Genomic DNA, 60,948 nt, shown 5'->3' with positions numbered 1-60,948 from the left:
CTGTCTTGAGCACAAGCCTCTCGTCCATGAGTAGATGCACACCTCTTGCTCACAACAAGGTCTGTGAATTATCTTGAATAACAAACGTCATGAGACAAACATTGCGTCAAGAGAATGCAGACATCTGTACGACCAATATCTCCACATCACACAAAAACAATCTAGATGCATAAATAGCACTACAGGTAAGTGCATTTTTGATTTTGGGGTGAAGTGTCCTTTAAAGTTTCAGTCATGTGCCCAACCACTGTGTTTAAAGACAACCCTCTCCTCAGCTTTCAGACAAAATGTGGCGTTATGTCTCCCTCTCCTCTTACAGGTTAAGATATATAGCACAGTCCTGGAACCAAAACACCAATCAATCCCACTCATGCAACAGAAGAAGCACCTTCTAGACACCAGGTGCAGCTGGCAACAGAAAAGAAACAGAGCAGGAAAGGCTTTTTTTTTTATAGTTGTGATATGGTGCTTCCTTGTAAAACGCTGCACCCTGCTTTTAGCTCTTGTGAAGTGGTTCTCAATCCCACTAATCCATATGCTAGACGCCACCCGGATACACAGACAGCTAGAGAGAGAGACAGAGGAGGCTTCATGCTTCATTCAGAGTGGGCCACCGTGCTGTGACAGCAATAACTAAAAACAACATGCAGCATTCACAAAGCGGGCTGCGAAAAAAACCCAGCCGCCACTCACAACTTTTCAAGTACAGCGGGAAGACGATTCTGATTCTGAGCGCCACAGCATCAGGAGCAAACATCACAAGTTATTTTTTCATCTGAAGTAATCCCAGACAGAGTCGATGTGTCTCGATTGCTATAGCTTTCTCCGATGGAGCCTCCGTAAGCCATGTTAATATAGAGAACTACACCTGGGAGGAGGCAAGTGTACGGTAATACATAACCTATAGTACACAACCTTGACTCAGTATGTTTTACTCATATACATAGGGATCTACAGGATTTACGTTGAGCTGGCACCACTTGTCTTTGCTTTGATCCAGCAGCTGGGTCCAGTGGTGCTCCATCATTGCTTACGATGCAGTGAGTACTGGTTGTTGGCTTTTGCTCTGCATGGGTAGCAATGGCAGAGGAGGTTGCACGGGGGAAATGGGCGTATTTCTAGTCTTTTCTCTCCTGGCTGCCGTGGGGAGTCGGGGAGGGGGGGTGGGTCGACAGCCACAGTCAGTCCTGGTCAGCAGTGAGAGATAGGGAAATAGGGGCTCTGCTGCTGATGCTGATAGCAGGCTGGCAGGCTTCATGCTTCTTTCAACAGGGGAATATCTGCAGGGGAACAGAACAGATATATCAGAATAGAGCAATGGCTCAGGAGTCAGCTGTCTTCCCACCATACAGTCATGCAATCCATTACATCACCAAAAAAAAAAAAAAAACTAGTATAACTGGATTTCCTTTGTGTTTAAGTCCTGAGAAGTCATTGCTTTGGCCTGTCCTCAAATTCTGTCCCTGTTGTCTACTGTACACAATCTCTGACTGAGATCTTAACAAATAAAACAACAGGCAGTGAAAAGGTTAGTTCAGTACTACTGCATGTAAATTGTAAAATTGTAATGCTTGATAAATTGAAATGTTTAGGTGAAATTACTCATTATATTATGAATTGATATCCAATACAGACAGTGCAAACTTTTAATTATTCATGCTTTAGTGACTCTTAGCAGGTGTTTATTGTCCTCGCTAGTCCTTGGAAACAAAATAAAATGCTGTACATCAATGACCATGTTTCTTGTTGTGAGAGCTAGACGGATAAACCTGTATATCCGATCATCACATACTGTATACATCTGCAAGACGATAAGTCTGTGGTTTATTCTGTAACTGCTAACTGTTGTGTTACTGCATACTATGAATTCTTTGATTAACAAAGTTCAGGGGTTCCCATCAAAAATGGTGTATATTATGTGTTGCAAATGTGTGACGTGGGCTGTCTCCTCTTACCATCAGAAAACTCATCCGTAGAGGTGACCGAAAGCAGACTGTGCTGGTCGCTGCTCTCAGAGTCTCTACGGAGCGGTAGGGGGCCTGCGCATGCACCCCCAGGGTGCTCTCTAGCCCATGATGATGAAGAAGAGGAGGAGGAAGAGGGGGCCTGATGAACCAGCACCGTCTCTGCATGACGGCGGGATGAGAAGGATGATGATGAGGACGTTGATGGGAGACAGAAGTCTAAGTCTCTGTGGTGGCGGGTTCTGCTAGGGCCTTGGCCTCCCGTGGCTCCCTGAGGAAGCCCCTCAGAGAGCACGATGGGGACTCGAGACTCTGGAGGGGCTGCAGGAGGTGGTGGAGAAGGAGGAGGGCCGGAAGCACCACAGGGTCCACTGCTTCCATATACGGCCTCTTCGTAGGAGGGCAGCGTCACCTGGACACCTTCCACCATGATGGAGCTGGGCTGACCTGAGACTCCCTGCTCCCTCCTGATGGACAGAGAGAGACAAAGACAGAGTGAGACGGACAGAAGAACAAGTGCGGACAAGGTGGAACACGACATCAGGCTCAGGTTGATAGGCATGATGCAATCATGTGTGTTGCGTGCCGCAGCAGAAGAGGTGATTAGCGTTGACTGTACAATCCCTTTATAGCAGGCAGCACTAAGCCCTGAGGCCCACCACACAATCAACAAGAGTGCCAATGAGCATTAGATCAAATCATTCTGGCCTTTTTATCACAGAGCCACAGCCGATGTGGCTACTGACTGTGATCAGATTAATTCCTTTTACTTTCATTTCTCAAGTATTTCAGAAATGCAGACTTGTAAAACTAGTTGCCAGGTCTTTTTTGCATCTTGTATGGAGAACTTGTTTATGTAACTAGTTTCAACCAAAACTTCTGAACAATAGGTGTGTCCACAGGGAGGATTAATAGCATGATCTGCTGCGTTACTTTGTGATGCATTGGAAAGTGGTTTACGGCACAGATTATAAAAAGGCAATGTCCTTCCAAAGCAAACAGATCTAAACCTGTCAAGAGATTGTTCCAACCACAGTTTGTGAGAAGCGATACATTGATTAAAAAAAAAAAAAAAAACTCTTTAACATGTTGCCCCTCTTCAATAAAGCCAAGAAGATAACAAAATGCATACAGAGCGACAGAGACTGAAGCACATTATTGGCCTACTTGAAATATGTGATCTGGGAAGTGTCTTCCCTAGGAACAACTTAACAATAGAGTCCATTAAAGCAAGCAAAACAAGGTTCAGTGCCCAGCTGCATAAAAGCGTTGCCCGTAAATTTTCATCTAAGGATGCCTTAGAAAAAATAAGACTTGTACTTGAATCAAAATAAGGATTTCCTTAGGATAACGTAAACCAATACCCTTTAATCTCCAAGTGTTTGCATTTAGCTACTCAAGTGTTCCCTTAAGTCCTTAGAAATCATATTCCTCAGAAAATTTTAAGGGACCCATAATGATCTCTTAAAAGTTAAATAATCTAACATAAGCCAGTGGCTGAATTTATGGTGGTTGAACTGGAGGATATCAAGACACATTTTTTGGAACAGGGAAAACTTACAGGACATTTTGAGAGATGTTAGCAACTTATTAGTGAGTAAATCTGAAGGGAGCACTAGTAAATTCGTACCTAGCTAACCAAATGTAAATATAGATTTGTTTCACATTAAAATGAGCTATATTGTTCTATTGAAACTTGCCAGTTTTTGTTCAAGTTTGTCTCCTTTCGTGCTTTCACAGTAATATTTTTATATATCTTCAATACTTCAATACATCGACAGTTTGTTTCACAACAAGATTTCTCAGATTGATTTTGTCAGTCACTACTTACCACATCACATTTCTTTTGTCTGGATTAAATTTACTTTGGATTATGTGCTTGTGCTTTCCATATTCTTTGAGGAGAACAACATTCTCATTGTTTTCTCTTTGTTGTCCATTTTAGAACACTGGCAATAACTCAGTCAAGTAACATTAACAAATAATGTGCACATGTGCTGAATTATGACGGCAACTACTGTGAAAGCCTTAAGCTAAACACTAGAAGACTTTATGCAGTGAACCTAAAGAAATCCCTTAGCATAGGGGAATATTTTGATTAAGGGGCAAACTTAAGTTCAAAACATAAGGTACTTTATGTAACTGCACACAGTGTTTCACAGAAGACCCTCTTCTACTTTAAACAATGCAAATTGTGTGGACAGGTAATTAAACAGCTTGAAATTCATACATTCATTCAAATCTATTATGGACATATACCTAGTACACGATTCTGTAAAGATATGCTGTGTGACTACAACTCTGATATACATGGCACCTAAAACAACAAGGGAAATCTTGTCATAACAAGACTGATTAGCCAAAACAACCAAAATAAGATCTGGGATGGAAGAAACTAGAATCTGTCTTTAGTTTTCATGAACAGCACTAGCACTAGTAAATATTGGCATGAGATAGATACCAATTGTGTCAGCAGTAAACAATTATTATACTCAGGGATCATAAATTAATTACCTGCTGTGATGGAAGGACTTGAGCTTTGGCTGTACAAGAACAAACAGCACCACTAAAAGCAGGATGAGTGCCACAGAACTGGCAGTGGACGCCACAATAGACAGAGCTGGTATACCCAGTGGGGAGCTTGGCTCCTTGTCTGAGGGACACAGGAAGAAGAGAGGAAGTGAAAATGTAGTTCACAGATTTTGATTTACATTTCCTGCACCAGGATGTGGTAGAACACATAAAGGTGAAAGTTAGCTGAGCTGACAGACCTTGTGTGAGTCGACAGCTGATCTGCATTGGACCGTCCCACTCGCCGTTCTGACAGGTGAGGAACTTGTAGTCACCCTTCAGGGCGTAGCCCTCGTCGCAGAAATACTCGATGACTGTCTTCTGGGTGAGGCGGTGGCAGGGAGATGGGTGGCAGCGGTAGCCCCCGTTCTCTGGTTCAGTGGGGGGCGAACACACTGGGAGGAGGCAAAGAAAACAGAGATTTTAACTTTTTGTTGTGTGCCTGAAAATGTGTTTGGTCTTATTTCTACCTGTGGTCAGGTTTGATTCCTGCTGTCTTAATGCTCATATCTGGGTGAAATTTCCCACTGTTCTCTGCTGGCTCTCAAGGACAATCCTCACTATTGTTGTTGTTGTGAGAAATAATCATGTTCAAATGTAGCTCATCATCAAATGAACTCGACTTGAAATGTTTTTAGTGATGAAAAGTGATGAAAACGCATCATTCCAGTTAAAATAAGGTTTTATAGGCAGGAATATTTTTTACTCAGATAGCCATAGGCAAGCATTTAAGCCAAGAAAGAAGAGCTTATAGAGCATACACTACCTTAAATTGTATTAACCTTTATCATACCAACATACTTAATATGGAAGAGACCCTTTTCCACACACATGTGCTGGCTTGTCTAGATTCAGTTTGACTTGAGGCATCAGCCCAGCACGGCAGGGATTTGAATCTCCATTACAAGAGGGCTACATGCCTGTCTGTGTCATTTAACTGATGACACTTATCTTGAGTCAAGTCCATGCAAATCAACACAGCAAAGACCAGCACCTGGGGTCCCCCGTGAATAAACTAATTTAAGAAACAAGCTAAATGCTGACTCATTTCTTTTGACTTTATTAGTTATTAGTAATTAAAGTCACCTGAATAAAAATTACAGATTATTATTGTCTTTGGAAAGTTAGTTAATTTGCTTGTTGTTTAAAATGAAAATAGACACAGATGCAGCAGACACAGATTTCCTCATGTGCTCTGTCTATCTCCTTCCAAATGACAGTGTTGATAGTGTGTGATACTTTGAATTATTTATTGAATTCATGTTTGTCATAGGCCCTAATTTAATCTAGTAAAACTGCAAAGGTAAAATTGGGTGATTTTGACAGGGGTCCCTGAGGATCCTAATACCGTGGTATTTTTAAAAAGCACTAATTAAAAAGAAACAGAAATGTTGTAGAATGATATGAAGTCATTAGGAACAATTTGTTCTTCAGGGCATTAAAAATTGTAATGATAGAATAAATCAACTATAAAATATGACAAAAAGTTCAACTCTGGGCTCTACAGGTATCCCAGTCATTAAGATTAAGGTTAAAAGAGAGATTTTTAAAAGTTTTGATGGGACACTAAATTTTGTTCTTTAGTGCTTTATCATAGGTATGTAATTTTGCATCTTGCTCACCATTACTCTTGATGCAGCGTGGTGGCTGATGGGACCAGGCCCCAGAGCTGGTACAAATGATGCTGGTGGGTCCATCTGCAGTGTAGCCGGGCCCGCAGCCATAAGTCAGCAGGGTGCCCGGTGGAAAAGAGCCCCGGTTAGCTTCGGTCTGGTTCAGCAAGTCTCCGTGCTGCACGCCGGGTGGTCGCGCACAACCTAGACAAACAGAAACAAGAGAAGAGAGCAAGAATAAGTTGGCTGCTTGACAACTTAAAAGAAGAAGCCCTTCAGCTTTTACTTTCTGAACGGGACAAATGTAAGATATGAAGCTTCTTCCTCTGGCTCTAGGCTGGATCATTTTCTACTTTTGTAAGGCACTACCAGCTTCAGGCCAGCAGCCAAACTGGGATCCTGAGCTATATTTTAATAATGTAAGGTAATTTTAAGATGTGTAAGTAAACTCAGCAGAATTAAAAACTGCCGGTAGACAGGATATGGAGCATCTTAATTTTCAATTTATTCAGTGATTTCCACATATCACAGGCCTGCTGGGGAAACGAGGACAATCTGTGTCACATATGGCCTGATTCTTTGAAGAATAACGTACTAATATTATGTCAAATAAACAGTGTTTCCATGAGTATATCACTAATGGTGCTTGTTATGGCTTGCTCCATCACAGCCTAATAGAGAACCTTGATAATAATTTTCCAGTGACTCTATTACATTAATGTGGTGCTGCTGGAATATTGTGCTGTTCTTTCATTACACTGACATAAACTGTCGGCTGGTCTCCACTGCAGGCAGCTGCCAGTGGGTCAAACAACTTTTCACAGGGAGACTCTGTCGAGTTGACAGGTTGAGCTGATAATTAAAGCTCAGAGGTATTGTTACGTGAAACTAGACTGTATTTTACACAGACGAGGGAGAAGCGCTGCATCAACATGACAAGTTAGGTGGAGACAGCCATGCTGTGCCATATAGAGAATACCTGAAGTGGATTAAAATGTCACAAGGACCTTCATATAGATCTAATTTCTCTCGATTATCTCCTGCTCATTAAACTGTCTTCTTCCCACGCCAGCATTGGGTCTATTTGTCTGGCAATGAGACGGCATCTTTAGCGAGGCTCATTTTCTTGGCACTAATGACAGACTTGAAGCTCCAAGCCGGCCAATTATGACAGGATGAGGCAGAAGACCTGAAGTTAATTGTACTTTGATCCACCTTCCCATGCTCTATCTATGATGTTGTAGTGTCACGCCAGCTCCTTGTGTCTAAGAGTGTGTTTCATCGCAGTATGAGAGCAAATCATCTGAATCTGTGCTGCACTCCCACAGCTCCAAACACTGTTCCTGCACACACACAGGCTCATGTTAATATACACACACATTTGGAGCTGCAATCTGGCGAGAGCAGAGAATCTAAATCCAGCAGGTCTGACATAACATTGCAACACCTGTGTAAACTGAGGCACGACAGCAGGAGGTTGACTGTAGTTTTAGCATTATTGATCTCCAAGAAAGTACTACAGAGCCCATAGATACAGACATACCAACTGTATTACAAGTGATCTGACTAATCTAGGAAATGCTTCTGCAAGAATTTGGGGTTGGCATCAGGGGAAATTTTCTAATATGCACACTGGACACTTAAAATCTGGGCCATTATATGTATACCAAATCTGTCATTTTAAGTCAAAGATTTTCAGTGTTTTATCTGTACATTTTATCTGTTTGATTTATTAAATTGAATTATACAATGTGCAGTATTTTTTCTCAGTAACAAGACATAAGTAAATTTAAAAACACTCCCACAATAAAGAACATTAATAATCCATCAACACTAATGACCATATGGCTCATTATTTAATCCCTGGTCTGAGTATTTATAAAACATATTAGCCATGGTCTATTGCAGGGTCTTATCACTCGCATGATATAAACAAACACACCAACATTGCAAACAGCCACTTTGTCTTGCCTGTGTGTGTGTTTAGAGATTGAAAGGGAGACTATTTCCACAGCAGTGCCTCTAACATCCTCTAATCTCCGGGGAGAAACGTCGCTCTAAGCTGGCAGCACAAGATTAAATGCAAACACTCAAATGTGCGAGCACCTACTCAGCAACACACACACACACACATGCACACACATGCACACAGAGGAACAAAGTCAACACCCACAAACAAAGACACTCCCAGGACATGGTGTGATACCAAAGGGTGTGTTATTGAATTCAGCTGAGAACAGATTTAGTTTATGTGCTCAAGAAGTGCGAACACTGCTTAACACAGGTTTAATAACACTATAGTTATGACTAAACTATGACTGATCATACTGAAGGTCAGTTGTAGCTTACTCAAAATCTTATGTTTCTTTGTCATAAGATATTTTCATATAGGACTAATTCATTATTAAATTAATTTTAACCTGGTTTATGAAATTGATCATTTGGATTGAGTCATTCTTTAAGAAACAAAGTCAAAATTCTCATATTTCAGCTTCTAATGTGAATATTTTCTGCTTTCTTTAGTCATCTCTGACAGTAAACTGATAACTTGGGGCTGTGGACAAAACAAGACATTTGAGGACATCATCTTGGTCACTGGGAAATACTGATTGATATTTTTCACCTTTTTCTGATATTTTATAGACCAAACAACTAATCAATTAATTGAGAAATTAAATCAACTGATTTAGTGACTGAAAAAAATCATTACTCGCACTCCTTGCTACAACTAATTATTATTTTAAATTTTAAGTAGCTGCTGATTATCTTTTTGATAATTCACTTTATTATTTGGTCTATAAAATGCTAGAAAGTGGTGAAAATGCCCAGTACTTATTTTGTTTGGCCAGTAGTTAATTATATATCTTTTCTTTTTGGGCTATCATATAGGACAAAGAAGAGCTGAAAATACATTACGTGACAGCAAACACCCTGGTTTTATGTCTCAAAAACAAGCTGAGGGTTTGTTTAATATAATAATAACACAATATGTGCTAAAGCAGTTTCAATCCTAACACATCTATGCTCTTTCTCACACATGCAGAAACACTATCTGCACTTGCATGTTTTAAGATGCCATTTGACACCGTGACCTGAGCGGTTGTTCGCGGAGCTGCTTCAGGGCAACTAAAAGCTCTCTAAGGAGGAGACAGTGCTAATGGAGGTGGTAAAGGTGATGAATTGATGACCCTGGGCTGGAAGGCGGCAGGGGACAAAAAGGCCGCAGGGGGCAGTTTAGGACAATAGCCTGTAGCCAGCAGCAACTGTTATGATCTTTTGTGGTGTGCTGCAAAGCAGTCAATAACACTGCAGAAGACAGATGAGTGTTAATCAGCTTCTGAGTTTGAATTGCTTTCTCATCTGCAGGACTGCCTCAAGTATTTAGTATTCATTTTCATATACAAAGTATACCATTGTAAATAAAAAGCTGTTCTTAATGACTTGCCTGGTTAAACGAAAGTAAAATAAAATAAAAATACAAATACAGCATTGTTGTTTAATACCAAATATGATGCAATGATTTTTAAACATTGGGTCTTGTCAAACCTGAAAATGTAACAAAGGCTTCGTACACACAGAGGTCTTCACACTGCATGTAAACTGCTTGATATATGTAATGAAGGGAGAATTAGAATTAGAATTAGAGAATTAGACCAACTAGTTTTTCTTGCAGCTTTAAGCAAATCCACTGTTTATACTGCTAAATCTACAAGGTACTTCATGGAACCACTCAAGGGTTAATTCTTACAGAGAGATCGGATTCACAGAGGTCAGTGAATACAGGTCATTCTAGCTGAACCATGAAGCCAGTAAAATGTCCATTTTGAAACTTGCGGTCCTTTCAGTGCAACAAACCAGGCTCCCCCTCTCATGCCAGGAAAAGTTTGTGCTTCCTGTACAAACCAGCCAGAGTTTCCCAATGTCATTTGCATATATTGCACTTACACGAGTAAATTGGCTGTGTGGTTATATGGCATTAAAACAATTTTAAACAAGCCTTTACCTGCCATGAAACACACACCGCCAGGCATGTTCACTATTACAGTGCGTGAAGGAGCAAAATCTACCAACATAACAATGCTGCTAATTGGACTGCATTAACTGAAATAAGGCTGTCAAAATTATTGATTGTTACTTTACCTACTTACCTTTTCAATACCACAAACTTAGAATAATGCAGTACTGACATTCAGTTTCATTGAAATAACCAAGCTATATAAAAAAAAAAGAAAAGATCTAAGTGCTCATTTGAAACCTCAGTCCACTTCAGTCTTTATTTTCCTACTTGAAATTTGGCTTGCAGCACAAAAAGCAAAACAGAGTTCTGTGACTTGTTCTGTGACCATGTGCAGGTCTCTAATTTCAAAAACAAACAAACAAAAAAGTATTTTGTGTGCCTAGGACTTTCTCTTTTTGCTGTGGTATTGAGTATTGGATCAAAGTTTAAAATTCTGGTATTGTGACAACCTTAAACTGAAACGCACACAAAAAATGTCAGTTTCACAGTCATAATATGTAATACCAGCAACACAAGGCTCATACTGAAATTACTTTTAAAAGGTGACATTGGCTGATCGATAGGACACCAATCAGGCAGCACCTAATGATTATCTTTAAAATTATTAATCTAGCGATTTTTTTTTGGATTAATCGAGTAATCTATCAATTAATTTATTGATTGATCTAACAATTACTTTGTATTATTCAATGATATAACAATTAATTTACTTAAAATACATATCATATTAATCTAATCTGCCTTATTTAAGAGACACCATGCCTGATCAGAAAAATATTGAACCTTAAATTCAAAAACGAGCTAATGATGCATATTAATTTAAAAACTAATCACTGTTGACCCTTAACTGAACGGAAAAATCAGTATTTTGACTGACTAGGACTAGTCATGACATACAATTATTTCATCACTGGTGTCATAGGCAAGATGATCACTAGTAGTGCATTTTTGCATCAGTGTGAGCCAAAGAAAATAGTGTTAGTTTAAGCCATTTCTCACTCATGTGGCTGATAAAGTTAACAGAGAGAACAAAATGGCCAAATGACATGATTGGATGACTCACAAAATAAAGTTAACAGCAGCAGTGCCGAAACTACTTTTAACGTGACATCACGGGGTGATGAAGAAACATCTAGAAAATCTATCCTAAGTGACTTCTACTAACAGAAACACATTACACATGTTGATAATCCTGATACATTGTGCTTGGGTGCTGACAAAAAGTAAACAGGATGATGATGATGCTGCTGCTGCTGCAGAATGACAGGCCGCTCGGTGCTTCACTTCCAGCTCTCATGTGAAGCAATTTGTTCCACTGTGATAAGTCATGTCCAGTTTGTGGAGCTTAAAGAGAGCCAAACTGTTGCATCTCTGTCTAAAATACTCCTACATGTTTGATGATCATGGTGAGGCTTGCTCGATGCTCCAAACCTGGTACCAAAAGTGTGTTGAATTGAGCCGAGCTGTACCATACAGTAGAAACATGCCATTAGTAGCAACCAACAATATGGACCCCAAATACAGATTAGATATGCAAAATGCACACACAGACTTTCCTTGCACACTACCTCCCATGAGAAAATAACAACTGGTACCTATGTCAGCTTAAAAAGGAAATGAAGACCAAACATGCCAAGATGATGAAATGCCAAAAAAGTGCTTGTTAAACTTGGAGCAGTGAAGAATTTTGACTTAAACTCACTTTCCCATGGGATTATACTTGTCAAAAGAAGTCAGAGCCTACCTTAGAAATATCTAAATATATTCAACATCAAAAACTTGGCACTTCAGTTGCAAATTACCAGGAAAGAGAAAGGTGAGGTTTGAAAGTAGTAAGGAAAGTGGCTGAGAACAAAAAAAAATACTGACGGGAAGAGATACTCATCATCACGTAAACAGTCAGGGGGAGAGCAGAGCAAGAAAGTACAGAAAGAACGTCAGCATCATGGAGCACTGTGGCCCTGAGTAATTACAAGCCAGAAAGAGACATGTCGCGGCAAGTCGACCAATATTTCTATGTGTGAGGGAGAGGCTCTGTGCAGCAACAATGGGAAGAGGAGGCAGCTACAGTACATACCACACTGTGGGTTGGGCTAACACAAATGGAGAGACTGTGCTAAAGGAAAGAATGAATACTGGTTGTGTATCCAGAGATGGTAGAGTGGTTAAGATATAACCGCACTGTCACTCCCTTTTCCATCACCCCCTCAGCCTAGATTGAAAATTGGCTTTGAAAACTCACACAGGGCAAAAAAAAAAAAAAAACTGATTAATGCACTAAGCAATGCCAGAGTGGATTTCAGCACGCCATGTTTTGTGCTTATGAGGAAGAGAATGAGTCACAGTTAAACACAAGCTGTTCTCCCACTGGTCTGATGTTAAGAGTTTGCTCAAGAGAACAGGATTTTTGAGAAATGTTGAAAACAATAATGACTAACACAGAGTCACCAGTGCCTTGTGAAAGCTACTGGAAAGAGTGTGTAAGATACATAACTTACATCAAACTTATATGCTAATTGCACATTTGTTTTCTCCTCAGGTATTTACATGTACTGTCATGTCCACATACTGTCTGATGACTTGCTGCTGTAACACAAGAATTTCCGAGTTTGTGATCAATAAAGTACTGTACTATACTGTTTGTCTGTCTTAATTAAAACATTATAGACATGTCCAGGACACCAGTTCCTATATGACCGTTACCTACCAAATTGACTTGTAATGTAGATTTTGGTGCTTTATTTCAGTGCCATGAGCTATCGATTGACAATATTGTAATATTACAATATTGCAGCATTATTGTATGACTGACTATTGGCACTTTCACAAAACATTGATACTATGAGATTTTGATAATTAATCTTCAATAATGTAGATATAATGACAGAGTAGGTGAAAGCACATAAAAGAACAGGCTGTAAGTTCCGACTATTACATCACTTCACTGCAATGCAGCCTTTAAATCCGGGAAAAGACAACAGTTATGTGATATATCACAATATAATGACAACAACAAATCTAAGACAATGTGTAGTCTCATATCCCTATAATATCAATATACCACTTAGCCCTAATTGCTAGTTAACATTACGCCAGTACTTTGTCTACATGGCTCTGGCAGTAGGTAACTTCATCTTACTGTTAGCTACCTTACCTTACCCTGGTTTAAAGTCCAGAATAAATGGTCTAAAGTGTGGCTGTACTTCACTCGAAAGGATTCCAACACTGGTCAAGACATGCAACAAATGTTTAAAAACAATTGTTTATATGTATATGTATATTGTATATGATACAAATATGATAATATTTCAGCAAAAGCATTGCATAAGTTTGTAGAAGCACAATACAAAACTCAATTTATTTTTCTTATTTATTTTTGTAGTTCAATTACATTTTATTTATCATATGAATTTGTTATGTAAATCTTGAGTGTTTTGCATTATATTTATATACACAGGTATTCTTTAAACTGCTAACAGTTAACACAGGCTTGTTCCATAAAATTTCATGAGGAATCTGACCCAGTGGCAGGTACTAATAATAACTATACAGAAACAGTCGATCCTCTCCCGTATGGTCTTGTTAACTTCTGTAGGTCATTTTCGAGACATCAGTTATAAATCAAGACAGTTTCATAACCAGTTAAAAACTCACTGTAGGAGCTTTTAAGTATCAGTTCTGGCACTTCCACCATTTTAAAAATATCATTTTAACGTGGATATCAGAAAAAAACTTAACTATATCCAACCTTAGTACATGTGTGTTTAAAGATGAAGACATCATCCCATGCTTGCTTTTGATATCCACTGAAGACTCCAACAGTATTTAAGGTCTGGCATTTGCCATATTGAGTTAAATAAAATGGACACAAAAGGTTAAACTATTCTAAATCTTCTGGGCACACCACTGTAAGCTGATCAAAGAGCTTAATTGCTAAAAGGTTGGAGAAACACTTCATGTAGTGGGAGGACTGGGCCAGGACAGAGCGCCCACAAGGCTGATTGCTAATCCCAACATCCAGCGCCTTAAGGCACTGCCGTAGGAGACTCAGGCCATGGGGGGCGTTAAAATCCCCTGTCTTGCTCTGAAGTGCCTGCCTGGCTGTGAATATCTCCCTTTCTCCATCTGTTACTGATGGCACTCACCCGCTAAGAGCTGGTAGGTGGATTGAGGAAAAAGGGGGGGTGGGGGGGACAAGGGTTTTAGCCCTCTTTGCCCCGGCAAATTAAAATTCTAATTATCCTCTATTACAAGCTGGGAGCGCTCTAAAGCAGATCAGATACTGATGACTCCTGCAACCAGCTGTTTGGTCTCTTCATAGAACAATAGGCCATAAAAGAGGGTGCATTTTCCAGTGTGTGTGTGTGTGTGTGTGTGTGTGTGTGTGTGTGTGTGTGTGTGTGTGTGTGTTTTAAAGTGCGGAAGCAGGGGAATCTGTGTGTGTCAATGTATGCTAAGGGGGTTGTGCGATGGATTAAGCTAAAGACCAAGGGGATGATGATGCTCTCTTTGGCCTAGTAAATATGTTTTTGTTCCTCTGTTGGCCTCTCTCCAAGTCCTCCGTTTTTGTTGTTTTTGATGATGTTGCTGTCATTTTTGGGCTGAGGGTGTTTTTGTTTTTTGCCACGTTCCCCCATCTCTCCCGCTAATCCATGGGATTTTTAGCCAAGCTGTTGTTATTAGAGTGCAGTACAGTGCAGCAGAGCCCACAGTGGGGTAGTGTTGGAGAATATAGGAGAGCTTGCAACTCAATTCTGCCATTGATGGATAGTTCTTTCTTAAGAGCTGTTGTTTTCTTCTTTCACTATTTGCAGACATTGTATAATCAAGTAAATAATTGGTATAAACCGGGTGAACAAAATAATGGAAACACTTGTAGGTTTTGACGTACATTTCAACAGCACCACAAATAAAGTTGAAGAGTATACACACACACTCTTCAACTTTATTTATTAAGCTTTCCTGTTCAATTCCATCTATTCTATATCTCTACATACACTGAGAGCAATGGAAAGCTGGAGTCAATTTCATTGTGTGTGTGCAAATACTTGGCCAATAAACTAGACTGTGATTTTGATTATATATAAAGACAAGATGAAAATCTGTAATTCAGATTAATCAACAAGCTCTCAGAATTTTAGAAAACAATCTGTTAGTAAGGTTGTGAAAATGACATATCTATGATCTCTGGAGTCCTAAAATTGAAAGTGATTAGATTGGTGTACAGTGTAGTGGCCAATACAATGACAATTTTAGGCTAAAAGTTTGGTCAGCTATCTTCAGATATCACACATATACACACAGAATCTGGCTTCAATTCCAGTGAGATTGAAAGTATTTCAAACATCAATTGGTCACGGAAACTAAAATAGAAATTCTTAGGCAAGTCATAGCGCAACTTCAAATGGGATATAGTGTATAAATGTGTAAAGAGTAAGCTTCCTGCACTCACGTTCATTCTTTTACACATACACAAACATCACAGATGAGCTTTCAGTCATACACTTCAAAGTATGAAGTGACAACTGTGTACACTGACCTGGGTGGGTGACACGGAATTGAAACATAGGATGCTTACTGTCTGAGTGAGCGATACTAGCAGTATCATGTTCTGAGAGGGTGAGAAGCTGTCATGCAGTAACACTGACACATACACACACACAAACACACACAGTCCCACTGCTTTCATATTCTGTCTACTCATAACAGCTGGGCCCTTACTCAAAGAGAACTAAACAGATTTTGTTGAATGAGGCGAAAGGTTGTGGGAAAGAAATGTGAAAAAAATGCTTAGAAAGGTGAACTTGTATTACTGCAGGGCAGAAAGAATGCAGAACAAAGCTGAAACTTTAAAGCATGAAACCCATTTTTTCCAAAAAGCACTTGTGTTCCATCTCCAGGGCCTCTGGGGGAAGGTGGAGGGACCTAACTGAGGAGGAAGGGGGGAGGAGGCGGAGGAGGAGGATGAAGAACAGGGAGGCAGTGTGAGGGAGGTGCTGGCACATTTATACAAAAGCCTGAGTACACACATATACAGGCGGACAGTTTACTCACTGTGCAAGTGTAGGTTGCAAGTGTCCCAAGGCGCTTTTGTAAACAGCAGGTTTGTGTTGCTCACTGACATCCTATCTGTGTTGTGAATGCATGTGTGAATGGTTAAAGGGATAGTTTGGACTTTTTGAAGTGGGGTTACATGAGGTATTTATCGATTATGTGTATTATCTACAGTAGATGGCAGTCGACACACCTAGTTTGGACAAACAGGCATGGAAGCTAAGCAATATACTGTTATGGACAGGGACAGCAGCAAAACACATTTTAGCCTCTTAAAAAAAAGCGTAGCTAAAAAAAAAAAATATATATATATATATGTATATATATATATATATATATATATATATCAAAAAACAAAAATAAATGAATAAATATCAGTTCAAATGTTTGCTATATTTACAGAATGCTCTCCCTCGCTAAACCAGACTCCATTAGCAAAATCAGTTATTTTACCTCATACAACACAAGAGTTGCTGGTCTACCGCTGCCTCGATCTGTTGATTTGTTTGTGTTATCGCGTGACTGCAATGAATCCAAACTACTCGTTTAAAACACCAATACACACAATAACACAGACTAACAGATAGAGGCAGCAGTAGACCAGAAACTTGTGTTTAGCATAATAAAATTACTGCTTTGGCTTAAGCTGTTCTGTTGCTTTGGAGACAGCATTATTTGGCTTAAAACAGCAGTTTCCCATTGAAAAAGGCTGTCTGACAGCAAGGTAAAGTGGGGAAAATATTCTAAATACAGTGTGCACTTAGACTGGTGTAGATTTTTTTAGGTGGGCCTTTTTTAGGTGATGTGCCAATCACCATCCATGGTAGGTAATAAACTGACTGAGGTAAGTACCTACTTCATATAACCCCATTTCAAAAACTACAAACAGGCATGAATCTGAGTGTTGGAAAAAGGAATTTTGAAAAAATATCAAATTGCAATTATTCTGACTGGTGCTGCACTGTGATACGATTTGTGATATTAGAGGTAATGACAATTTTCCCATCATTATTCTCATTTTCACTAAAAAACATTGAAATTTTTGTGGTGTGATTTTTGCAGGGATCTGCACCAAACAAGTACAGGTATATGGTAGAATATGATGTGTAGGCCAGAATATATCTGCAGCCCGACAATATTTAATGTGGAATATGATGCAGACACATGTTTGGCCTTTAACAAATTTTACATCTCCTGTGATTTGTAAATTGCTGTGGGACATTTTGCAATTTTGATAAAAATTTAGATTAGATTTTCAACCCTGGTGGGCACTCACTTCATCACCCTACACCTAAAAAGGCCAACCAGTGTCCATGCTGTTGACTGGTTCCAAAGTCAACACTGTCATTTGTTCAGTAAACAGGAAATTCACCAGCAAACATGAGTCATGGGCTTCCAGAGGAGCATTTCCAGAGAACTTAGTGGTCTACTCGTAACATCTCTTCCTGCAGCTGCAAAGCACAGAAACAAACACACATGCTGCATACACCCTGGGTAAAGGAAGTCTCTTAACAGACAGACACATCCTCCACCTTCCCACCCATTCCTCCCCTGCTGTTGCAATGCATTTAGCAAGCCACGTGTGCTGCCATTACACCCCATTGTCCCAGCTCACTGAGGGACGGGGGCAAAGTGACAGATTTAAGCAGCGTGCCTCTGAATAGGACAACAGACAACTTTGCATTTGAAGGGTTAAATATGCATGCGAGGCCAAAGTGGGTGAGGGCAAGGGGGAGCACCATTGTGTGACCCTCTTTTCCAACCCAGAGATACAAGCCTACACACACATACACGCACACTCTGCCCTCGAGTAACAGATGGGAGGATGTTAGCGAATGCGAACAGTAAGCTCCCCCTTCTCTCTTCTATCACCCTCGCTGCTGAGGACAGCTGGGAGGCAGACATTCCTTCTTCTCAGCTTTCAGAGGAAAACAAAAGAGCGTGTGGGACCCCTCCTACACACACGTGCATGTGTTCAGACACACACACAACCCCCCCAAAAAAACTGTCAATGCAACTGTGGTCTGATCATATTTCAGCAGCCTGGGCCTGGCAGCCAGCAGAGGTATGAGTGCTGAGCCTGGGACATTTGTTGAAGGTGAAAGTCAGGGAGATAATCCCGACCCTGCTTACCAGAGCTGGCATGCTGATATGTTGGTGAGGTGAGGGCAGTTTAAAGTCTGTTGAGAGCTGTTATACTATGGATTTTTTCTTAAACTGCAGTAAGACAAAGCTCAGTCTGCAGCTGGTTGTTCTTTTCTTTTCTTATTTACCGGCACATTGGGGTTGTTTGGTTCACTGCAATAGCACAGCACATGCTGTTCTACAGACAACACAGCAGCTATGAGGGAAGTGACTTTAAATGGAGCATTCATACTGCAGAGAACAGGAAGAATTCTAACAAAATAATTGCTTATTTCTGCCATTTGGGATATAGGATTATGGTGATTTATCCCTGCAAAAAACAGAGGGAAAAAAGACCTAACATTAAAGACTCAGTCCAACACTTTGCATTACATCTCCAAAGAATTAACAATGCGGGCACTGTTACAGCCCTAGTACATCATCACCCTGATGAAGAACAACTGAACTCTGATAGGGCAACTGCTTTAGCAAGCCACCAAGGGGGTGATCAAATGTCACCAAGTGTATAACCTCTTAACACATACTCTGCTGAGAGAAGTGGCATGTCATTTGTTGTCAATGAGTATCCTGCATTTTTCACAACAAAATGTTCTTAAGAAGGATGTGTATTGGCAAGAATTTGGTGATACAATGATCAACATTTTATTTTTTGTTTTTATTTAGTTTCAGGAAAAGTGTCATAGTATAAGGGACACAACAACATATGTATAAAATCTGAGTATAAAATTTGAGGTTGCACTGCATAAAATTTAATATAGTGTTTTTAAGGTTAGAAAAGTGCTTGGATTTTGGATAATGTGCTTGAAAGTGGCTGAAACTGTAGTTGCATTACTGTCATAATGTAACACACCCTGACTGAATAGTTTGCTTTTTAGATAAAGAAAAATGACATGCCAGATATTGAGTAAGTCAGGTTGTTCATGATGTCAAATCTATTTAGAGAAAAGTGACACATTTTGAAACACGAAACTTATTGATATATCAATATTATCTTACACCCCTTGTTCTTACGTGCTAAATTACTGTGTGTTGAAAAGACAATAAAGAGCAGATTCCTGTCAACTCAAAATAGACTGCTACCAATTACCTAATCATAAGGGAGGCACAAAGGACGTAAAAGTAAGTGCAGACACTATAAGTCCACTTACATTGTCAAGAAATGCCTGGATTGTCCCCAGGGTTGATAGTTATAACAGACTGTATCAACTAACTGATATTAAAGCCTAATCCATATCGGAATCTTTGTTTACTCTGGGTATAGCAATTGCTGTTCCTAACACCACTGTGAGCGAATGAACAGTTGAGCACACAATATAAATAAACAGCGGCCAGCAATTTAAATGAATACATCAGCATGCATTAGCAAGTGATAAACTATGTTCAGTGTGCTGGATGCTAAATATTAGAAGACAGACATGGCTCTGGATCAGAACCTCCCCACTCACTGGTATCAGTACATCAGTTCAGCTGAAAAAAGTGGAAAAGCTGGGATTACCAGCCTACCTGTATTTTGGAAGAGATAAAAAAAAACAAAACAAAAAAACATTTCCCTCAAAAATGTTAAACTCCTGGGCAACCATCCATTAACCTCAAGTAAACGCCAAGAGAACCACATCAAGACAAGTTGGAGAAAGCTTCAAATCTAGTCAACTATGAATTTTTTATTTCAGATAACCACTGCTGCCAGATAACACTGAATTCATAACATACATAAGAAGATAATTAGTGATAGGCCAATTAATCAGGCTGATAATCTGCATTTGTCTGCAGACACATCTGCAGGTGAAACAGTGAAAAATAAAATCGTAGAAAAGTTGGATTCAAAGCCTGGTTGTCTAAATTTCCTCAGTACACAATAGGCTTTTCTACATGGTGACACATTTACCCATCCTCAATGACAGCAAATCAAATCTAAAACAGTTACTGGCTGGACACACACACAAACACACACACACATAAACATGTATTTTATGTTGTAATGGGCATGGAATTATACATGACGTGTATTGCTTTGGTATCTGAATCATACAGGATATGTGCCATTGGTCACCCTGCTCTCTAAATACTGGCATCAGTCATTAAAAAAACCTACATCGGCTGACCACTAAATATTATACTGAAGCCTAACGTTTTTACAATAAAACAAGTAAAGTTGACAAAGTGCAAAAGTTCTGATTGAAATATTTCACTCAAGTCAAAAATACTTAATGAGAAGAGTTTCATTTTCAGTAAGAAGTGCACTGAGAGAGTTACCAACAAACTACTGTTTATCATCATGAGGAAGATACAAAGTACTATTTATACTGCTGGCTAGACCTCCAACACAGCAAACAGTTTGTGGACGCAAACACAGATATGAAACTTATCCAAAGCCTGGATGGGCTTGCTGTCAGCATGAAGAGCATGTCAGCATCACCTACAGTCCTCTGTAACTTGTAGCCGAAAATATGAAAAGAAGCACAGCACAATAAACAACAGACGATACAGTTAACTTATGCATACTGATATAAATGTTCTAACTTATAAGTCATCGAGTCTTTAGTCATCATGCACGTCACAGTAAGTCACGTTTCGTGTTATTTTCAAATGTGCCAAATAAATTATAAATAATCAAATTTGTGACTCAAGCCCAACTGACATCTACAGTTAATGACGACGACTTCAGCCCACACATACAAACACAAGCTGTTAGAGATAACATGTTTAAAAAAGCTGTTACTTATAGTGCTCAAAGGATTAGGCTTTCAATAGAAAATTAAATGCATCCAGTTTTGATAATTGTTTCAGTCATTTACTAATTGAAAAACATCAAATATTTGCAGGTTGCAGCTTCGCAAATTGTGAAGAGTTGCTCATATTTCTCACTGTAAACTGACTGTTCGAGCTTTTTGGCAGTTGGTCAGACTAAGCTGGCAATTAAAATATGTCTTTTGACTCTGATAGCTTGCGATGGCCATTTGTCATTATTTTTCAATTGAATATAGATTCAAATATTAATTTATAAATGTACAGACAAATAGATATGCAAATGAATATGGACATACAGAGGCATGCTTCTCATAAATCCTGACACAATAATCCAAATGGATTCCAGTGTAGCCTTTACAAAGACTTGCGCCATTTGGCTGTTGTTTGTTACAGAGAGCTGTTTACAGATGATGTAATAAGGACAGAGGGCATTAGAGTGGAGCTAAGCCAACTGGCCACTAAACATCTCAACACTCCCTCTAATGGACTGGTTAGAGTTTGAGGGATGGGACTAGACAGAACAAAACAAAGACAAAAATCAGGAAATAATGAGAAGAAGAAAGGAAATATTGAATACTAATTGGGAAATCCTACAGATAAAAAATGAGACCAAGTCATGTGCCATGTAAAAGAAAAACCTGAATTCTAGCTGTGCCAAAAAGGGTGGTATAGAAAATACAGAGGTAATGCTTTAAGTGAGGACCCAGGCAAAATCACTATCCATTAAGAGTAATTGCAATTTTTGTCAGATGTCAGTATGTCATATGGTTATAGACTCTATTTACCTCCCTACACTTGCATTTTGAGTGTAAAACACACAATAAACAAAGTTTAAAATGAATCGAACTGACAGCATTATATTTTTCTTTTTCAAAATTTTCTGTAGGCATCGCAATGATATCGTTATGCTGAATTCTTTCTGCGACGATAATTGTGTTGTGAAAATCTGATATTGTGGCAACCCTAGCTCTGACTTCACTCTGGAAAGAGATAAGGGAGTGTACTAAGGAAGAGTGTACTTAAGCTTGGAAGAGTCTAAGTTGCAGGTAGGATTTGGTATTACAGAAGCAAATCCTAACTAATTTAAGGAATCCTATCTTATCTTGCTTAATCCTATCTTATCTCAGGTTAGGGAATCCTAAATACTCAATCCAACATCGTTTATCAACTTTTACATCTGTTATTGCAACAACCACTATTTTTCTCATTCTTTATTGAAACATACTGAAACATACATTGAAACATAAAAAGTGGAGCTAAAATAACAACAGACATTTAACTTCAAGACATGAGTTAGAGGTTTTGGTAACATCTGTAGTGAAATCCAGAGATGTTCTTTTTGGGAAATTTACACTAAAACAAAGCAAACTTTATCATTCACTCTTTTCTACTCATGTTTTAGATCCCTGAGCTGTTGTAACAAATTAATTTACAAGTTCATCTTATCTCATCTCAAGATTTTGGGATGCTTGAGTGATACACTTTTCATATCTTCAGTTAGGACAAGAACATTGACTTATGAACTGTTCATCACTGGTAATGGTTTTTTTCCTAACTAATTACCATGGTCACCAAAGAGTTACAATAGGATCTGTGAATTAGGAAGTCAATGTGATAGTTAAGCTAAGAATCATGAATTGTAGACTGTCATCCCTTCTTTCACCTCAACAATTAAATGTCTACTGAAGAAGAAATGGCCTCAAAGAAGTCAGCTATGATGGAGCCATTTCTGCTGAAATGTAATGAGTTAAAGAGAAACAGCTGTACACTACCTCCACCCATGACAGCAAGCAACAGAAAATGCAGCAGGATAGCACATGTACAGCCCAGCCCTCCCCCTCAACTCAATATCAGCATGTCTGTCAGATCAAGTGGTTTATTTTATTTTTCTGCCTAAGACTGGCTGTGTTTGAGTAGCCTCTATACACCTAAGGTAATTCATTTAGAAAGTAAACTAGCAAAGAACTTCTGACAAAAGCTAAACTTGGACTAAACCTAAAAGCTGAATCAACAGATTAAGGGGTTTGCACCTGATGTAGTACAGCATTGCCCAATTTCCACTCTCTCACTACAGCTGTGGCAAGCCGAGGCATGATTGTATGCATTTCCACTCCACAGTACTCCACTGTGGATTCACAGCAGGTGATAACCACCCTGGCTGACTGATGATATTTCGGTCCAAACATGACAGTCGTCTGCCACTCTCGACTGAACTGTTGTGCTAAACTGATGGTCATGCAGGCGGCTAAAGACAAACCGCTGTTTATATCCAGCTGTCAGTAATTTAGTAGCTGCTGTCTAACCTAAGAATTTCTGTGGCACGGAACTGTAATTACTGTTTTAAGATAGTGTTAATGCAAGCCAAACATATACTACTGCTGCTGCTGTTCTACATTAAAAGTCTAGAAACTGCTAGAAAACTTTATTGTGAAGCAGTTCCAGGAAGAAAAGCTTTATTTGCCACCAAGGTGCACAAAAAACTGCTATCTCAGACCAAGATATGAATGTTTTCCTGTGCTTTTTGTCAGTGGATCAGTTTGCAGTTTCTCATGATATTCTGAGGGAAATGGCAAAAGCCACAGAAAACTGGTTAGATTAATAAACCTTAAGCCTTCAACTTGTCATCAAGATATCATCTTTTACCCTCCTGTGCTGTGTGTGTGTAGCCAATCATTCATGCTGTACCCACGTCATGAGCTCTGACATGGTTGCTCACAGTCTGGTACGGCACAGATGTCTCAACAATTGGCAAAATCAGCATATGTGTGTAGGATGCAGCTTGGTGCCTTATGTGTAAGCCGATGAACTTGCTTGAACAGAATGCTGCTGTTGACTAACGGTGTACAAAAAAAATAAAATAAATAAAAAATCAGCCCATGCTGTTTCAGTGGGCCTGAAAAACACACATCAAAGAGGAGGTGAAAAAAAGACAAGACAGACGAAGAAAACAGGAGACAGAACAGAGATAAATAAGTAAAAAAGAGAGAGATTAACAGGAATATGTACTTTGGCAAGATTTTGTGGAGACAGCTTGACAATGCAAATCCAAAATACAAAAAAAGTACAATGGTAGTCAAAAACACAGAATGAAAGCAAAGAAAAAACACTAAAGAAAAAGAATGAACAGAAGCAACAGAAGACAGGAGAGACTGGGGGATATATTTAGCAGCTCATTAGTCAGAGATGTCCTCTACTCAGCAGGCTGGTCCCTCAGATGAGGCCCTTTGGAAATCATTATGACTGCCTGCTGCTTCAGACAACCACACACATTTCACTGGGAAACAATTTACAACCTGCCTCTCCTCTCCCCAGCCTTAATGTAGCTTCAAAATAATCCTCAAGTTCTGGAGAGAGGCCCAAAAAACAAAGCTTTGAACAACGCTAAGTAACATGGCGATTTTATTAGAAACTGCGTGGGTTTTCACATTACATCCGCTGCATTAGCATAAAAAAAATAACCAGAAAGAGCTTGGTTATAAATACAGCTACATATATCTTAGCTTATTTTGTACCTTATCAGCTTTGACAGTTGGTGTGCCTGCCTGGTGCTGCCGGTGCCACCACTCCCTTGCTTTGACATTCATTAACCTTTACTACACAGCACCTGCTGTCACCAGTGGAGAAATAACAAGATGGTGGTCAGCAGCACACTGTGCACATAAACCTGAAACCAAAAATATCTGTATCAGGAGTAATAAAAAAAAAAAAAAAAGTAAACTTTAAACTCTTCTTTTTTTAATTAACAACCTGCACACAAAAACAATATTTTTTCTTCATTTTTTAATTAACAACCTGCACACAGTGCTAGTAGAGAAAAAGTGACTTAACACTATGATGTTTTGCTATGCTGCAAGCAAAAATTGAGGCAGGACAAGACTGAAATGAACTAAGGTCTTGATTCTTATTCTAATTCTTTATATTCTGTTATAGCTTTGGTACTTTCAATACTATAATTAACAGATATAGTATATTTTTTAACACGCTTCATCAGAAAATATATATAATGCACTGGCATCCATGCACAACATCGATAAATTTATCACTGTTTAGCTAATATAAAATATAGGTTGTTGTTACAATTTAGAGAGAAAACAGGCAAGAAAACACCTCAAATTACTTACTATATGTCTCTTCTGGGCTATTAAAGGCAGGTGTGTTATTAAAGAGAACCTTGAGAAAAATTAAAAAGTAATATGAGTGGGAAAATACCTGGACAGACAATACTTTTTATACAAAAGAGGAAGAACTTAAGAAAAATTTGCCGAATTCATAAGAGGGGAAAAATAGTTAAGAAATTTGATGTGAATTTTAGGGGTTGATTTTCCCACCACCCCAAATTACTCCTGAGCAGGTCTGGCTCTGGAGGACAGTGATACGATCTCAATGAGAACAATGAGAACGCATTAAAAATATTGGTGTATACACAAAGGCATAACATATCTGGATACAGATCCCATTTTAATACCAGGTACAAATGGGGTGACAGACACCCAAAACAGTTAAAATAAAATAAAAATAAGTAGTAGTCAAAAAATGAAACTAACATCCTATGATAAGCTTGTGAGCTTGTTCAAATTTAGAAAGTGTGAAGCCTTTAAGCTAGTATTTCATTATTTTCCTGCTTGATTTAATTGTCCCCATTTGTGAAGCACTTTGTAACGGTGGTTTTGAAAGGTGCTAGATAAATGAAATTATTATTATTATTAGTGTTAGCTGGTGAAGTGGCAGCTCTGGCTATCTGGGATCTTCAAGAAATGGGATTAAACGGTCTTGCATCGCCTGTCCGCACTGCAGTATCTGTTTCCATGAAGGGTTTTGTCATCTGGTGAGGCATTTTAAGTTTCCCTTTAGGGCTTGATTGGGTGGGAGAGCTGTTAAATGACAGGGTGACAACTCAGAGTGATGGCTCAAGTGATAAACACACAGGTAATGAAAGAGAAAGGCTGATGGATTCGACCAGACTGCCTCTAATGGGCTCTGGTCTCACCTGGCTAATGGCTGAAGCCTTAAAGAGAGAAAGACAGAAGAACAGAGACATCATAGAGGAGGGGGCTGTGCTGTGCTCAATATACTCAGTCACACACACGCACTCACACAGCGAGTTAGCGGTCTTAATTGCAGACTGGTGATCTAGTGGAGCAGCAGCTTGCTGTGGTTTGGCCTGTGGCTTCCAACACCCCCCTAAATACCCTCTTTGTTCTCACATTTCAGAGAGGAGCTAGTAGCCAACGTATTGCTTTACTGCTGCCTGCCTGCAAACCGCATTGCTAACAGGACTTTAGGGGACTATTCTGAACAGTTAATTGCACAGGACCCATTGTTTCCCCCTCCCCTCGGGCTGGACTGTTTGTAAACCCAGCCTATCTAACAAACTTTGTGTGAGGGGAAACCAACAGTGTGGGTTTTTTGTGCAGACACACACACACACACAATTTTGTTTGGCTACAAAAAGCAACAAGTTTCAAAGACTACAGCTGTTTGAAGATGCCAGAAGTAGGGCATGGCTCATTCAGCTATTTTCCTCTGTGGTCAGAGCAATGACGCTATGCTAGCCGCTGGAGTCTACTCTGTTATTAAAGAGAAAAAGGGAGTTGTCAAGTCCTTTTTCCTTGAGCAACTCGGCTTTCGAGAAAACATCCTCATATCCTCGTGTTAGGTCCTACACATTGATGCAAGACCTGCCAAAACAAAGGAATCCGCCTGTGCAATAGGCCTTCATCAGGTGGAGAAAAATGTATTCAACTCCAGCCAAGACTGGACAACAATCGATTGTCAAAAACAAACACAAGTCTCAGAGGAAATTACAAAGGCAGCACTCTTGCTCTCCTCCCGTTTCACCTTGCTCTTTTCTTTACCCCATGACTCCACTTTTCTTCCATTCCCGGGGAAAGCCATTTCCCGTTCTCACACATGGACATACATAAACGTCAGCGCCACACAGAGCACACAGTGGGCTTGTTTGTGGGAGACTTCTGGTCCTCGCTGGCACTTTTCCTGTACAGCTTTAACTCAACTTCAGAAGACAATGGGTTTTCAGAGGGCATCGTTTATCTATTTAAGTGGACCCACAAGGATGGTCTGAGTCTTTTTTGCCTCCCAGCACATAACACTGTTAGAGCAGAAAACATGGCATGTGATCATGTGAATAGACCCTTTGGTGCTCAGAGTTCCCATCTCTCCTCTCACAGTTCTGACTCACTGTCTAGGTCCACTTCCTCTGAAACAAACCACAAAGGCTCACTGTAAGGAACTGACACCATATTAGGAACTGAGCTCTATGCAGCCAACATTAGTGGGATGTCAGATAGACTCAGAGACGACATGAAACAAGCAATATTTGCACTGTGCCACAAAAAAATCATCCAGACTGATGCCATTTATCCTGTGCATACACAAAACCCAAGGTGCTGCTTTGTTGATGTGTTTGTTTACTGGCACCCTGCTTGAATGCAGAGGATGTTTTGTTTAGCATGTTGCTACTTTTGGAAGATTGCCCTGAATCATAAACACAAACGTAATCATACGCAATAATCACAAACACAAATTTGAGGGAGCCATTTACATTAGCTCAGCAGCTACCCTGCTGGTAATCTTGTTTACACTGTGGAGCTGAATGACAGATAAAAAAGACATGACTTGGACTGTGATTGGCTCTAAAAATACCTCGCTCCCAAAAGGCTTTGTGACTACTTCCTAACAGAGCATATTAACAGATACACGAAATTGTTATCCTGACCTTTCCACAGAGAACATGAAGCCACCAATGCGGAAGCTTAAAGCTTTTCCTTTCTTTGTTAAAGGTGACGAAACAGGAGCAAAGAGTACCACAACCTTTAATGTCTCTCATCTGGCTTACTCTCCATCACTTAAAGGCCAAATTTCTAAAAACGGTTATATCCACAGAAAGACCAAAAGTGACACATAAACCCCCACAGACCAAAAGTACTAGTCTGATACCACTCTGTGTTGTACTAAACTGGTTTCTGGTGTTTAGAGCTTGGGTTCCAGTATGCAAATACTGTACAGTATATTTTTTTAGTATCCATTTCTATTCATATCTCACACTATTATTTGTATGGGTCTGGAATAAGCCTGTCAGCAGTGATGAAATTTCATATTCATGAAAATTTCCAAAGCAATCTCCATTCCTGGAACACGTCAAGGGATTACCTATGTGAATTATGTATGCTGAGCAGCAGAGAGAGGCAGGCCGGTGAACAGACGAACTAATAACATGATGTCTTTAAAGCCTTAAAATGAGCGCCTCATCTTTATGGTAATATGTCTAATTATAGATTTAATTTCATACTTTCATGCTGTAAATACAGAAATCCATGTCTCAGTTGTTTTTTGTTGTTGTAATTGCTGTTATGTCTTCTTGTGTTTGCATACACTGCCTCTGTGCTGTTCTGATTTCTGTTCACTCTTCTTGGCTGTGTTTGCTTGTTCGAGCGTGAGAAAGTGAACCCATTTCTCATCCATAAGCACAAGTTTCATCATCACGAAAAATCAACTGAAAAGCTATTAGAAAGGAGCAGTAGGTTTTGTTTAAAAAAAAAATCTATCTTTTTATGTTACTTCTGTTATCAAGAAGCTGTTATTTCTTTCTTTCCCTGATATTAATTGCTTGTGATGTCTGATTAATATTTAAGTTTATACTAAGTGACTGAACTAGCAATTGCAGAAAAAACGGCCAGACGTCGACTAGATGTTAGGGAAGATTATTTCAATACAGGTTGCCCAGAAACCTGTGTATAAGACATTCCCTGGTGATATTAATATACTTTAGTTTAGCGCATATTCACTTCAAGCCACTGGAAAACCAAATATACAATATTTCATTACTATGTCATTTTGTATACTTATTATGTATCTATGTATATAATAGTAATCATCTAAAAAGTATTAGAAATCAATTTAAATCCAAAATTCAGATATTGTCATGCAAGTTTTATTAATACTTTCCTCATGCTGAGTTTGAATTTGGGCATGATTATGCTTGGACATTTAATATGAAAATTACACATTTAATTCCATGAACCAATCATAAAAAATTCTCAACATCAGTTATCACACTCAAATGGGTGCAACAAAACCTCTCTGCTTCTTTTGCCTCTGAGCAAATTCAACAATGAGGAACTGAAATCATTATATTGTTCCAAACTCATTTAGTCATTTTCCCTCACAGTACACAGGCGTTACTGGTCTACTGCTGCTTCAATCCAAAGCAACATAACATTACTTCAGATCCAAACGAACATGTTAAAACACCAGAGTCACACAATAACACAAACAAACTAACCAATTGAGGCAGCAATAGCCCAGCAACTCCCATGTACTATGAGGTAAAATTATTATTGTTTTGTCAAAGAAGTCTGGTGGCTTTGAAAAGAGCATAGATGGTGGTCTCGGTTCCCTGTCAGAAAGGGCTTTCTCAATGGTAAAGTGAAGCACTGATAATATTCTCAATATTGTTTTGTTTTAGGTGGTTAAATTACCTTTTTGCTGCTGGCCCTTTCCACAGAAGTACATTGCTTAGCTTCTGTGCCAGTACTCCTGAGGGAGATGTCAATCAAAACATGATCCATCACGTCTACAGTCTTGAGAAATGGTCTAAACAGCAAAATGAGCTATTTTTTAACAAAGTTTTCTAACAGTTATGAACATGTATTTACACTGAGATTTTTGTGGAGTTAATGAGACACTCAGCTTTTATATCATGTATGCATTTTTACAAGTCAAATTTCCAGGAGCTTTTCAAAACACTTTCTAGCTTTTTTCTGTTACCTCTGTTGTCAAGAAGCTGTTATCTTCTTTCCTTCCTTAATATTAATTAAATATTAAAGCTCATACTACAGTGCCTGAACTGAAAAGACGACCACTCATTCATCATTAACATGTAAGGGAAGATTATTTCAATATAGGCAGACTAGAGACCTGAGCATAAGCCAGGTGTTCCTAACATATTTTAGCTTCTATTCATTTAATGCAAGAGAGCAAATATCAAGTACTATAAAGCATTTTCAAGAACCAGGACCATTGAACTGTGAGTCAGCATAAATACTGCCTTGTGTACTTTAAGGAAGTAATTATGCTAAAAATACACAACTATTACAACACCTAGAGATAACCAGTCAGTCCGCTCAAAGCAACATGAAGAATTTTCCATTACATGTATGCTACTCTAATTACAACATTAAATAATACCAATGACAATAAACAAATTAAACTATTAAAAAAAATATTAAAAGTTAGTTTGTTTGGGTGTGCTGTTCACACAGACTGCCTCAAGAGCCTAATGGCATAGCATGTCTAGAAAGATTCAGACCGCACAGTTCATAAATCGCACAAGCCAGTTGAAAATAGTCCTAGTGGTGGTGGAGTCAAGAGAACTATCTGTCCTTTTCCATCAGTTGACTGGCAGTCTTAAAGGCACAGGTGCATCATGGGTACTGGAAAGAAATTCTTGGGCGCACATTTGTCCCTACGTAATGCACCAACTGTCACAAACATGGTCAATATAGGGTCTTCTGTTTGATACACTATAATCTTATAAGGTATAACCTTATGCTGTATGTATAACATCCATGAATAAGCACAGCATGAGCAGCACACACAGACAAATAGGTCTGCACACATGCACGCACGTATATACACAAATACAGTACACAGAGCACGTGGGCTGGGGATTTGAGGACACATTTCCTTGGTATTGGTAGGCAGTGTTTGTATTTGAGTGTGTTGGATGCAGAACGTGAGCGTGATACCAGCCCCTCTGGGCTCTACATGAATCATGCGTATTACATAAGACAGAGAGTGAGAGAGAGAGAGACGATACACTTGGGATCAGCAGTGCCCTCCCCCTGCCCATCCATCCGCCCATCTCTCTGTTGATTCCCTCTGCTGCCAAATCTCACACTCATACACACATCCATTTAATGAAGACATTTACGAAAGGAAATAAATTAATGCTTTAAAAACATCCCAGAGCCTTAAAGAACCTCTCACACACGTTCACTTATTCACAAATACACAGTCCGCCTCCTCTTTGTGGCAAGGACATCTGGCACATTTCACAAGCTGGCTATGTGAGGGGAGTGTGTGTGTGCGTGTGTGGGTAGTACATGTGTGTAGGTAGAGTGTGTTTGTTTGGGGGGAGGGGACTGGAACATTGGAGGGCTGAAGTGTAAGGAAAGCTGGCACAAGTGAAGGGTTCACTGAGTACGCGCCATCATCAACATGGTATTCTTTTTGAAGAAACAAAGGACACACACAAGCTCTTTTGGTCCCATGTTGCTTGAAAAATACCGGAATTACCGATGTTTACATTAAAGGGATAGTCCGGATTATTTGAAGTGGCCTTGTATAAGGCACTTATCAATAGTCAGTGTATTACCTCGAGTAGATGCCCCCACTTTGGAGAAGCAGAGAGAAGCACCAGCATGCAAACTAAGCAATGTACTGCTATGGACAGATTCATCAACAAAATGTATTTTAACTTAAAACAATATATATATATTTGGTTTGGACAGTGTTGTTTAACTTATTTAACACAGTTTGGCTAACAGAAAAGGCTGTTGCTGAATTTTTTTTAACAAAGCGTACACTAAAAATGATTGTGATTTTTTAGATGGACCTGTTTTTAAGTTGCTAAAATACCTTTTGTTACTGACCACATCCACAGCAGTACATTGCTTAGCTTCCATGCTGGTGCCCCTCTCTGCTTCTCCAAACTGGGGGCGTGCTGACTGCCATTTACTGTAGATAATACAATAACTATCAATAAGCACCTCAACTCCCCATAAATAATTGGAACTATCCCTTTAACTTGAACCAAATTTTCCTCCACTACACAACAATCAGCTCAATTTGAGGACCCGATTCCTCACATTCAAAGATAATAATCTAACATCTCTGATTAAATCTAATCTAACAGACTGAAATACAAAACCTGATGTGAAGGTTGTTGTGGACTAGGAACCAGAGCTGGCTTGCTGTTCTAAAAGCTCTCAGAGGACAGTAAATGTCATGGCTGATTAAAACCTTATGGCAGTAACGTGACCACAGACAACATCATCTCTCTGTTTCACTCAATAGCAGAGGAAAACTGTTGTGACTCATTAGGGCAGTGAATGGAATCGCAGAGTGTGTGGGATTGAGCTCTCAGCTGCCGCTCGGAGGCAGAGCAACCTGACCGAGCCAAGGGTAAAGGAAGCCAATTTAATCTAACTGACCTGCAAGACAAGGGGAAAATAACCTCAATCAATTCACGAGAGACGGATGAGAATGGCTAAGTCGATGTGTATCATGTGGGAGCAGAGACAGAGAGAGGGGGAAAAATGTGTGGGTTTGTGTGTCTGCGTCTCTTACCTGATGCGTGACCATGAGGGAGCAGGGTGAAGAGGAGGAGAAGTGCGGAGGCAGCCAGCCTGTGGGCTAGTGAGGAGGAGGAGGAGGAAGAAGAGGAGGACAGGGCTCTCGTCTGAAACGCTACCATTCCATCGCACATCTTTTCCTCCGGCGACCAGCGAGAGTCCTCTTCGGCTTAACCTGTCCAGGCCACATAGAGAGGAAGGGATAGAGAGGCAGGAGGAGGGGGAGGGAGAACGCGGATTACTATCAACATTCAGCGAGGATTATGTAACCAAAAGCAACACAGAGACACAGAAGGGAATAAAATGAGAGGGAGTTGCAGAGAAAAGGCCTTCTCTGCACGTCATCAAGTAACAGTTGGTTTCCTGATAACAACGTCATGAATGACTCTTGTATTTTCTCTTATTGTGCTTTAGTTCCTTAAATGGCATCCTGCTATTTAAGCAACCCCCCAGACAGACAGACAACAATTTCCAGCTCTTCTTTTTAAAAACCACCAGAGGCAGCAGCAGGAGACTTCCTCTGATCTTCCCTCGATCCCCACATTTGGCTCTGCCACAAGATCTAACTAAATAAACCAGCCATTACACTCTGCCGTAGATGATGTAACAGGGAAACGGATCCCTGCTGCTGATGATGAGGTAGCAGCATTAGGGCAAGAGAGGCTAAAAATGTGTGAGAGAAGGGAGTCAGCAGTGCAAAGAAACAGTGATTACAACGGCAACTTTTGCAAAAGTCCTGATGTCTGGAGAGGAGCTTGCCCAAGGAGATGCATTTTACTGTAGTATCATCATATAACTCGACCAGGCAAAACATGGTGAAGCACCTACTGTAATGCCATCACAACTGCCAGATGCAACTAATGGAGATTTGCAAAGTTTTTAATTAAGCGTTTTTGAATAGTATGGTCTCAGTTTAAGATGCACAGAATAGTGCAATGGTATTATAAGCAAGCATCCAAGTTCACAACTGTATACATTTAATAAGGAAACAATAAATGGGACAATAAGGCTAAACTTCTGAATTTAAGCATTATTATTAATTCGGACATTACAAGAAACCAGACTGCTTCATAACATTACAACAGACATAGAAATCTACATTTTTGGAGACACTCACAAAAGCTGAACTTCTGAATAATATACACTTGATACTGGTCAGAATCTGTATGTCCCAGTGGGAGTTGTGACTATTCAGATGATTCATGTTTTGTTATGGAGCAGATTAGCTCACCCAGTAACAAAACTTAATTCCAACAAGCAACCACTGTCATGCTCAATTTTTCAGATTTATAAGAAAAACTAATTTGATGATCATCATGACAAAGGCCAAAATGTGGCCTGCAAGGACTAGGTAAGCCTTGTTTTTAGCCTAGCAGTTGTTGATGACTTGCCGGCTTACACCTGGTGATGATAACAAGTAGAATTTTAATAGGCTCATGATGCTGACTGCTCCCTGGTGTTTGGGCAGCATTGCCTATCAACCAAACTTCTGTGTGTCTGTTAACTGCTTAATTTTAGTTTGTGCATCTAGGAATGCAAACAAAGAAAAACATTTGCAGCAGGGAGTCCTCAAATGTAGTTATGACAGAGTTATGATAAAGAGGTTACAATGATAAACAGATGCTGTAGCACCGTCTGCTCAGCTGTGAGGCTACTCAGCCATATGCTGCAGATTGTTACAAGCGATGGAGTTTGATGGAGAGATTACGTAAACTACATCAGGAGCTACTTTCTGAAATATGTCCTGCATTCTTTAGCCACTCATGGCAAACATACTGCATAAGCTGATGATAGACAGATGGAAAGTATCTTTTATAACCAATATCATCAAACTATATCAGTCTAATAGGTTTCTGTTTTGTTCATTGCACCACTTATAACTAACAAACTGCAAACAATTCTTGCTGTTCCATTTTGTATAAGTGTACCTACTTTAAGTATTATCTGTTGTAAGTGTCTGCAAAAAAATCCAAAATGTAAATGTGAAATTAAATGCTGCATTCCAATAACAGCTGGATGACAGCAGAGAGTTACTGTGAGACACCTTTAAATGGCATTAGAGGGAGGAAAAACACATCCATCTGCACACCCTCATCCTCTTCACAAATCTCTCTTCACGATACCAACTTAACTAACTTCCTAAAAGCATTTCTTGGTTGATTGGGGGGATACAACAAGATGCACACTGTCATTACATAAATGAGATGCAGGTGCACACAGTCTTGGTCGTGTTGCTACACAGAGAGATTGGGATGAAGTAACAGTAGTTGTGTTTTGTGGGGAGAACTAGCTTGCTGGCAGGCAGCATATCCTCAAGAGAGGGCAGAGGGCCCATTACAGTTACACAAGGCTGCTGAGCTAATGGCTACAGTAATGGCATGGCTGCACTTAGAGAGCCACGAATTTGATTGCAGATCTGCGGTGTGGACACTGGCACTGCCATAGATGACCTGGAACTACTGCAATGACGGTGAGGGAAGTAACTGGAAACGCACAGGCACATTAATGGTTGGGCACCAGCGTATATATACTGTAGAGCTGAAATGATGGACCTTTTGTCACAGCAGCCATGAAATAGTAGTGTAAACACAATGATAAGAGTGTTACCAATGATACTCATCAAGGTCCCATTCCATTTTATGTAGGAGGGCCTTTACAATGAGCCAACATGCACAACAGAAGCATCCTGACACTGTTTGACCTGAATGGAATGAAACCTTAATTAGAATCATGGTATCATTAGAATCAACACCTGTGTTTACCCAATTTCATGTCAAAGTGGCTGCTGTGAAAAATGATTAATCAAGTATTTTGACTTAAGAAAAATAATCCACAGGTGTTTTGATTGCAGATTACTTTTTAAAGTCACAAACCTAAAAGATATTCAACTCATAAACGTATATGATGAAGAAAAACAGCAACACCTCTCATTGTTTTTCATGATTAATAATTTAGCTCCTTAGTGTATAAAATGTCAAAAAAAATGGAAAAATGTCCAACACAATTTCCCAGAGACCAAAGTGATGTCTTCAAATTGCTTCTTTTGTCCAACCAACAGTCCAAAACCCAAAGACTCTTCATTTTCAATCATAAATGACAAAGAACGCTGCAAATCCTTGGAGCCAGCAAATGTTTGACATTTTTGCTTGAAAAAAGACTGAAGCAATTGATTGATTATGAAATTCTTTTGATCGACTAATCATTACAGCTTCAAACGTTATGTGGTAAAATACTCCAGCACATCCTCTCAAAATGTTAAATGTCAAAATTAAATTCAGCTTTTTTTGTAATGATGAAGATAAATTAAATTGGTGGGATTTTTTTTCAACATCCATAAAGACCAGGGCCCCCTCCTGCTTTCCACCTTTCTAATGCTCACAATAGTAGGATGGAGAGAGGCATACCTGCATGCAGCGCAGGCCAGTGGGAGAGAGTGACGAAAGTCCGTGTTGGCAGGACAGTTTGGGTACTACACTGAGCCAAAGGGCAGACAGTCAAAAACACATGCAGGGGCCCTGCACCAGCCATTTGATCCACAGACACTTTCTCATTTGTTCATGTTGGGATCAAAGCACTGCCACTAAGGCCTGTGTGACAGAGAGGCCCTATGTTAATTCAGATGATGTTTTTACCAATTAAATGTCTTAGAAATTTCAATGACAAAAGTCAAAGGCAGGACAAAAAATAACACGTGTTTTGTTCAAAGGCACTTGTCAGGATGTAAATAATCATTTGGGATGACATTTTTAATGCAGGACTGTGATCTCTGAAGTGAGCTGAGAGCAGAGTATTGATCAGCCAGTACATTTGCAAAGTCAAAACTTAACCAGAAAAAATTAAGCAGAATTAGCTTAATTGTTTTCATACAAGAGCATCTGAGAGAGGAGAAAGTCATTAACGCTGTGCTGAGGTATCCTACAAAAATAGTGTTCCAATTAGCTAGAACGAGATAGCTTGAAGCCTTAAAGCAACATTTTGCAGATCTTTTAATGCAATGACTTCATGTCCATGCATTTAATCGATTACTAACACAGCAGAAAGTTTGACAGCGAAAGAGCAGAAACACTTCAAGTTTGGATGTCAACTTTCTAAACTTGCAACTGTGTGTATTTCCTCTCAGAAGCAGCCAAGATGCTAAGCTTGACACATCACATTAAAGATGGTGCTGCTATTTCAAACCTCAAGAGGCTTAGTTTCTGTTTCCTGGAACAAAATTTTGAATCAAAAAACCACATAAACAAACATTTCCTGCCAGCAGCTGCGTGTAGCCAGGTAACATTAGCGTATCCAAATGACAGTGTAGGGCCTGTAAAGACACTGGTGGGTGTACAGTCCAACAATTAATTTTTAAATAGCTATGACTATCATTTCAAAGTCATTTTACATGGCTGACATTCAAGCCATTATTGCAGTGTGAATGCTCTCAGTTATATTAGTGTAATTGGAACAGGACAGTTGACAGAATATGAGGCCTATATCTTATCAAACTTGAAGCACCAACAGAGAGGCTGTTAAAAGCAATACAAAAATAGGCTTACTTAACCGATTTGACTGAAACAAAAACACATAAGCCTATGCAAACAGATGTTGCAAGAAAGGCAAACACAACCTGACTTAACACATAAGAACATCCTTGTTTCATACTGAATGAAGCTCTGTGTGGCTGGGACTACCTTTAATAATTAAACAGAAAGACATGGCTCTATAAAACTTATATGAAGATTTAATGTCAAAGTTGTGTGGCATGGTGCTTAATTAGTCACCATAATCCATGTGATCACTTGGTTCCTTCCAACCCCACAGACACAGCATTCTGTGCCACAAACACATGAAGAAGCAAGACTGACCATCCAACGAAACAGTTCTAGTTTGCCACTACGTTCGGATGGAGAGGAAGAGTATATTGTACAAAATCTGCAGCTCACTGTCTGAGCTGAGCTGTCTGATTAATATGACAGTGGAAAATGGCATCCTTAAGAAGGAAGAAAATACTGTCACTAAACCAGAACAAAGCTGCTCTGAAGTTGTCCATTTTAAAAGGCTGTTTTGAAATAAAATCATGCCAGGGCAGATCACAATGAAGATGTACTGTTGTAATTTATTTATTTATGACATTAAATGCTAGCTTTGTTATGGTTGACATCAGTCCTACTTTTGTACATTTTAATGCTTATTTGAGAAATTGTATAATGCGTATCGCTCAAATTACTAATTGATTATCTAGCCACTTTCTGGTGCTTATCCGGGGTTGGGTCATGGTTCATTTCAGCCTGTTGCTGTCTGCACTTCTGCAGTGATCTAAAGACCTGTAAAAATTGGGCAAATTAAGACTGCTAATGTATGAAAAAGCGACACATCATTTTTTTGTGTGACCATGCAACAACAATAGCCTGGACTTCATTAGTGATCAATATGCTTTCTTCTGTAACCCCATGGTGATGCATCAAACCACAACGAACAAAAATAAGCTGCTTTGGGGCTGCAGATTTTTGTGAGTACTCATCCAATCAGAAATTTTCAGTGCTGCAAGCCCCACCCCAAATGTTCTTGTACTATTAGAAATCTCAGTTTTGTTTTTTAGCTGTTAGGTGGACAAACATAATTGCTATTGGAAATAATTGTTAGTTGCAGCCCTAAATGGCATTTCTAAAAATAGCAATGCAATTTGTCAAGTGTGCTGGCCATGCTTTAGCCCACTGCATTAAGACAGTAGAGGTTTTTATGGCATTTATACTTTGTCTGTTTAGTCCAACACTTGAGGGGGAAAAAAACCTATGAACTCTCCACTTCAGACACCATTGAGACAACCAGCCAGCCAGCAGGCTGCTACTGCAGTTTTTCAGCTGCCCGGGGCTCCTGGAATGCAAAGGGAGCCAAGGAGAGCAGCAGCGCAGGCATGTGTCTGGGAACAGAGAGCACTCAGTGTGCCAAAGAAACAGCCGGGAGGAGATTTCCACCCGATAGGCCCCAGTGCTACTGCTGCTGGTAGAGCCCGCCTGGGCCTGCGGAGGGAGCCCAGAGATGGGGCTCTCTGCATGGCAGCACAGAAAGGACCCTTTGTTATGAAGTATTATGTGGTGTTAAGCCCCACACCACACGGGCATCCCTCTGTACTGCCGAAAGGAAGGGGACAGAAACAGACAGAAAGAACATAAGGAGAAAGAAGTAAGCTGAAACAAGGGAATAACAGGGAAAACACATTAAATATGAGAGAAATACTGTCATATGTTATGTTAACAGTGGTGAAAATGAGGGAAATCTGAGAATGGGACTGAAGCCAAACACAGTGTTCTTATCTTTACTCACAAGATGTTTTCTCTAAGCTATGTTGTCAAACAGAAAAAGCCTCTGAATGCTGGACTGAGAGTTATAAAAATCTCACTGCAGTCACACAATGGGTTTTAAATTGAGAACCATTAAAGCTGCGCATTGTATATCTGCTAGTTCCTCTGTGAAGGGTAGAATGTGTACAATGTGAAAAAACAAAGCATGTCAATCCAAACAACTGAAGTCAAAAGAGTGATTGTGACACTTAAAAAATACTCTAATCAGTTCCGCAAAGAAAAACATATTGAGGTTTGAATCAAACCATAAGAAGCAGAACTGACAGCGCCCAGCAAAATAAGCTGCCTTGAAAACAGTGGATATTGTTGAACACAAAAAATGCTATCGGGGGTACTGAATTTAAAAACATCATAAAAGACGAGGAAATAACAGAAGCAGGCACATTAACACACTGATGTTATTACAATGTCTCCATGTAAAATAACAGTTGCCATCAAAGATCTTACTGGCTGAATATCTAGGGATATAATGGAGCTACGACTAAATGCAAACAACACTGGTCAGTTTTTAGATTTGGTAGGTGAACACTAATTATTAAAAAGTGTTCAGTGCAGTGGTCCCCATTATGGGTGTAAGTCTAAGTGTGACTATTTGAACAACAACATTAAATTTGCCAATATCACAAAGTCTGCCACAATATGATTTCAAGTGGATTCAATGCAGGGGCCAGCAATCACATAATATCCTATTAAAGGTATTCAAATTCAACTGCTGGTGATTTTGCCAAACATTAAATGTACAGGCATCCTGCGTTTGGAGAGAATTTTAAGCCATGCTTAGAGCATTCAAAAGATATTTGAGACCTTCCCAAACAGAATTGAATACTATTTAATACTTTTTAAGTCATTTTATTAGTTTATTAGTTTTATTAGCATTTTATTAGTAAATGTGAATTTAAGACTTTTTAAGGACAAGTAGCAACCCTGATGAAATAGTTGAGTAAACACAGGTGTTACCAATGATAAGGCTTAAAAGTAATATCTAAAAAGTAATATAAATGTGTGGATCTATTGTTTTTTATGTGTTTTATAGCACTTTAAACTAAATATTTTAGGACTCACGACCTCTGGTTGGACAAAAAAAGACATTTGAGGGCACTACTTTGGACCTATTTTCTGTCATTTAATAGAACAAACAGGGTTGGGCAATATGGACAAAATCAAATATCAAAATATTTTTGACCTCAACATCGTTACTGCAACAATACTGTAGGGGTTTGTGCTTTCACAAAATAATAAGAGAATGAGATTTTTGATAAGTACTCATCAGGAATGTGGGTATAATGATTAAGTGGGTAAAGGCAAACAATAGAGCAGCTACAATAGTCTGGTCAATTCAGATTACATTACTTTACTGTAATGCAGCTTTTAAAACCTGGAAAAGACAACACTTATGCCATATCACGATAAAACAATATCAAGTCTCATATCACAATATCAATATAATATTGACATATTGCCCTGCACCATACCCATACAAGATTGTTTGCTTTGGCTAAACCCTGAGGCATTAACATCACATTGATGAAAAATCTAACTAAAATCCAATTTTACCATAAAGCAGGGATAGCTACCACTGTACCACTGTATCTCATTATCATGTCTTTCAGCCCACCACTCACAACAACAACAACAACATGTGGTACACCAAGATTTGATCGAAACACTGGTCAGCCCTGTATATTAGACACAGCACACCAAACTGTTTGCTTGGAGGGAACAGGATACCTTCCTCTCCCTGATTTAAAATGTGTGATCTTTGTTCTCTCCATTATGATGACGGACTTCCCTGCCCTTTGCTATAGTTAAGTGTCATATCTTAACTCTACCCAGCAAACAGGAAACGACTCAAACTTTTACTGGAACATAAGCGTGGGTGGGAAATGACTGTCTTAAAAAGAAATATCTTGAGCAACAGCAGAGACCCTCAAAACTCAATAAGACACCGCTGCAACGTGGTCAAATGCCTTCATAGCAGCTCTAAAGCAGAGTCACACGCATCGACACGTGCAACTGTACTGAGAGCTATTTAAACAAAGAGTGTGGTGGGCTGCCAGTACTGCACACACACACACACACACACACACACACAGACAGACAAAAACAAAGACAAAACCAAAGCAATAACGTAACACAGCGACACATACAACTATTAGATCTTTGTTTCAGTTAGGCTGATGTCTATACACCATAAATTATTATAGATGTTATGCGACAGCATTTTTAACAGTGACACAGCTACATCGTACTGTGACCAAAACGTAACACAACAGTAACGCTACAGCTGTTAACTGTAGATACAGGACTAACTAGCTACTAAAGCCGGGTTTCGTCATTATCGCACCTCTAAACACTTTTCTCAAGCAAGGTTATGTTAGCTACTAAAGTCTTACAGCCAACTGAATATGGTAGACCTACCATAAATACGTGTCATAGTCAGTTAGGTTAGGTTTAAAGATATTAAAGGTTGTCCCTCACCGCGGCTAGCTTAATTAACAACACACTTCGTTAGTGTTAGTTGACAAACGCAAAACTGACAACACATTATTCACACTGACAAATTGTTACACGTTGTTTCCTTGTTTTTAATAGAGTGTTTAACAAATACAGACGGACGGGAAAGAGAAAGACAGAGGCGGAAAGCTCGTAGTGGCCTATCTGTGCTTAGCTTGCGAAAAAAAAACAGACCCGGACTCACCAACGTAAAGGTTACCAGCAGCGAGCCCTCCTCTCACCGCTTCACATTCGAGGCATTAACGGTCGTAAAAACGGATACACCCAAATCAGAATGTGGCAAAAAAAAAAAATAACAATACAAAAATATTATGTTTTCGTCGTCGAGCTCCGTCAGTACCGCTCTGTTGCTCCTTGTCCTCCTCGGCTCGCCAGCTCTTTATTGTAGGTGTGCGGAAGGAAACACTCGCTGTGAGAACTCTACCAGCTGCCTCGCTTTCGCACGGGTCTCCATGGCTACCCCGTCAGAAGGGCGGATCCTATTCTGTCAAGCCAACCACAAAGCTCGACTTCAAAATAAAAGCCCTCAGAATCTGGTGGAGGAGACAAAAGAATCGCAAAAAGAAAAAAGAAAAACACACCAAAATTCAGAACAATAAATACTGTAAATATCTTACCAAATTAGCAAAAAAATTGCACGTGTTGTGCTACGTGTGGCGTTATAGAGGATGCCCCTATAGATATATACATTGTCTGCAGATTTTTTCTGCTTAATGGCTGAGATGCAAAGGTGTAATAATAGAATCCAGACTGTATACTGTACACCAGAGGTTTTCATTTTGTGCTCAGCCAAGAATCTCTTTTTACCTGTATACACACACACTTCTACTTCTACGTGAAAGAACAACGCAAGAAAAATGTAAAATATTTGAGATGCATTAAAAATATTGGCACCATGTCAACACAGATCATCCATAATATACATTCACACACACATCAAGAAAGGGTGTTTCACTCTCTCAAGTATCAGTGGTAACACCTGTGTTTACCTTATTAATATCAAAATGGCTGCTGTGTAAAAGTCTTGAAAGGATAGGATAACTTGGAATGTTATTTGTGTTATATTTTTTACATTGATGCATTCTGAGCTTTATCATACATTAGTTTCTCTAGCTTTCTAATCCTTTTTTCTTAACATTTTTAATGTCAGACATTGAGCGCCTGTTTCCAGCTTGACAGGGGCTAATGGCCTGTGTACACACAAGGGACAAAGATGGTAATAAATTCAAGATTCTATTGTTATATCCCTGCCAAAATCTGACATGTGGGCTTTATAAATGTAATAGAATGCTGTCATTCAACCAAACCAAATTAAAATCCATATCTGCCAGCACCTAGCTATACTATCTGAAAGGTTCTCACTGTGATTGCAATATCTCTTTAATTTCTCACAGTTCAAACACAGAGACATGGTTGTTACCTCTGCAAGGATGTTTCATTTGATCCTCTGATAGGGCTTTTCTTTGTAGCTGTTGTTGCTGGAGAGCATACATTACCGCACTGTACATATGCATTAGATCTACACATAGATGAGTAGTTGTTAAACCCAAAAGGTGATAAATAAATTGACACAAGATCTACTGTGCTTATGCATTATATAATATACGGTTCTGCACTGTATTTACACAGTGTGCTTGCAGATAGAAGACAGAAGAGAACAAGTGGGCGTAAATGTTACTTTCATTCACTCAGAGGGGAAAGCAAAAAAGTGAGATCTCTCATTGCACCTAACCACAGGTTATGCTGCACTGTAACCTTGCAAAAACATAATGCGTCACTGCAAAGACACATCAAAACAGACAGTCACATATTTTTTAGTCCTATACCCTGAGAGAGTTCATGAAGTATTTGCATAAATCTTCAGCGGAATGGCCCATATGGAGTAGTTCAGCCTTTAAGAAACTAGACACATTAATATTTAGCAAGGCGAGAGAATCTTTTTTCATGTTGTATTTTTTTACTGACCATTGACAATGGCTCACAGTATTTTGCAAAGTTATTATTAATATTTGTATGATTATTTGATTTATATTTCACACTTTCACCTACGTTGTCAGAGTCAGAATCAGCTTTATTGGCCACTTTTTTGTAGATACAAGGAATTTGACCAATTCTATTGCTCACAGTGTATTTACACAGGAAAAGAACAGACAAAACAGCTCAGACCAAGAACAACAAAGCTGAACAAATATAGGTAAAGAGTAAACAGGACTGCTGAGTTTGTGAAAAAAATAGGTTGGTTCCTTCTACTTTTACATATTTCTTGTATTATTCTTTAACTGTTGGTCTAAATAATCTGCCTGCGTAGTTGTTATGATGTTATTGCACTTAGAAAATAGTACAAAGGTCATTTCGTGCAATGGTTGCACGTAGGAAGGAAATTCATACCCCAGCGATAACTGAGGAGGTGCTCTTCTGTAAAAATGCACCCTGGAGTTTACATACTGTATTCCTCAAGGCCTTAATGAAAAAAATACATCATTATCAGTTAAAACCATAACATTTAATTTTATTGGCACAAATACTGGTGTCAGAATGTTTAGTTTATCGAATATATAGATCTGTCATCAAATCCATTTTCACTTTCGCTTTCTCCAGTTCCAGTTAAATTTGGCTCCCTCCCTTATCTCTACTTACACCCACTCCTGTCTTAATCCTCCCCACCCCTTCTTCTATGAAAGCTTCCTCCTCCTTTGCCTCTCCCTCACAGGAACTCTTCATGATCGCAGAGGTTCTGAAGTCCTGGCACTGGCCAACCACTAATTAATAGGATCAAACTCCTGCTAAACACCTTGACATGTCATTGAGTCAGGTTAAGAACCTCTGGAAGGACACTCAAGGGTCTATGCTGGAGATAAACAAAAGGCAGCTGAGCCCTGTACGCTTCCATTTTTCTCATTAATATGAAAATATATGCAGCAAGGTGGTCTAACATCTAATCAGATAATCTATTCCATAGGGGGAACATATGCTGTAAGTTTCTCATCATGTACGCCTCTTGTCCTACTGTGCTCACGACAATAACATAAGGGCAAACTCCAAATACTGCACACTACTGTGTCAGGAGATCAAAAATAAATGTTTTTCTTATACAGGAAGGGCGTTTTAACCTTTCAAGCTTTCCCAAGTGTCAGTTACACTCTGCGCCAATGCTGACATCTCGTGGCTGCCTCATCTTCCTACACACATGTAAAGGTTGCTGAATAGATTATATTTGTTGCTAAATAACGATCAATTGTTAAAGTAAAATGTTTATTTCATTAGAATCTACCTCAGATAATTGTAAATTTGGGTCTATTTAAGAGATTTGATCCATTTTAAAATATGTTTTCAGTGACGTAACAGCAAAACAATTCTGTGCTTTGTCTTTATGAACCTGATAATGCTGGGAGGTCATTAAACTAAACTAAAATATACATATTACGTCAAGCGAAAAAGAATAAAGCACAACACAGGGGAAGTAACAACAACTAAGCATTTTAAATATAAAAAAGGCACGAAGACAAAGTAAATCGATGCAATGAGAGACCAGTACACATTCTATATAAAATAAATAGAACAAAAAAAAAAAAAATATATATATATATAGAAATATAGAAAAAAATAGAAAAACAAGAAACTAAATAAGTAACGACAGACATTTGAAAAGAACAGTTAATTTTACTGCAAAATCTGTCAGCTGTTAACTTTATGGACCTTTTAATTCCAAAAGGGGAATGACCCGTGATTTCCTTATCAAACTATCACAAATTTCTCTTTGTAACTCAATGTTTATACATATACTTTAAACCATTATTTCTGCATAGGATGACTGCAGTACACAAGGCTGTACAGTCAACAACAAACACCAAAATGATGTGTATTCAAAACAGTACTCCCCTCTTGGGCAAAGTGGTTGCGCCCAATTGCTGCATACTTCCTTGTTGCCGCTTCCAATGCGGAGTGCTACCATTATTAACTGTAAATGCCAGTGCTTCGTGGATGTACAGGTCTGCTTTACTGTCACATTCTGGTCGGTGGGAGATGATATTTTCATAGAGTGACCCAAATTAGTTTACGAATAGTCAGTTGGTTCAAAACAAAGCTGGTAAACAAAGACTAAAACGGTAAACAAGCTCAAATGTGCTAAGTTACTTTCTTGCTAACTTGCTAGTTTTATTAAGGTATATCCACAGGAGGAATTGACCCGCAGGGTAAAGCTAGCTCTCAGTTTTCAGTTGATTACTACTCGTCGGTTCTTTTTCCATCTGCAGTATAGTCTGAGCCTTTTTACTTGACCTTTCACCCAGTTAGACACTACCGTGTCCTTGAATGCACTTTTCTCTTATTAACTGAACTGAAGAACCTCACAGCAATTGTTAGTTACCTACAAAAACAACTCGATCACGTTGACAATGACAGACTACAACATGCCAGATATTTTGCGTTTTCAGTATTCCAACAGACTGAAAGTTGCTGTCTTTAATGGACTTTTAATCATCTATGTGAAAGGTGATAAGTGTTTATTTTTGTAAATGCATGTTAACCTGCCCCTTAATGTCATTTTCAGTGCCTTTATCTATTCTGTGAATATAGGCTATCAAGTTTGTGACTTGACTCAGAGCATTTTATGGAGTTAATTACATGCAAACAGTGATGGGAAAAGTACCTTTACTAAAGTACTAATACAGTAATGTATAAATATTCCATTGTATGTAAAAGTCCGACATGAATACTCCTATTTAAGTAGAAGTGCATAATCAGTAGCTAGTAAGTAGTAAGGTAAAAGTTCTGACCTGGCCTCTCTCACTGATGACATTATTCTAATCACTGAAGCATTAATATGTAAGTAGTATGTTACTGTTATTGTTGTTGAAGGTGGAACTAGATCATAATATGTTTATATACAGGGTCACCAGATAAATCTGAGGGATTGTGAGATCATGATGGGAGAAGAAAAGAGAGAGAGAAAAAAGTTCTGCTATATAAATATTGTTTCCTTTTTTTGGACTTTTCCTCTAATCTTTGATTTTTGGAGCGATATTTGATTAGTTAAACACTGACTCAAATGAAATGTGAGAAGTTAAGAGAGAAAAATAAGTGTTTTGTGGTGTTATCAACAACTCATAGACAAAAATCCAGGGAGTAAAGATTCTTGGAAGCACTATTTTGAAACTGTTCAGTGATATTTTTTTAATGAAGGAGATAACATTAGATATAGCTGAGGCACACAGATGTGTTTTTTGCAAGAGCCATAACACTGATTCTTGGTTTCCTTGACAGATGCAGTGACTAAAAGAAAGGCCCGAATAGAGAGAAAGGACATTCAGTCCATTGACAGTGAGTCACTGCTTCCATCTTGAAGAGGTGAAATGGCTTACTCACAGATACGCCTGAAAATTCTCCCCAGCGTCCGTTGTTTCTTTGATAAACTGGTGCAGGTCAAAGTTGAGGGACTTGCTCCTCACAAACCAGTTGAGCTGAGGTCCAAACTGGTTGATGACAGAGGTGTGATTTTCAAGGCTTCTGCCAGGTACAAAGCAGATGAAACTGGCCAGGTGGATGTCAGCTGTGCACCCTCTCTGGGAGGAAGTTACACTGGAGTGGAGCCCATGGGTTTGTTTTGGTCCCTGGCACCAGAGACTCCACACAGTAAACTCATGAAGAAGAATGTGCTCAGCCCAGCACTGGTGGAGATAGATGCACTGAATGGAGAGACTGGTGAGCTCTTAGCCTCTGAAACCAACGAGAGAGGATTCATGACAGAGGGAATGAAAAGAATACCTGTGCAGGAGGGAAGAATACGAGGAGTCCTCTTCATACCACCAGGTCAGCTGTGTTCTCGGAGTGATGAGACCTGGGAAAGATACATAGAAATTGGAGAGCTGTCAGAATTCCACTTACAGGGATAGTTCAGACTTTTTGAAGCGAGGTTGTATGAGTCAGCACATTATCTAGAGTGACTGGTGGTCAACACGGCCCTAGTTTAGAGAAGCAGAAAGGAGTACCAGTACGGAAGCTAAAAATAAATATAAAGCTCTAAAAATGTAGTAAGCTATATTTAGAATATTTTCACCACTTAATCTTGCTGCCAGACAGCCTTTTCTGTCAGGAAACTGCCATTATATAAGACAGATATTGCTCTTTCTTTGGCAAAAACAGTAATTTTACCTTGCAGAACACAAGACTTGCTGGTCTCCCGGTCCCTCAATCTTTAAGTTTGTTATTGTGTTACCACACTGCATCCAAACTAACCTTTTAGATCACCAAAGTCGCACTATAACACAAACAAAATAACCAATGGAGGCAGCAGTAGACCAGTGAGCCCTGTGTTCTGTAATTGTTATTGCCAAAGCAGTCTGCTTGCTTTGGAGACAGAAATGTTTTGCTTAATTTAGGGATGCAAGTAACGCTTCCTTTCATTGATAATTAATCTGTCGATTATTTTCTCAATTAATTGATCAGCTGTTTAGTCTATAAAATGTCAGAAAATGGTGAAAACTGTTGATGAGTTTTCACAAAGCCCAAGGTGACGTCTTCAGATGCCTTGTTTTGTCCACAACCCAAAGATAGTCAGTTCATCAGAGATTTTTGTCCAAAATTGATTAATAAATTATCAAAATGGTAAACTAAATGAATAGTTGACAACTAACTGATTAATGTTGGAGCTCTTGCTTGTATAACCGCGGTTTCCCATTAGAAGAGGCTGTCCGACGACAAGGAAAATTGCTTTGCTTCCTACCCTTGTACTCCTGCTGATTCTTCAAACTAGGGATCTGCTGATCACTATCTACTGCAGGTGATGTATATGGAGAAGTACCTCATACAATCCCACTTCAGATAATATGAACTATTCTTCTAACCTCTCCTCTCCCTTTTTATAATCTTGTTTTCTCCAGGAAAGGGTCCATTCCCAGGAATAGTGGATCTGTACACATTTGGTGGAGGTCTTACTGAGCCCAGAGCCAGCCTCTTGGCAAATAAAGGTTATGTTGTTCTGGCACTGGCCTATCAGCGTTACCAGGATTTACCAAAACGCCCAGAGAAGTTGGATATGGAGTACTTTGAAGAGGCTGTAACATATCTGAGGAAACATCCACAGGTTAGTGTTGAAGATTAAATCAGCTAATCATGTTTATATTACTGGAATCCCATGTGATATTTAGTTTTGCACTTATTGTGAAAACAGTTTCATAATATGTAAAGTGAGAATGTATCAGAGATAAACACCAAGCCCTTTTTTGTATTTACTTTGTCAGTGTTGCCATCTACTGGCTACTTTCTATGACTGTGGCAGAAATTTAAGATTTTTTAAGGTCCTTCTAATTATGTATATTGAGGATAATTCCAGAGCATAACAAATTAGTCAATAAATCTATTCATCAGTGGACAGGTAGTTAATCTGCATTCTCAAGTTCCAGCTTCTTATCATGGAAATGTCCTGTTTTTATTTATCTTATGTGATGATAAACTAAATATATTTGGGTTTTAGGCTGTTTGTCAGGCAAAGCAGGAAATTTGGGCGTGGAGAATTTTTGATAGACATTTTTCAGTGTTACTTTTTTTAAAAACTCAAACCAAGTAATTGTTTAACTTAAAAAGTAAACGGCAGAGTAATAGATTCTAAAGATAACTTTTAATTGCAACCTCAGTTTATTTAAAGCTCCTACAAGTGATTATTGAGAAAGATTTGATTGTTGAGTCTCATTCCCAGGAAAGAGTGCCAGATTCACTCTGGAGGTCCAGACAGTGTAGGAAACATAAATGTCTCAGCCACCCCACTAATGGAGACTTACAACTCTAACAAAAGACTTACAAAAAAATTAACAAAAAGCAAAATTTGCATTGAGGAACATAAACAGCAAACTCAGTCCAGCATTGTATGTTGAGAAAACTGGGTCGTTGCTATAATATTTTAACCTACAAAAACCAGAAAAGAGAGCCAGAAAGCAGCACACTCTGTCTAGGTTGTTAAATGTGGATAAATATATTATTATTTGCCTTTGTATTCAACATTAAAGGGATAATTCACTCAGAAATGAAAATTCAGTCATTATGGACTCACCCTTGTGTCAATTGATGGTTGGGTTTATTTTGTTAGTCCACAAAACACTGTTGGAGTTTCACAGGAAAACAGTGTTGCAGAATCTCCCAAACAATGGAAGTGAATGGTGACCAGTAAATTGGAAAAAAACAAACAAACAAACAAACAAAAAATAATAATAAAATGTCTCCATACTACTTGTGTGGTGTAATCCAAGTCTCCTAAAACCCAAAACATGCTGTTCACACAGTGTTACACCACACACACCCTGTTCAGATGGTGTGCATGGGCATGGGAATGTAGTTGCAAGCTAAGAATCTACAGTGAAGATTTAGGCATGTCTGTTTTCCTGTGAAACTCCAGCAGTGTTTTGTTGACTAAAAAACTAAACCTGACCTTTAATTGGCATTAGGGTGAGTAGATAATGACTGAGTTTTCATTTTTGGGTGAACTGTCCCTTTAAACTTGTGTTTACACACATAATTTCAGAAAAGCAGACTTTAAGCATTAAAAGAAAGAAAGAAAGAAAAGGAAAACGCTTTGGGTCACAGTTACGTCTGTGAGGCACAGCTGAGGTGTAAGCCTGCATGGAGAACATGCAAACAGCTCTGTAGATAAAAACAAAAACATAGTAGGGTGAATGTGTGACTGGGTTGATGGGAATGTCTTTGCAGTTTTGGGGCATTTTCTGAGGTACACTGATTCGAGGGTGGGTTGGTTTGATTGGGCAAATTAGCAGCTTTAAACATGATAATTAACTAAATGCTTCTCTGCACAGGTTAAAGGTCCAGGGATTGGCATCATATCAATCTCTCACAGTGGTGGTTTGGCTTTGTCGATGTCATCTTTCCTCTCTGGGATCTCAGCGACCGTCTGCATTAATGGCTGCATTGGAAATACTGTGATTCCCTTACACTACAGAGACATTGTTTTTCCCCCACTTACCCCGGTGATAGAGAACATTAATATCACAGACTCGGGGCTTATAGATATACGTGATGCCACACCAGCCACCTCCTTGGAAAACCACAGGGCGTCTTTGTTTCCAATTGAACGTGCCACCTGCCAGTTCCTGTTTGCCGTTTCTGAAGATGACCACAACTGGAACAGTGCTGCCTTTGCCAAGCAGGCTGCTGCAACACTGAGAAATCATGGCAAAGAGTCTTTTCAGGTGGTAACATACCCTAAAGCTGGACATTTTTTGGAAGTCCCTCACATGCCTTTTTGTCCATCTGCGTTTCATGCAGCAGTGGGCAGTAACGTGTTGTTTGGTGGGGAGCCAAAAGCCCACTGTGATGCTCAGCTGGACCTGTGGGAGAGAGTCCAGGACTTCTTCAAGAGCCACTTAGACAACGAGAGCACTTGTTAGCAAGAAATGCTGAATGAAGTGCATCAAGAATCCCAGAATGGCCACCCTTAGCGATGCTGAGCCTTGGGTTTAGTTTCAAATGAATTGAATTGCGAAAAGCACAGTGATGATAGTGGACAAGCATTCATCTGTAGAAGCTTTGGTTTATTGACTTTTCTGGACCTGAATCAACTATGCTTTGGCTCCCACATGTGCCATTGGTAAGATGACACAAAACACAGCAGATACTGTGAATATCACAGGTGGAGCTAACAATGTTAAGGAATAGTTTGAATTATTTGTAGTGGGGTTGTATGAGGTACCTGCACTGTATTACCTACAGTAGTTGGCAGTCAAAATGCCCCCAGTTTGGAGAAGCAGCAGGAGTACTAGCACAGACACTATGCAGTGTACTGCTGTGGACAGGGTCTGCAGCAAAACACATTTTAGCCACCTAAAAAAAAAGGTCCATGTAAAAAAAGTCAGCTGTGATATCAGTAATTTTGTCTCACAGAACACGGGAGTTACTGATCTGCCACGGCCTTTCTACAAAGGGAAGGCTGTGAATATGCACAATACTGGACCCTGGGATTGATTAATCTAAAAGGAATACAGCCATCATTACTGTTATTAATTACAGCTGTGCTTTATCTGATCTGATGTGACTGCTGTCTGTAAAATGAGCAACTTAACATGTGGCTGGAATCAATCACTAACCCTCATTAATATATGCTAAAGGTGGGATGTGCTATTCTATTTAGTGAATGTCTCCTCACAGGCCTCTAGTCTCTCCGTCTGTGTGTGTGCTGAAGAAAAATATGAAGTTTCTACACGGCTCTTGCTCTGTAAATGGGAAACAAATAGTGGTTCGGACAGAGCCACACAACACTGTTCCAGATGATCAGCATCAGGTCGCATGCATGCCTGTGCACAGGACCAAGGGAAGGAGAGGGGGACCGAAAGGGATGGTAAATCTTCTGAAGGAACACTGAGGGAGAATTTGTTTGGTTGTTGAGCTCAAGTATAAACAATCCTTCTCCAGAGTAATGCGCCCCAACCTTTAAGTACAGCAGTGACACTCATTGGTCTCTCTGAATACACATCAAACTTGAGCATATGTGGACATCTAGTGGTGGCTCAGCCTTCCTACATTCATGTTTGATGTTTCTTACACTTAAATGTGAGATATGTTTTGTCATATACAATATAATGTGAAGCATATTGGGAGGAGAACTTTCATGATGAAAGAATGTGAAACAAAAGCATACATTTTAAATAACATTAATCCCATTGATGCGGTTTTATTCCCATGTTAAGTTCAAAACCTTGGAATTTTACATGAAGAGCTGTTGTTGTCTGTTTCAAAGGGAAGTGCATTTACTTTGATGATGTAAGTGTTTTCTCTAAGGGATTTTAATAACAATGTAGCCTGCAACAAAGGAGAGTCTGTCTCTGAAATATGAGAGAAAGACGACGGCATCTATCCTACCAATTCCATCTTTACGAACGCAGTCATGACATCTTTCTAATCACACAATGCAGACGTATCTGTAATGTGCTGATTTGACAGTTATGAATGCATGATGTTTTATTTACACTACAATAAAATTATTGTTATGATTTTTGAATCTCGGCTACATTTTGTTTTCAGAGGGAATTTATTAATGTTAGTGTTTGATGAAGAGCATAAAAAGAAGGGAGGTCCACACAGTAGCAGCTTAAAGAAACTTTGTTAAAGATAACGCAAAATAAGAAAACTGTCCCTTTAACAAATAAATCTTTGGAATAATAATTCTCATAAATAATTCTCTCATTCTTACACCTTTATGTTTTGACCTTGAGCTTTTTCTCTGCAGTGTGTCCATATGAACATCTCTGCAGGGGGACCACAAGGGATTCACAGTTATTAATCAAAACATGAAGTAAATTATTAAATGCTGTTCTGTTTTACTGAGGTATGTCCTCTCCTATTTTGGTATTTTCAGCAAACCAAAGAGGAATGTCACAAGCTGCTGTGAGAGAACAGACTGAGCAAGACAACAGCAGGGTTGTTGTTGAGGATAAACCTCATGTGCAGTGATGTCAGGATGCCTTTGTATGTCTGAAAACCACCTTTTAGTCCTGACATTACACAGATCAGTGATGAAAGAGGTATGTAGATCATTTAAAGTCCTATTATCACACTGTGGAAATACTCCACTACAAGTAAAATCCTGCATTCAAAATCTTACTGATGTACAAGTAAGTATTATAAGGAAAATGTACTTCTTCTCAGTAAACGGTCCCTGTCAGTGTTTTACTATTATACATGATGTTTTTGGAGGAATATTACTGCTGCATTTATGTGTATGTTGCAATTTACTGCTGTAGATATTTAAAATTGAAGTGATTTTAACTACTTTATATACTGTTGGGTAGTCCACAGCAATGCATCATATTCTGTAAGATCATCATATGTTTGTGAAGTTCCTGTCCTATGAGAACCATGCATCTCTGAAAAGTAAACTTTTCATGGTGTCAGAAAAAACGGCCCTGTTTTTAGCTATGTGACGATGCATTTTCCAGCTGTTCCAAGAGGGTTTTAAATTTAGATGTTATATTATCTCACAAAGTAGGAGCAAAGCCTCAACAAGTAATGGAACACTTCATCTTTCAGTTCATCAGAAAAAATCAAAATTAATACTTTTGGAGATACGTGATTTTCTCTAGACAGGAAGGCTATGAAAAAGTGCAACCTGAAAGTAAATAATGACAAATATAATGATAAATGTGTGGAGAAAAATTACAATGTCTGCCACAGAGATGTACTGGAGTAGAAGTGTAATGTTATATAAAATGGAAATACCTAAGTTCAGTACAAGTATCTTGAATTTGTAGGGGAGACCGGGGATGGTAGTAACAATTTGAGCAGCAGTAACTCTTTGTAACTCTTGGTTCTTTGTGTTAGAGCTCTCAAACTTTGATATATGGTACCTATACCTATTTGTCTAGTACAAATAAAACACGTCTGGTACCCCAGACATGTACTATGCAATCACAGATTATGTGAGATATGTCAAATACAAAGAGTTCCGTTGTTACAACCTACCCCACTATTGGAATAAGTAACAACGAGACACAATTTGCTGATTCAAGATCCACGCTATCTAATTTATGAATCAACTTTATTAAAGAATAAAGAACAAACAGTTTTGAATAAAATCAACAATTTAAAGTGAGATAAAGTGAGATTCCTGATATTCCACTGGGGTGTATAGTATTATGGCGGTATTTGTGTAAAAACTGTGTAATACAGCTCAACTTGACTGTACTCCACTGCTGACAGTACTCTCTTAAGGCAGGCGGAAATGATCGTTATAGCAACGCTGTTCCTGCAGTTGGAAAACAGAACACACTGTAAACTCCATTTTGAACTTGAGAAGCTGCAGCTTTTGCTCATTGACAAACTCAAACCTAAACTGTACATTTACTGCCAGATGGACGACTTTGCTGCCCACCTTTTCCTTTACCGTCACTCTCTGCCACCATAGACAGTAATTAGTCTGTCACTCGCCATCTCTCAAGCTCGCTAAAGTTGCAAACTCTCTACAGTACGCTTATCATTGGGATTCAATCCAAAATACTCCCAAACAGGGGCAGATGCATTTTTCTTTTAGTCCTGTAACTTTATCCCCCAGATGCCATGTTTCCAGGCTCAGCTGAGCTGTTTTGTCAACCAGTAGACAGAGTGACCTCTAGTGATGCGTGCTGTACACTACAATTCAACGTCTCTGGATCAGTTTAATACCAGAGGTGGCAAAAGTACAAACATTGATTATTAAAGAAGTACAGATACCTGAAAAAAACACTCTGGTGAAAGTGGAAGCATTGCTTCAACTTCTTTATTCAAGTAAAAGTGAAAAAGTGCAGGCTCTGAAATGTACTCAAAGTATAAAAGTAAAAAGTCACCCTCTGAAGGACATTTCTATCTCCTGTTTCTATTTAAAGCTAACTGAACCTCAATTTGAGGATTCCTCGCTTGCCTTTTTTTTTGTTTACAGTGTTTTCACCTTGTTACATCCTTAATGTTATTTTCACTTTGTTATGACTTGTCTTTTTTGTTGAATTTTATGGTGTTTTGTCTTGTTACATCATCTGTCATGTGTGATGTGCACTGGTGGATACACCAAGGAGCTGTCTTTTCTATGTGTTATTGTCCTGTCCATTAAGGTTGAAATCAGGCTTCATATTGGGAAGGTGGTGCACAATGACGTGAGGTATAAATTAACAAGCCTGTTTTAAAAATGTAAGGAGTAGAAAGTACAGATATTTGTGCTAAAAGGGAGTAAAAGGGAAAAGTTCATAATGGAGAAGGAAGCGCTGCATGGCTCGGATGTCATATCTGACAGGTGTTCTTTAGGGAGGCAGGTAAAAAATACAAAAAGATAAAATCCAGGAAGTCTTACTTGAGTTATGCAGACAACCATGGGAAAAAACACTAAGGCACTCTGTCTTCTGATGAAATTTCCTTGAGCAAAGGCAAACAAACAGACCTACGTGTATCGACATTATATCTTCATTAGGGTCGGACAAACACATAATCAGTCTGAATTAAACACCAGCGGTGGGTGACATCCTAATGGATAACATATAGAGGGCACTAGATGAATACCTTTGGCTTCATATATGTACAGTCAAGCCCGAAATTATTCATACCCCTGGCAAATTTTGACTTAAAGTTACTTTTATTCAACCAGCAAGTTTTTTTTGGACTGGAAATGACACAGGCTTCTCCCAAAAGATAATAAGATGATGTACAAGAGGCATCATTGTGGAAAAAAATATTTCTCAGCTTTAATTTACATTTGAACAAAAAGTGGCCTGTCCAAAATTATTCATACCCTTCTCAATAATCAATAGAAAAGCCTATATTGGCTCTTACAGCAATCAAACGCTTCCTATAATTGCTGACCAGCTTTTTGCATGTCTCCACTGGTATTTTTGTCCATTCATCTTTAGCGATGAGCTCCAACTCTTTCAGGTTTTGGGCTTGACTGTACATGCTAAAAAAAATGGAGCAATTGTGACAGTAAATTAAGTTAAGGTGAAAATATATAAAATTCTGAAACAAACCCAATAAATACCAATAAATGAGTAACATTCAACAATTTAAAAAAAATATCCAGTGTAAAAGGGGCTTAACTGGTGAAACGGACAGTGTTACAACTAACCCACCGTTACAACACTCCCTGGTCTCCCCTCCTGAAGTACAGTGCTTGAGTAAATGTACTTTGTCAATTTCTAGACCCGTGTAAATTGTCTGGCTGGATAAAGTCCAGCAGAATTTTGTCTGTTTGTTTGATGACCACTACGTTTATCCATCTTTATCACTGATCAGTGTGTAATGTGTCCACACTTCCCCTGCTTGTCATTCATAAGACTCCGTGGAGTTTCTTGGTGCCATAAGAGGAGGAGGAGGGGCTCTCCTCTCCAGTCTTGCACCTCACGCTGTGAAATATTCAGTTGCAGGCTCCCCTCACCACTCAGTCTACCAATAAACAGCCTCTGACAGTGCGATTGGCAGCGGCGGCGGGAGTAACAGCCTGACACACACAATATTTTTTTTCTTCTGGACCTCGGGAGGTGATGGTAGTGTGTTCTCGGTGCTGCGAGCTTTGTTCCCGGAATGGACACTTCGCAGCCCGGTGCGGTTTTAGGCGCACTGGGTGTCAGAGAGTAGCGTCCAAGCGACCTCAACCTCTGCGCACGGATTTCTGACTGATTCCTGCCATGCATCCGCATTGGGAAATGATGGGGCATGCAGCCTCGGCTGGTCATTGATGTATGATTATTACACCATGTTTTTTCCTAATTCAACAGACATTATCACTGACAAAACATCAGCTCACCGCAAGCAGCTGCGCGCACTGCCTACCTGTACCCGTCTTACATCTTCATTCACATCTCCGCACACGATTCAGTAGATTTTTTTTTTTTTTTCTTTTTTGCATCACCATCATCCCCTCAAGTCGCCCAGCAGTGATCAGGGATGCCTCTTCAATGCTGGCTGCTGCTGCTGCTCACATCCCGCCAGCCTTCTTAAATCACCGCCGGGATCGCGGGGCTGAGCCGACATGGATAGTGGCAGCCGGGTTGCGACGGTCGGGGACGGCGCGGCCAATTTCACAGCAGCCCACCTCAGGCTGGAGCTCCTGAACGCGTCGAGCCCGCCGACCCGGTGGGACAGCAGCCCACCCGCCGAGGGCACCGGGCTGGACGAGCAGCAGCGCCTCATCCGAGAGCAAGCCTACCGGGACTTCACCACCACCATCCAGGTCCTCATCCTCTTAAGTTCACTCCTCGGTAAGTCGATTCACACACATAAATATATAGTGCATACTTGACAGAAAGCACCTCTCCCCAAATAATCCTGCACAAAACATGAAAACACTGCATTTTTAAATGGTTTTTTTTGTGATTAAAACTAGCTTCATGTTTTCCATCAGCCTCAACTGTTTTGATTCCTGAAACTAGGTCAGGGGAAGCTTCTTATGGGGACTCACTTTGCGCCAGAATAATTAAAATATTAGAGGAAATTTGCAACAACAAACAAGTCTTCTCAAAGTATCATAATTATCAACCACCTTTAAGGATTTTGGGTGTCTGGTGTACCTAAAAATATAGTCATAACTCATAACAGACCTAGAATGGGATAAAATTAAATGAATCCCTCAACCTAATAGATCAATGACTGTAGGTTTTACATCTAAAACACATGCACACATAAAATGGCTATTTAATAAAAAGCATGACAAAAGCAATTAACTTTAAAGAATAAATGATGTGAAAATAAATTTAAAAATGTACTTAATATTTTGACAATATTCTAAATATAGAGTACACTTAAACTGATATTGATTGTTTTAGGTGGACCTTTTATAAGTGACTAAAATAGCTTTTGTTGTTGACCCTGTCCACAGCAGTACATTGCTTAGCTTCCTTGTTGGTACTCCCCTCTGCTTCTCCAAACTGGGGGCATGCTGACTACCATCCACTGTCGGTGTTGCACTACCTATCAATAAGTACCCCATACAACCCCACTCTGGCTTTCCAAAAGAACATTTGCACGGCCATACAGGCTGTGGGGGCAAACTTGACAGGTGTCAGCTACATATTTCACCGTGAAACTGGCAAATATTAGTAGCAGTAATTTACCGTGAGCTCCTCTCAAGCTGAATCTGTACTGGCTCTGAGACAAGTATTCCTGCTTGTGCCAGCTGAAGCACAGATTCCTGCTGATGGTGATGGAAGTGAGGAAGGAGCCATGTGAATTGATGGGCCGCAGCCACACATCAGTCCCACAAAGTCCCTGCTTTGACATCCCCTCCATCTTATTGGCAGCCAGAGACACAATCCTCCTGCCTAATGTGAATGTGTTATTTATCACAAATGTGGCTTTAACATCTGACATTCATCTCCTCGCTGCGTGAAGCACATTCAGCTGTGATTGTTAGTGCTGTTCGGAAAACGTTCAGACTCAATCAGAGGTTGGAGTTTGTGCAGCTTGTACAAATAGGTCAACGTGATGAAATATGGTGAAACTGACAACAAAACAGGCAAAAAATGACTCAGTACCACCTCCTGCTGTGCAGTGCAATGTGGCAGGGTCAGCCATGACACGAAAAAACTGCCCTTTGGCAGCATGACTCCAAATGTCAGCACATTACTCTTTAAAAAGGCTGATCTTAAAGGCAGATGTTCCTGCATTACATGAATGCAGTGGGTTCAAAATAAATGTAATACAGAGGAAAGAATGGGTTAAACACAGGATTTGCATCCAGACAACTGAGGTGTCCCCTGCAAGACATCTTTGTCTGACTTTCAAAGCTAGCTGGCTAACATTGTTAACAATGCCGATAGGAAGTACAGCATGTAAAACAGATATACACACTTTATTGTGCAAGAAGAGAATTAGACGCACCAGGAGGAGCCAGAGGAATCTGAGTCTTTCATTCAAAACTAATACAATCAAAGCCTCTGAGTGGTGCAGATGGAGAACTTGTTCAGACGCGTGTTCTGGGCAAAAATAAACCAGTGTCCAATACGGTGTATATCTTTGAGTGCTGTGACCCATTTATTCACAATCGGTGCTCAGAAAGCTGTTTGTTTCCCCTTCACGCACCTGCTGCTCATCACTTGGAGCTCACCTTTATCACCTGCGTTTCCTGTGCTAATGCTCCACCTAGTGTTCAAACACAGCAACTGCAAGTGTATACACACGCTCACCTGTGTGTTATATAAACATGAAACGAAACCAACAAAAACTACATTATGACTCAAACATATATACTGCTGTCAGGATACAGGGACGGTTTAAGCAAATATGATATGAGTGAATTCAGTATTGAGAGACTGAGACAAAAGACTTTAAAAGACACTGTAGGGGGCAACAATACAGACTGGATCTACGACTGTGTGTAAAATATAAACAGAAATAATGAAAATAATACATGTTACCCTTTGCTGATGAAATATTTGTATCAGCAGAGTAGTTTATAACAACACAGAGTGTGTGACCACTGAGCAGAGAAACCGAGAGTATTCTCAGTTAATACCCTGAAGGTGAAATTAATCAAATATCTGAAATAATTTTAGGAACAGTCACCGTTCAACCGCTCATTCAAGACTGATCGGAGACTGCAGTCGTTTTATTCCACCTATACAGCAAAATAAAATGAAAAAAAAAAACAAGCGATCTCATCAGCTGGCGACGCTCAACCTGACTATGAATACATAAACAACCCAGAGAATAAAACAATGAATAATGACAGCGGTGATGATCCAGAGGGCTGGTTTTGAGGTCTTGATGACCAGAAATGTGTCTTCTCTATTGTCAAGCCTCTTTTACTAACATCAGAAAGGGTTTTTTGTACAATGATAAAAGCCAGGATACATCTTTTTTTTGATATTCAAACAGCACTTACTATCAGGGATGCACGAGGTACATTCTATCATGTAGGTACTTTTGTTGTCCTGATGGGGGTGTGATTTAATTTCTTTCCATTTCCAAAAGGAAATCTGTATGAGTGACTGAAAAATGCCAGCCAAATCCAAAGTATCTGAGCTGTCTACATCTCTAATAGAGCTTGGATAGATGCAGTCAGGATTCACATACATTAATATCTCTAAAGACCAAGAAATGTATGATACATGAACACAAATCAGATAAATGATGCATGGTCACAAAAATAAGGTTGTGAGTAAATGCTTCATGTATGTTTTTATGGCTTCCTCTCTCTGTCCATGATACACAGAGATGTGTAGAGGTTAAAAAGAAAATGTGGCCTCATTTTATTTAAACTGGGTCTCACACTGGCAACAGCTTTTCAATTCAAATCTTGTAAGTATGTGTGTTTTGAATAGGTGTTAACCTCATATTCTGAGGTTTTATAATCTCTTACCCAGCATGTAGCTTAAAAGGGACAGTTTGGGTTTTTTGAATAGTACTGATCTATTGTCAGCGTATTACGTACAGTAGATGGTGGTCAGCACGTCCCCATTTTTAGGAGGTAGCAGGAGCACCAGTGTAGGAAGCTAAGCAATGTACTGTTGTGGACAGGGTCAGCAGCACTTAAGCCTGTTAAAAGAAATCCATATCAGATTTAGTGTATGCTATATTTAGGATATTTTTGAAGTCTTACCTTGCCATCAGACAGCCTTTACTGACGGAAAACAGACATTATACTGTACAAGCCAAATATCCCTCCCTCCAAAGCAACCAGACTCCTCTGACAAAAACAGTAATCTTACCTTATGGGATAGACATGAGGTCACAGTGACCTTGACCTTTGACCTTTAACCACCAAAGTCCAACTGGTCGTTTGAACAAAGTCTGAAGAAACTTGAGATATCACATTCACAAGAATGAGATGACCTGAAAACATAACGCCTCTGGCCACAGCTGAAGCCATAAAAAGGATCTTTAGGAACATTAATTTCAACAATTGTGAATCACAGAGAGCCTTCAGCACAGAGGCATGAATGTGGACAAAAAAACAGTTCGGTAATTAGGTCTGTTGATCACACGCAGAGGCACGCACTCACACACCCAGACGCATGCACATAATTATCAATTTTTCCTGATTACACACAGACTTTGAAAAATAAATCTGTATATCTGATGAATAAAATCTGATTAATGTGCCGCAGTATGCATGGCACCAGCTAATATTACTGATTGTAATCACGTCTG

General features: G+C 39.4%; 3 protein-coding genes across 4 annotated transcripts in view; 2 read left to right on the top strand and 1 right to left on the bottom strand.

The window, feature by feature from the left end:
- Positions 1-245: 245 nt before the first annotated feature.
- Positions 246-41,809, bottom strand: susd6 (sushi domain containing 6). 2 transcript variants are annotated; one of them, XM_084736931.1, is made up of 7 exons: positions 41,687-41,809; positions 32,484-32,663; positions 6,158-6,352; positions 4,736-4,930; positions 4,479-4,617; positions 1,956-2,431; positions 246-1,280 (listed from the first exon to the last, which is right to left on the bottom strand). In XM_084736931.1, exons 2-7 carry the CDS (start codon positions 32,620-32,622, stop codon positions 1,255-1,257), a joined length of 1,170 nt encoding a protein of 389 aa, XP_084593057.1. In that variant the 5' UTR covers positions 32,623-32,663; positions 41,687-41,809; the 3' UTR covers positions 246-1,254. The 2 variants fall into 2 exon arrangements, with proteins under 2 accessions (XP_084593057.1, XP_084593056.1); XM_084736930.1 differs by having other exon boundaries at positions 41,531-41,792.
- Positions 41,810-46,617: 4,808 nt separating this feature from the next.
- On the top strand, positions 46,618-51,094 carry acot20 (acyl-CoA thioesterase 20). The gene is made up of 3 exons (XM_084737424.1): positions 46,618-47,154; positions 48,225-48,427; positions 50,148-51,094. The coding sequence occupies exons 1-3, from the start codon at positions 46,698-46,700 to the stop codon at positions 50,736-50,738; spliced, it is 1,251 nt and encodes a 416-aa protein (XP_084593550.1). The 5' UTR covers positions 46,618-46,697; the 3' UTR covers positions 50,739-51,094.
- A 5,623-nt stretch (positions 51,095-56,717) lies between these two features.
- The window catches only part of gpr176 (G protein-coupled receptor 176), a 15,690-nt gene continuing 11,459 nt past the window's right edge, over positions 56,718-60,948 (top strand). The window contains exon 1 of the mRNA XM_084738134.1: positions 56,718-57,059. Coding sequence (XP_084594260.1) covers positions 56,831-57,059 — 229 coding nt within the window. The 5' untranslated portion in view covers positions 56,718-56,830. The remainder of the gene's footprint in view (positions 57,060-60,948) is intronic.

The sequence above is a fragment of the Lutjanus erythropterus genome, chromosome 15 (genome assembly GCF_056507025.1).
Source record: "Lutjanus erythropterus isolate fLutEry1 chromosome 15, fLutEry1.hap2, whole genome shotgun sequence".
Classification (NCBI taxonomy): Eukaryota; Metazoa; Chordata; class Actinopteri; order Lutjaniformes; family Lutjanidae; genus Lutjanus; species Lutjanus erythropterus.
Note: the sequence above shows the minus strand (reverse complement) of the source record. Positions and strands in the feature narration are given on the sequence as shown.

Bases quoted from the DNA above. Each gene is read 5' to 3' on its own strand.
- susd6 (XM_084736931.1), bottom strand. From the start codon at position 32,622: ATGTGCGATGGAATGGTAGCGTTTCAGACGAGAGCCCTGTCCTCCTCT. The intron at 6,353-32,483 runs GTAAGAGACGCA...CTGTTTGTCTAG, and splicing joins CCCTCATGGTCACGCATCAG to GTTGTGCGCGACCACCCGGC. The intron at 2,432-4,478 runs GTAATTAATTTA...TCTGTCCATCAG, and splicing joins AAGTCCTTCCATCACAGCAG to GAGGGAGCAGGGAGTCTCAG.
- acot20 (XM_084737424.1), top strand. From the start codon at position 46,698: ATGGCTTACTCACAGATACGCCTGAAAATTCTCCCCAGCGTCCGTTGT. The intron at 47,155-48,224 runs GTCAGCTGTGTT...TGTTTTCTCCAG, and splicing joins AGTCCTCTTCATACCACCAG to GAAAGGGTCCATTCCCAGGA. The intron at 48,428-50,147 runs GTTAGTGTTGAA...TTCTCTGCACAG, and splicing joins ATCTGAGGAAACATCCACAG to GTTAAAGGTCCAGGGATTGG.